The sequence below is a fragment of the Glycine max genome, chromosome 12 (assembly GCF_000004515.6).
Source record: "Glycine max cultivar Williams 82 chromosome 12, Glycine_max_v4.0, whole genome shotgun sequence".
NCBI lineage: Eukaryota > Viridiplantae > Streptophyta > Magnoliopsida > Fabales > Fabaceae > Glycine > Glycine max.
In genome coordinates, this window is record NC_038248.2 from 39110394 (window position 1) to 39182482 (window position 72089).

Below are 72089 nucleotides of genomic sequence, written 5' to 3' on the forward strand. Positions count from 1 at the left end.
CTATGAAACTCTCACGAGTCTGCGTAAACTCTCGAGTTTGATAACCTTGCATGCGAGATTCCAAATTAAATTATAGACAAAGTTAAAAAATAATCATAAAATCACCTTTGACATAGCATATATTCCTAAAGTTACAAAATAATCATAAATTCACGTTTGACATAGGATAGTAGAAGACCAATAGGCCAAACCAAGAGCTAAACATCAGCCACTCATGAAGTATCATATGCCAAAATATTAAAATTAGATCATATTAGCAAGCACACCCATGATATTGTATATTCATTTAAAAGTAACATTTATGCAAGTTTTGTGTCATGCTAATCATGGTTAGATTGTCATGGTAAAATATAATATAATGCACATTACCTTGCTATGAAAATAGGAGATAAAAAATTGACACTCAACTGCTCACTATAGTTAAATAATATTTAAATAATTTATTTGTATTATTATAAAAAAGAGTATCATTTAAACTATATCAAATAGCTACAAGAAGAGAGGAGATTAATTACTTAAAGCAGGTGTTCCATCATTTAAACTATATCAAATAGCTCCTTCTTTATACTTCTTCTGTTGTTGCCTAACCAAATGGTCAAACATCTCCAAGACCTATGTCACGTTGGTCAATTATATTAATATTAGGAAAATATTGTGATATTCATAACCAACTCCTTGAAGTCTTTTTTTTACATGTAGGCAATGAACAATTAAGCATATCTTTTTTAAGTTAAAATTTATTCATAAATTGTGAAAATCATTGTTTAACTATAAGTTGAGTTAGAAAAAAAACTTCCTTGTAGATTGTAGTTACAAGTCTGTATTAAGAGCGTTCTCTTCTAAAAGAAGAAGGTGAGTGTTAAGTAACCATGATTGTATAATGTCCTTGGAAGATGCAAAGTTGTGTTGCTATATTTGGACCTATTATTAGAATTTATGAAACCTATGTCACGTTGGTCAATTATCTTAATATTGAGAAAAGATTGTGATATTCATAACCAACTCCTTGAACTCTTGGAGGTGAAATAAAATTTCATGAAGTAACATATATAATAAGCATGCGTATACATTAACAAATATGGAGATAAATAAATTAACAAAAATATATAATGACTTTATTTGTTAAAATTAGCGTATTTTAAGTTTCCGGGTGATCCACCTTCAAATGTTGATATGATGCCTTTGAGTTATACCTCTGACTCTTATGCTTATTTTTCTCCAGGACCATGTTCTGTTGTTGTCAACCAAGGACTAATAATATATTTTAAAATGTCTACATGTATCCCTAAAGTGAGGCAATGTGATTATTTAAACAAAGGAACATTTCGAAGACACAAATTCATCAACCTTATTAATTAAGCCTAACAAAGGTTCACATTCACTTAAAATTGTATAAAACACTAATAGTTCAACTTTCACACAAGTGTGTGTGTGTTTGTGCATTTGGTTTCTGGCTTATAAAATGTCAATATTAAAGAAGAGGACATAAATCAAACACTTATGTCTATTAGATTTGAATTTAAATTCCAATGACTAATTTGAATTTGAATTTAATACAAAAAACAATTTGTATATGAAGAAATATAAATTGTTTACATACCATTATTTGGATGCACCTCTATGCTAATCTTCTTCGTCTTTTCAAGTTATATTGTGTTTTTGCGGTGTCTACCCTTTTTTCATATTTTTACATCTATCTTTTGAATATTTTTTAGCATAATTATTTTTTACAATGGAAAAATCTACGCATCAGAAAAATAAATATCACAAAAGTGAAAACATAAATCAAACAAAACTCAGTATCAAAAGTTTGCTTGTGTGTAAGACCAAAACTTTGAAGTATGCAATTATGGGAGACTCTCACTATACAATGCAGTATGCGATTAGGAGAGTGTCCTGTGATTCAGTCTTTCATGTGAAGATGCTTGCACATCCCCAAATTCATTTGATCGAGTTTTTGTCAAGTGTCGCCCGATTCAGAAGGTCTGACCGATGTTTCATGGAGTGTCGTGCGATTCGGGGTCTGATGCGAAGAGGCTCGCACAATCCCAAATTCGTCTGATTGAGGTTATCGTCGATTGCCACATGTGATTGGAGGTCCTGTGATTCAGTCTTTGATGTGAATATGATTCACGAAATACTGTTGTTATAGCATCACCATCATAATTGCGAACGTAGAATCTCTAATATTGACAAAAATCTGAAGAAAGTGAAACACGAATGAATGAAGCGATTGAATTTCAGAAAGTTCTTCTGCACCGAAGATCTAGAAGAAGACGAAGTTGTATGTGAAAAACCTTCAAATGAAGAGCAGGTACGTAGAAGGGAATGCAAAAGACTGAGACATTTGGATGTGAGTATCACTCAATTGAAATGTATTGTATAGAGTTTTAAAAGATTGTGAGTATCACTCAGTAGAAAAATATTATTCTTCTTTCACATCATCATTTTAGCTGACGTGCCAACTTAATATGGTTATATATTATAAATAGATTTCTTTTACACATGATTTTGAATGATTATACATATTTTTTACTAATTTTAAATTTTGTCCACTTTTCAAATTTAAGATTTTTTGTTTATGAATTGTTTCTACGTCATATGTATGTTGCCCTCCAATATTGAGCATGTCGATAAGGAAAACGATTTTCTCTTCTCCCATACCTCATTGAATCATTAACGGAGAAACAATATAATTTTATGCTGGCATCGCATCTTGGTCCATCTTTTATTGGCAAACCACACGATCAAATTATAGCCATGATCGAACGAACACCTTACAAAAGACACTGACAAAAGGATGAAAACAACAGTTCCTTGGTGTCGGCCGGTTTCTTTTCAATTGGTTGGGTGCTTTATCTTTGGTTATAACTTATTTTCGTTCTCTGCCAAGAGCTTAAATAAATAATAACGTTGCTACCCAGTAAGGAGAGAAAACGTTTTTGTTGGGACTTTTACCCCTTATTAACGTATCACCGAGGGGGTTCAGTTGAATTGGTGGAGCATTTGTTCATGGAGGAGTTTGCAGCTACTTATTATGCCAGGATGTTGGTGCCTTATGTATGTCATTCTTTGGTTGGTCTGCATCTGTTTTTTTTGTAATCTCTCTTGCTTTGTAAATTTCTGCTTTCGTTCTCATGATTGTTACCTCTTGAAACAATTTCTTTTTTAATAAAAGTATCTTTTTGGCCGATCAACAAAAATTACTACACTAATTGCATTGATTTGAGTAGTCAACACTAAATCCCTACTTTGCTTTTGAGTTTTGTTGTGACGGTGATGGAAAAAGGGTATATATATTGAGGAAATATGTAATTAGTTTTTCTTGAAGGGGGAAGAAATATGTAATTAGTAAAATATAATAAAAAGAGTATATAATTAATAAAATTTTGTGTATAAAAAAACTTAAAAATTGGTCCAACGCAAAATATATATTTGTTCTAATTTTTTATTGGATCACTTATGATGGAGTTATTTAACCCTATTTCTAATCGGGGTAAATTAGACTACCCCTAATTTAATTGGTAAAGTGATACTTCATTGCAAATTAAGCTGCACTAACATGCCTATATATATTGCAGGATACGTAACTCCAACATATACCATATAATAATATTTCCTTCCTTGGTCTATCAATGGTCAATAAAATTATGAAACATTTCAATTTAGCTTTATTTTGTCTTCCAGATTTGGTGCAAGGTCTCCAAAATTGGTCCAGCGTCATCATATTGTTACCCCGGTGCTAGTTAAAACACTCTGAACTCACCTACCGACGTGTTACAATGATTTATTTTCCATCAATAAACCTGAAAATGTACTTCACCCTGTGTAGAATGATGAGCCACACTTTTCGTATTATATAAAATATAAATATGTCCAAGAGAAGCATCTAGGTTCGAAGGGCACAAGTTAGATACATGTGTTCAAGCAATTAAAAAGGAGCAAGGGGCAACTTTTTCTTCTTCTTCACAGTTCACAACTCCACATTGAGAGGACCATAAAAGAAAAATTTGCAGTCCCTTGCAAAATCAGAAACCGACCATGGTGCCATTATTATTTGGATTATTATTATTATGGTGTTATCTTGCTTCAATTATTATTAGGATTATTATTATGGTGTTATCTTGCTTCATGATTCCTAAGATCGAAGAGTATCTATATGCAAAAGGGTCACAACTCACAAGCCATATGCACTACAAAGATGAAAATTGGCTTTTGCTTGACGGATTCAATGTCTGCACCAATTATGTTCAAACTTCAAAGTCATATAGGGTTGCTTCTTTATGAAGCTTACTATTTTGAACCTGCTTCATCTCTTCACCTGTGTCTGCCCCATCATACTACAGAACCCTTCCATTATCACTACCAAAAATAAATAAATATAATATATATTTGAGAGGAATGACATCTTTCGCTAAATAGTCAAAAACTGTTACAAAATATACAAGGAGTTGAAAACAAATAATTGCTAAATTCAAGCTTAATACTTTTCATATATATGTGCACGCATATCTGCGTTGGTGAGTTAATTTTAGAGTGCATTTGATTTGAGTGAAAGTGAAAGAGAGGCAACAAACTTCTTTAGCATTGCATTGTTTGGTTTAGAAATTTAGAGGAAAGAATGATGATATCAACAGTTAAAAATCCAATTTTTTTCATTTTTGTCTCCCCTCAATATTGGGAGATTTGGAAAAGAGAGAAAGTGAATTATAAAGTCTATTGACAATATATTTTTGAGATTTATTTATTTTTTTCTTTTCTCCATTAGTACTTCTAAAGAAATAATAATACATTACTATTGTTATCTCTCTCCTCCCCCTTACTAACAAAGCAAAGAGACTTTCCCTTCACTCTCTTCTAATAAAATAAGGAGACCTTTTCCTTCTTTTTTTCTCTATTAAAATCTCTTTGTTTCCCTTCTCTTCCTTTAAACTAAATATTGTATTATTAGACATACATGTACAGTCAAAATATTTTTTTAATCATAATTAATCACACTAATGGAATGAACGACCAATATATTTTATCAATGACTCATGACAACTCATCTCCTTTATTTGGTGACATTCAAGATATATAAAAGTCTTACAAAATGTTCAATTCATATTTACATTTTACACCAAATTCTTCATATGCAATTGTCATGTTTTATTGTATATGCATACACAGCATACAAATGAACAATAGATTGAGGAGATTTGTTCTCTCTTAGGTTCAATTCCACAGTACAAAATAAAACTATAATTAATATGTTGCTTTGGGTGTAACGTAAATATATAAGGTGTGGATAAATCACCTAAGATTTTGGGGAACTTATGATTTGATTGGACCCGTGAAAGATGGATAACACCTAATTCTACACGATAAGGACAACACTAGTGGAGAGACTTTTTGCCCCTCTCTAAATATATTGTGGTCCATTCACAAACAAGTCTTGATTCTCTCCCTCTTTTTCTTTATTTTGCTCTTGCCAGCTATAACTTCTAGCTAGGGTGAAGGTCAATTTTGTGGCTATGTTTTTTAGTGTGGACGTACTTGGCGTTTAAATTTGGGTTTTAAGACTTTTAGCTTACAAGAAATTCAAAAGGGATTAACTGTAAAGTGCATGAGAGCTGAAACAAGTAATGGCGTCGTTGCTAAGCATGAAGGTTGAAAGCTGACAAGTGGGTAGTGTTCACCTTTTAAATTGCTTTTTCATAATGAAGGCTTTTGTATTTCTACATCATTTTGTTGATCAAGGGGAAAAATGTTGAAGTTCCTTGTCCATTCACCCTTTATGATGTCACGTTTTGGGAAGTTAAGAGGATATGAAATTGTAGGCCCAGTTGAAGAAATGAGAAGTTCTTTGCATTTTAAGCAATAATAAGATAAGAGCAGAGGATAACAACTTATTTTATCTTATAGCTTTTAATTGGATTTAGTTTTATACAAAAGGCTGTCATGGGAATTTTAATTTCTCTACAGGTAAAGTGTTATATGGTCCCTAATGCTTATGGGGTGGCTAACATTTGTGTGAATAGGATATTTATGTAGTTGGTTTATATGAAGTCTTATGTTCAAAATTTATTATCAAATTTTATTATTGCTTAAGGTTTTAAAAAATGGTTTACAATTGCAATTTTGGCCGCGACACTCAGTTTTGAGAATCTTCACAACCATATTACATCTGCAATTGAGACCATATTTATTTGCAATTTTCAACAATATCAAAAGACTGATAAAATCACAACCATATTTTAAAACCATCATTGTACACCAAAAATCTCAATTAGCCAATACACTTTTTAAGGATAATTTATTGTCCCCAGGGGTTAACACATTGTTAAATCCCAAATGGCCCAACCTCAAGTTAAAAATAACTCAAGCTCACTTCCCTATTAGTGCTTATTTCATTTTCAGTTTTCATTTGTTTTTCATTTTTTATAAATTGTCTCGGGCTCTAGATGGAAAAACTTTACTTAAAAAAGGGAATTGAAGTTGCAAATAGTATTCCAAGCAAGAAGTAAGAACACACTTATTAGAACTTTTCGTGCATAAGTATCATTGATTCTTTCAGCTCTTCTGACTCAGTTTTAGTCAGATATAGAACCAGGCCAACAAAACCCTGACGTGATTGCTGAGTAGTTCACCATAATGCTGAAAGATGGCTCGGCCTCACTTATTTGAGAGTGCATCCAGAAGCTAATAATGATGGTTTTTGCAGGATAGCTTCATTAAGAGACATGTTTGGAAGCACTTATTTCAGGTGCATAAATACTTTTTTATAGAAAATTCTTTCAGAAAGTTACATAAAAAGTGTTTATTCTAAAAACTAATTAACCCAGACACACTAAACAGTATCAAAATCTCTAACTTTCTACTCAAGGATTAGTGAACTTGATTTCAGACTTTTTCTAGCTTAGTTTAAAAGCTTGGTAATTTTGAAGCATCTTAGTTTGTGTTATCTCAACCTAGCTAGTTTTTTCATTATTTTTTTATCTTTTTGACGAATAGAAAAGAAAGAAACATAAGAAATGGTAAATGAGTGAACACATTATGTTAACAAGTTAGCATCTTCTCAAACAAGACTAGTTACAGAGAATTCATGATACTATTGACTTAGATGCAGTAGTCTGAACCCAGCTTTAAGGTATGGAAAATTAGGACACCACAAACTTGATTTCTTGGTTACTTTTGTGACCATTGTTTTTTTTTTTTTTTTTTTGTGATATCATATTTGCAGCTCTTCAAGCGCTACCATGTTTTTAGTGTTCTCTTTCAACATTAGTGTGTTTAGTCACAACTTCACACAGAAAGAAGAAGGGGAGAGAAAGAGTGAGAGAATATACTCCTTGACCTTGAGTTAATTTCTAACACAAGATAATGCATCTATAGAAGGTAGATGATGAATGTGACAAGCAAAGAATGTATCAACGGGCTTCTAATAAGGTAATGGCTATTTCATCTGTTGAACTTAGTTGCTGCTTACCTGTGGAGGAGTCTGCTTCACCTGAATATTTTCCAAAGAACCCTGGCTGTTTTGGCTCAGGCAATTCAAGCTCACTCACTGGCATTAGGAGCACACAAGACATTCCAGGCCTATCCTCTGGATTCTGTTGAACACACAAGAAACTAACTTGAATGCAATGCAACATTTGTGATAGAAAACTCGAGTCTTCTATATGCTTTTGTCAATCAGTTCTAGTGGTCTTCCCTCTTTCCATAGTTTCTGTGCCTGAAAGACATTAAAATTGCTTGTCATAAAGGATACACACATTTTTTTATAAATGTGAGTTTACAATTTGTCTCTCAATATTTACATGGCCTATGAGATTTTGGCTGTGGTTCTGATTGTAATATCCAAAACTTGAAATACAAATCATTCCACGTTACATAGCTTAACCAAATAAAACTTGGTGCTATAACACCCTCACATATTTCCACATATTATACCATCATTCTCATTTCAAACTAACATTATGTTCACATATGGCTCGTTTCAAGGTAGAAGAATAATACTCCTAAGCGGGTCCATTCTATACCCAAGAACAAACAAAGCAAAGGAAGGAAGAAATTGCGTCGAGAAACCTGTGCTGCTAGCTCCATCGATCTACAATGTCTCCAAGAGGAAAATTAGCCTGAAAAATTATTTGTTCTCTCAAACATATAGTTCGATATCATCACAGTAACAACTGCATATGCCACATGCAAGGGTAAACTTTTAAAAAAAAAAACTAAACTTTAAAAAAAAAAACTACATATATAGATAAATGAATTCCAAATACTAAGGAAAAATGAAGAGAACTACACTTTATAAACTTTGAAAATACTATACATAATAGCCAGTGATTTATAACAAAACTCAGCTCATATAAAAGTTATCTTCTATTGTTCATCCATAAACACCAACATAGAACAACAATATTATAGCTCAACTATCTCAATTGATACATACAACATAATTATGACATAAAATCTTAACTTACATCAACAACATAGTTCCATCATCAATCGTGACCATGAGACATGCCTCAAACATCATTGATCACAATTAATTGAACATCATCACATTCCTCATCATAAATCAATAACTAACATTTATCATCATAATTGACCAACATCATAAATCACTAGATAACCCCAATTATCAAACATGACTATTCCATTGAGTGTCAACATCATGAGCGGTCCTCTTCATATAAGATTGACCTAGTGGGAGTGGCTGATCTAGAAAATTTTCTTAGTAGGGACAAGAAAAATTTTGGGTTCAAATATGTTTTTTGACTTCATAAATATGAAAATATTTAAAATTTATTTATGCAAAATTTTCAGTACATTTTTTGTCCTTACAAAATTGAAATATATTATTTTTAGGCTTAGAGCAAGGTTCAGATATCCGAACTACGTGCATTGTTTTTTTACATTAGTTATATGAATAATTAATGTAAAAAAAATGTTATATTTATATTGATTATATGCATATATGTAAAAACTATCATTGTATCAAATTAACCTAAATATCAAAAAGTGACACATTTTAATTTTATGAGAACGAAAAAAGTATAAAAAATTTTGTAGGATAAATTTTGAATATTTCTATATTTATCATAATAAAAGAGATATTTTAGTCAATAATTTATAATATTTTCAAAAAAAAAATATCACAAATTTTTACAAAATACATAATGTCATGACAAAAAAAATCAAAATACCTAAATTTCTACAAATTATATTTATCATGTACTTATTTTCATACTTTTTAAAAAATATTCTATAATTTTTTCATTGTCAATATTATAAAAATTAAAAGGATAAAATAGTAAATTTAGTATCAATTTATTCTTTTTTTATTTCTTATAATTTTTACATTCATTTTAAAAATAGTTATTTTATTGGGGTAATGCCTATTTTTTTATGGGGGCAAAAGAAAATTTTATTACACATATACAAATAAAAAAAAAATCTTGTGGAGACAATTGTAATATATGCATTCGTCACTGCTTAGTAGTTAAGGGAGAAGAGAGGTCATCAGTTGGAATCATCCCACTAATAAAAATTAACAGCTGACCACTAGTATTTTTCGATAAAAAAATCAAGAACCACAAAATTCCTATATTAAAGATACTAAAATATTATTTAACCCTTAATTAATATTTTCTTATGTATTTTTAACTTCCAAGTTTTCATCACACCTTAAAAAGCTGTACATTCGAAATATCCAAAAGCATACAATTTTACAGTGTGCTGCGTACGTCTAATAATATATACAGCCACGTTGTTGTAGATCGTGGCTCCAAAAGTTATAATTATACCTAAATTAAATATATTTTCTTTACTGACCATCCTTTCAAATTGCTAAATATTTATCATTTTTTATAGGTTTAATTATTAAAAGGGTCTTAAGATAGTAATTGTTACAAATACTAATGATTCAGATTTTGTGAATATCACCAATTTTAAACTGTCACTATTTAAATATTAAATTATTAAATTTGATCAATTTATAAAAATATACAATAATGTAAAATTTAAATATATATAATGATGATTATAAATCATCACAATAATAAAAAATATAAAATAATAAAAACATAATTTAAATATAGTGACAATTTTTTACCGTCATAATGATACAAAATAGTTTAATATTTATAATAATATTTACTAATATAACACTTTAATAAATTTTAAATTTTATAGCAATCTAATATTGTAAATGGTTAAAATTCAAATCTGAATCGCCGATATTTGCAACAATAACAATTGGGATGATTTTGAAAAATGAGAGATCCAAATTAAATTTTTTAATAATAGACAAATTAAATTGAATTTTTTAATAATTAAAAGATCAAATTGAACTAAATAAATAAATAGAAGAACAAATTGAACCAAATAAATAAGCAAAGTGTCAAATTAAAAATTAGAGGACTTGATTAACTTTTTTAAATTTAAGAGGCGTAATTCAACCTTCTAAAATAATAAATAATAAAGGAATCATTTTAATAATTAAGCTTTTTTTAATACTAATACTTTACTGAGAAATAAGTCACAAATCATTACATACTCTTTTTATTTCATGATCTCTAATGTTTCTTGACACAAGCAACGAATTTATAAATAAATACAATAAAAGTCTTGGAGTCAAGAGGTCTAATTAAGATTTCATAATCTCCAATTAATTTATTAGAATCCCAATTAGCCGGCTTAAGCAGGCTTGGCCGGCCATGTTATTGTAGTGAAACTATGAAAGCTTCAAAGGAAATGGCATATATAACACTGAAACTTGACACTGATGCTACAACTCAGAGACCACTGAAGCTGAAGTTAACTCAGAAACATAAAGGAGTGAAGTAGAGAGAAAATATGAGACAAGCTGGTGCATATTCAGGGTTACTGTGTGGTGGGGTATCGGGAAGGACAGGGCCCCACTCACTGCCCTTGGCAAGGATCAAGAAGATCATGAAGAATTCTGGGGAGGGTGTTAAGATGATATCAGGTGAGGCTCCAATTATTTTCTCCAAGGCTTGTGACCTCTTCATTGAGGAACTTACTAGAAGGTCCTGGATCATGGCCATTCAAGGCAAAAGGAGGACTTTGCACAAAGAGGATTTGGCTTCTGCTGTTATAGCCACTGATATATTTGATTTCTTGATCACTTTGGTTTCCAATTCTGACAGCCATGCAGTTGGTGGTGCCACAAATGTCATGGAGGTGGAAACTATAGATTACTCTTAAGCCACCTTACACTACATACTGCAGCTACAAAATTTGAGTTCTATTTCTATATATGGCTATGTAATTATTGTAATATATATATATATGTGTGTGTGTGTGTGACATAACTAAGGTAAGAACTTTATGTGTTTGTTATGCATCCTCATACTAGAATGAAATGAAGTTGTGTTAAGATCCTCAATACAGAGGAACTTTATGTTATTGTTAACTTTAAAGTTTTTTGATACGCCATAATACAACAAAAAAGTCCCATCAGCTGCTTAGAGAAAAGAGATTTGGCAATGGTGTCTATTGCCTAATATGTGTTGATGAAATTCTTGAACTGCAGCTAGCTAAAAGAATAAAAGATTTGTAACGCAGCGAAATGCCAATGTAGATTTCAAGTAAAAACACTTTCAGAACTTCCCTGTATTCCCCTTTTTATCCATGGCCATTGGTTGACCTCATTTCCTTTTGATTTTTGTTGGAACACACTGCTTATTTCAATTCTTGGATTGTAGCTTATATATCCGTTGAATAACTTTACTATATCAATGCTTTTAAGATGAAATATAACATGATATCACAGCTATTCTAACAATTATTATTGAACCTATTAGGTCACCAGCTATTAAGCCGTTATCAAGCACTTTAGGTTTTACCCTAGGATGCACTAAAACGGGAATGGGGACATATACAGGTACGTAGACAGAGATGGACAACGACAAATCTAGAAATCCTAAGATATGGGTACGGCTAGGAAGCAACAAATTTTTTTAATATTTTCTATTATTTAAAAAAACTGAAAAAAAACATGAGAAATAAATAATAACATTAGCATATTATAAACTTAAAGATAATTGATTGATCTACCAAAATAAAACATTCAGATGCAAAGTAAGAAATTAACTTGGTCTGCCCTGCCCTCTCGGTAGGTCACAAAACTCATACATCACTGTTGATATAAAGCAGTAGTTCTTATATAATTCAAGATAATCATCACCCTGTTAGAGTGTTATCCCATCTTTGAGTAAGATAATAGAGTGTATAATTTATTCAAAATATTAGCTCTAATTGAAGGATTATTTCATACAAGCTTCCCTGCATTAGTCTTTTATGTTAACATGACACTTAACTGGGGACAAGAAAAATACAGAGTCAAAATAAAGATTAGAAAAAAGAAAAATAGACAGCATACGATGCCCAAATTGAATTCCAGTCAGCAGAACTCATACTAACAAAGTATTAATGATATTCTATACCTTCAAACCAGCTGGCAAGGAAAAAGGAAATGCACAGCTTTCAGAATATCACAAAGCCATTGGCTATAATGCCTTATTGTAAACATTAGTGTGCTATGCATGTGAGACTTATGATTGAGTAATGCTTCTTAACGAGCTTCTAAAACTGTAATACTAATTCGTTGACAGAATGTAAGTCATTCTTAAATGATGAAGATTATTCCTGATGATGTGAACCGTCTCCAACAAATATAGCTGGTAGTTTGGCCCGAGGCAAGCCAATTTCACTACCTAACATCATAACTACATATGACATGTTTGGCCTGTGATGTGGATGCTGCTGCAGACACAGAAGACTGATATGGATGCAGCGCAGAGCTTCAGAGAGATTGCAAGAATCTGTTCACTATTCACTAATCAATTCTGAAGGCCTCCCTTCTAACCACAAATCCCATGCCTAGAACACATAAAGTAATGTGTCATTCACAGTGATGTAAATATGAATAAAAATAAAAGGAAAAATGATTTATGCACTGTATAAAAGAATTTTATACTGTCATCCTATCATAAATTGACATGTGTAATAAGCTTCTTGATTTTTTTAATAATTATCTTAAAAGTTATATTTATCATAATTTTTAATTGATTGACAATATAAATATTTTTACATTGACAGTACATAAAAATTAAACTAAAAATAAAATAACAGTTGATTAATGATTTACACGTACATGTCCAATAAGGTTTCTATTTTTTATCTTGCTGATTGTTTTCGGCATTTTTATTTCCAAATAATATTTTCAACAACAAAATGCCAAAGCTAAAGACATCAGCTTTGACTGAGAAGTTTCCATTCATTGCATACTCTGGTGCCATATATATCCACTAAAAAACAAATATAAAAATAAGGAGCACCATTAAAACCAAAGTTTAGACATTATATAATAAAAAATTAAGGAATGTCAAGGATTCATACTAATTTCCAGCCACCCTATGTGTAGTTGCTGCGTTCTGGTCTCCAAACAAAATTCTAACCAAGCCAAAGTCTGAGATCTTTGGATTCATCTCACTGTCAAGTAAGATGTTACTTGGTTTCAGATCTCTATGAATGATTCTAAGTCTGGAGTCCTGATGAAGATAGAGAAGGACCCTCGCAATCCCACATATTATATTGAAGCGCTTAGGCCAATCCAACAATGTTCTGTGTTTGATCTAGTGAACTGTTCATAGAAGTTAATATTTGTCATATTCAATTTAACAAACTAATTATATAGACTTAGAAGGACTACAAATACTCTGAACAATATTAGCATGGACCCTGATTCCATACTGATTCAAGTTATGCATGTATTCCTATATTAGCAACTTCTCTTCGTCCGTATGCAACATCCATGAAGCCTTACAAGATTACAGTGTTGAAGTTTGGCTATTAATTTAATTTCGTTTCTAAATTCCTTGAGCCCTTGTCCAGAACCACTAGAAAGTCTCTTAACAGCAATTTCATGCCCATTCTCCAATGTTCCCTGCCATTTGGAATTTGCAGTTATGCTAAATCACACAAGAGATTCGTTTGTTTTAGCCATGATTCTTAAATTTTAGCTTATCATGTATATTACATTGTATACAAAGTTTTTCTTTTCCGAAAAAAAAAAAACTTGTATACAGGTCCAAAACCACCTCCAAGCTTGTTGCTGATTGAAAAGTTATCAGTTGCACTAGCTATAGTTGATAGGCCAAACAATGGAAGCTCCATATCTTCCTCCTGTTCATTGTAATGGTCCACTATTGCTACATTCTCTGGTTTTTCTAAGAATGTTAGCTTCATTAACATAATCCAAAAGAAGAGACATATCTATATCAAGATGAAAAAGTAATCTTAGTTTTCGTGCTCGCCCTTATTTTTCTTACGAAATAGAGAGATAAGAGTAGGACACAAAATATTGCCATGCTGCTACCAACTGCAATTCCTACCATCACCTTGTGTCCTTTTTTAGTCTCTTCAATGGTTAGTTTTCACATAAAATCAAGCATTTAGCTTAACAAGACGGTAAATCATGGAAGAAACTAGAACATGTGTTATGATACCAAGCGATCTAGAGCAAAGTGTAAATTGTTGTAAATTTCTTAGTACTTGTCTTTGTTTCTAAGGTGAAACGCACGGTTTCATTATTTTATACAAATAAAATAATAAAACAATCCCCCCAATTTGTATAAAACCCGAGAATCCCCCTTCTAATTTCCTTTTCTTTTCAATAACCCACCCCTATCTCTCCAATCCTCCCTCTTCTTCTTAATTTTTCATCTCTCAACCTTTCACTCATCTTCCTCTATTGTTCTAAAATTTATCAAATTTATTGTATTCTTGTGTCATTTCCAAGCATGAAAAGATGATTGGAGTAAAAGGAAATACTATTCATTTTCTTAAAATTTTTATTTGATCTCTTTAATGTAAAATTTATAACTGATTGTGTTAGATGAGTATTTTATAGCATAGTTCAATTATGAGTTGTGTGAAAAGGGTTAGAAAACTAAGTATTAGGAATTATTGTGGTTTCCTCAAAACTGTAGGTTTGCTAAATTTGGAAATTTTGTTTATCCTCTTATTCTTTTATTTTAAATGTTTAGATTCTATGCAAAATAGGGTGGTTGATCCTTCTAACGACATTGGAAGGCATTGATTGCATTTTTTTTGAGTGAGTAACTAATTTATTTATCAACATTTTTTTAAAATTTTTTTAGGAGAAACAAGTAAATTTTAAAATATATTTTTTTGTGATCTTTGAAATTTTAGGAGTACTTGAGAATAAAATAACATATTTATTTTTGTTTGATTGAAATTTATTATGACATTTTCAATAAGGTATTTAAGAATGAATGTTGAATTATAGTTTTTTTTATTGTGAGTTCATGGTTGATTTCTGTTCGTTACAACAAAAGAGATAATGTAGCTTATGAATTAAACACTCATATATATATACACACACATATGTATGTATTTTTTTCATTTGTTGCAACGAAGAGATAATACAATCTACGAGTTAAATATCGTAGTTCTATAATTACTGTTCGCCACAACGAAGAAATAATGTGGTCTATGTGCACATAGTGGAATGAAAGTTTGTTTATAAAGTTATTATTCTTAAATACAAGTTTATATGATACAATAGTTTATATAAGTAAGTTGTATTTATTTCGCTTTTATTTAATGTCATTTAAATTCTTTTTGGATGTAAAGACTTGTATTATGTTGTGTTTTTCTTCCTCTTTGTTTTATATCTTATGTTCTCACAAAATTTTTGTGATTTATCCTTTATTTCATTTTATTTTTTCAGATACACAAGTAGTGAAGTAAGTGACTTCTTGGGATTTATTGACTTACCTAGGAATTTGTTTATCCTTTTGGTAGGCCTCCATTGCGTTTGATGAAGAGTGTTTTTTACTTAACTCCATTATAATGCAAATATAGGAATAAAGGTAGTAATAGATATAGAGAAAAATCTCTTTATTTTGAAATTTAAATTATCTTCTCTTATAGATATACTAATGGCCTAATTATAATGTTGTGATACACTTTGATAATTAGTATTTATGACCAACATCATTATTATTTGATATTTTGGATAATATGTTAAGGGTTTGTGTTATGATCTTTGACCTTGACATCTAAATGTTAAATCTGGATATATATATATATATATATATATATATATATATATATATATATATATATATATAATATTTGTTTAGATATATGATATGTTTTTACAAGTTATTTAATATAGGGTTTGACTTGTTTTTAGAGAAAATTCTATTGAATTTTCAATAATCCCTTATGGATGATCTTTTAATTGTGATTTTGAGTGAGAATTTTTAGGCTAACCAGCCTAGGGAAGCCAATCATGGTTTAAGAGTGGGTGGTGACATATGGATTAAAGAAAAAATATAGTTGAATGGTAACTTAAATCCTCTCCTGTCATGTTTCTCTGCAGCTACTATCGAAAACCCAGTCATTAACAGCAAGTAAAGAAGAAATAAAATGTGATTAACTAGGCTCAGCCTAGTGGTGGAGGGTTGGAAATAAATGTATGAGGATTTATTATCGTCGTTTTACACTAAAATAAAGAAAATTGTGATGAACTACTGAAATTTTCACTGGAGAGAGATGCAGGAGAGGATCCACATCTATATTTTTTTACTCTATGACGCAAACACTCCTTTATCTTTCTTTATTCCTTGCAATATTTATCTTTCTTTATTTAACAGTTCGTGTTTTTTTTTAAACTTTCTTTTAGATAATAATTAAGTTAGAATAAAAGGGCCATGCATGTGAAGTGTGGCTTGCTTTGAAAGGGGAGACTTTGCGTGATATAAGGAGTACAAAAGATTATCCACGGACGGAGGTTGGCTAGCTGTTGACTAGAGTGTTCATTGTTAATAAATTCCAAAAATGTTGCTATTGCTGTCAGCGTGTATGCCAAAATAATAGCATAACGTGGGCCGAGTCTCCTAAATTATGCAACAGAATAAGTATCTGTTTGTATGAGTCTTAATGTTTATTAAAATTGATTTGAAACCGATATAATTCATATTGATGTTTTTATTATAAAAATCAAGTTTAAAAATTAAATATATGAAAATTTATCAAAAATTAATTTTGAACTTAAAAATTAATTCTCTACCATGAATCCAAATATCTACTAACTCTTACGATGAAATTGTTAGCCAATGATAGGCAAAATGATGTAAATGGATCATTTTTACAAACTATTTATTTAAAGGGATATGTTTTTAAACATTTTTTTGAGGGGGTTTATTTTTGTAGGATTCTCAAGGTGTTTCACCATTCCTATTGACGAAACATCTTATTTTTGAAAAGCAACACGCTTCCGCCACTGTCACTGGCGAAAGCAGCCCATAAACCCATCCCCATCCATGCCTCCATACAGCCATCCATCCATGCACATCATATGGGGTTCCACCGGTACAACTGGTGAAATGCATGCATGAGGGGTTCCGCCAGTCTAGCTGGCGAAAAGCATGTAGAGGAAGGTTGTCTTCTTGCTAGGGTTTTCAACTTTTCAGAAAATAAATGAAGAAAAATTTGAACGTTGGAGGGTTTGGGTTTCAACCTTTTTCAGGTTTTCAGAAGTTGCAAAGTCCTAGCCTTAGTTTTTTTTTAACGTAGGAGGGAAGAAGAAAACCTTACACCTTTTTCAGCTATATACAAGAAATAATTTCATTATTTGCTAACCTTACCTTTTCTCCTATTTTTTTTTTCAAAGCATTATAACTCATTCCAAAATTAATTTGAATTGCTTGTTTACTGTCTTCAAATATTATACCGTCATTCTCTTCATATATCCTTCCATTGAAATATAAGACTGCTATAACAGAATTCATCATATACCAAAATATACCTACAAATTTTTTTTATAAATAATTAATCATACTAACAAAACTTCAACTCGGGAGCAATTTTAATAACTTCAAAATTAAATACTGTAAATCTAAACAATACTACAGATTAAAAATTAATTCTAAAAAAATTATAAATGATGTGAGGATTTTAAAAAAAAATACCACCAATATTAAAATGAGAAACATACCGAAAAATAACAAAACTTCAATTAAATAATCTAAATCTAAAAAATACTACAGATTAAAAGTTAATCCTAAAAAAATTATAAATGATGTGAGGATTTTAAAAGGAAAGATACCACCAATATTAAAATGAGAGACACCGAAAAATAACAAAACTTCATCTGGGAGTAATTTTAATAAATTAAAAATTAAATAATCTAAATCTAAAAAATACTACAGATGAAAACTTAATTCTAAAAAATAATTTGTAAATGATGTGAGGATTTAAAAAGGAAAGATACAACCAATATTAAAATGAGAGACATACGGAAAATTCATAAAATATGAATTGGGGGCCAATTTTAATAACTGCAAAATTAAATAAAGATATCATGTATATTAAAATGAGAGACATGCCCAAAAATAACAAAACTTGAAGCGCGGAACAATTTCCAGAAGAAATTTTGAGTAAGAAATTTCCAAACTCAGAAATACACAAAACTAGAAATATGGTAGTGTGTTTTCATCTAAAACTTTGCTCATATATATAAGGGGAGGGGGAGAGCCTACAAGCATGGGAAAACATCACATGCATGTGTGTTTCACCAATGGGGATGGCGAAACCCATGTTAGCATGAATGCATGTGTGTTTTGCCAATGGAGATGGCGAGACCCATACTACTGGATGGGGATGGCGTGGATGCATGTGGGTGCATGGGTATCTCGCCAGTGACATTGGCGGAACCCGTGATTGTGGAACCCAAGAGGCTGACATGCAGGTGTCTCGTAGGAGGGAATGATGGAATAAAGGTGTTTCACCAACAAGAATGGTGAAACATGTGACACCCTCTACCCCGACGTATATATAAATAAATAAAATATATAAAAAATATCGGTAATCAAATTCACACGGGTAAAAGGTTCACATTCACTTCACTATTATCAATTAAAACTTATTAAAAATATACTCGGCTCGAAACAAGGCCGTCAAAATTTACAAAAATATGTTGTTAAATCAGTGAGATAAAATAAAATAGACTAACATTATGCAATTAATATAAAACTTACGCCCCACTGTCACATCCTATCAGAGCATTGTGTCCCGACGTCCTTCAGCACAAGGTTCCTTTAAGCACTTCACCTAGCCATCTGCTCCCCCGAACACAAGGTTCAAGATCATCACAGGATCCAAACACAAACAGCAAATCGGGAGTGAGTTATCACATTCCTGACTACTAGAGAGAAACAAAACAACATATAGTAGCCAAATACAATTTACTTAGCATATCTCACATTATTTCATCCCTTTGTCATTCAAAATTTACTTTTCAATCATCAATCACACCTTTCAATCATCAATCACAATACACAAGAATCACACACTCCAATCAAGACATAATAACACATCAATTTCATAATAAACAATTAGCAGGCGTATGAACAATTATGCTAAGACTCAAGCCTATATGTAATGTTATACCATGTCAGTGAAAAACCTCGTCGGATGCCTAGGAGTACATGACAAGACAAACCACACACTAGCAAGTCAAGTCACTCTCACTAAGTAATATCATAGGGAGACCAGTCAAGGTCACAGTGTTTGCGAGAATGCTCCAACCATATGGGATCAACATAGGCTTAAAGGAGCACTCAAACCGTGTGACCCCCAAGGCCTACACTCTAAAGAGTCCGTTAGGGTCTCTCCCTCCTGATTCAGGTCCAACCCAAAAAACATTTTAGCACATAGACTCTATCTATGAACTGTACAAAACACACGACTCCTCAATTGTTCTCAAAATAATTTTAACTCGTCGCCCTTTAAGGGTCTTATCATTAACTCGTCGTCCTTAAAAAGACTTAACATTAACTCGCCGCCCAAAAAGGAACTTAGCATCAACTCGTCGCCCTAAAAGGGACTTAACATTAACTCTTCGTCCTAAAAGGGACTTAGGATCGTGTGATTGTACAATTCATAGTTCACAACTCAATGCACTTATATATCTCAATCATATACATACTCAATTTATCACATACACTTAATCTCAATCACAATTATATAATTTCAATTTAACATGTTATCACATCTCATGAATCATATACACTTTACCTATGAACTATGCAATACACACATTTACTCAATTGTTTTCAAAATCATTTTAACTCGTCGGGTTCCCACAGTGGATCTCATCACAATACTCGTCGCTCTTAAAGGGTCTTACAATTGTGTGATTGCACAGTTCATAGTTCACAACTCAATACACACATCTCATCTCAATACACATGTATTTCATCATCTGTCACATGTTCAATTTATCACATACTCACAGTTTGAATCATCATTTCATAACCTCAACATAACAATTTATACAAAAGATTTTATCACAACATGGAATGTAAAACCTCTGAAATAAATCCTCACAATTGTATCAAAATCATGGGTTAACACAAAGACATCAAGAGCACTCAAGTTTATCAATCAATTCTCATCAGGACATCAATTGGTACATAGAACACAATAATATTGTATTCATAATCATAAAGAAATATTATAATTCAATAAACATCCCAAAATAAACCCAAATTTAATTCTCTAAGGATTCCTACACATGTTCATTCTAACCCCCAATTACGATAAACTCATCCCTTACCTCTGAGCTGACTCACGTGTCTTCAGCTAACAATAGTAACATCTCTAGCGGTTTCCTGAGATTCCTTCAGTTATTCATCCGACTGCTCCGATAGAATTCCCAAACGTCAGAGAGACGAAGAAGAGATTGAATCCTCCACTTGTACTATCTTCATGCGATTCCTTTTTCTCCCTCCCCGAATATTATCTCAAAAATCCCAACGGTGGAAGTGTGCACAATTGAATTTCGAACAACATATCCAAATTTTATGAAAATCCAACGGTTAACGAAACTGAGATCGTACTTTTACCGAGATAGTTTTGGGTTTCTGCGGGAAAATAAAAGGCTACAATGCGAAGGGTTTTCCTCTAAGCTCAGACATAATATCGAAATTCCCAACGGTGAAAATACTCGGAATTGGTTTGGGAACGTGGTGATCAAATTTCACGACGATCCAACCGTGAATGAGCCCGAGATCGTCGTTTTTCTAAGACAGGTTTGGTGAGCTGCGGAAAAAAGAAAGAGTTTTGAGAGGAGAAGGGGAAAAACGAAAATGAGACCAAAAAGAAGTACCTGACTTAATATAACTATTTATACCTAGGGTACTCAGCCTATTATTTGCTCTATATTTATTTATTTATTTATTTTATAAAAACAAACTCTATTTTATTTTCTATCAAACAAATAAATCAAATAGTTTTTTTATTTTCTCTCAAATTATTATTTTAATTAATAATTATATCTCCTTATTTATTTTATTTATAAAATCTCTATCATTTTTTTAAAACTCTATTTATTTATAAATAACAATCCTTTTTAATCTACATTACCAATATTCGGATGTTACACACACCCAAGCAATTGAATAACTGATAACTAGTGATGACAAGAGACGAGAGTCAGACCATGGAGAATCATCCCAAACTGTACAAACAATCACAGATGAAAGTGAGGCTGTGAAAGTATTACAGGAACAAACGATACCCACAGAAGCGAGAAAACCATGGGTGGATGTCATTAAGGGCAATAGGAATCACGATCGTGGCATGGCGGTGGAATATGTGGCTCCGGCTTTAGTGAATGGAAAGGTAGAAGTCACCATTAATGAAGCAGACATTGCAGATGAATTGTTATACTGGGATAATGTTGTCATTCTATTTGCCCTAGGAGAGAACCTATCTATGCATGCTGTTAAGAAGTTCATGGAAACAACGTGGAATTTTGTATCGCTGCCGGAATTATATTATAATGAAGCAGGGTTTTTCTTTGTCAAATTCAAGAATGGTGATGATAAGGAGAAGGTAATGACATCAGGTCCATACTTTATATATGGCAAACCGCTTTTCATACGTTATTGGACACCGGATTTTGAGATCAAAGAAGATTTGCTCAGAATTCTTCCGCTATGGGTAACATTCCCAAACCTGCCACTGCATCTATGGGGAGAGAAGTGTCTGTCAAAAATTGCTAGCACCGTAGGGAAACCGATTGCTACTAATGAATGCACAGCCAAGAAATTGAGAATATCCTACGCGAGAGTTTTAATCGAGGTTGATGTCACACAAAAGCCTAGAGAAACTGTGTGCATTAAGGACCATAATAGAAGGGTTTTGGAGCAAAAAATTGAATATGAATGGAGGCCAAAATATTGTCATACTTGCTTGAAAATTGGCCATGACTGTGCAGCACCAAATAGAGTTCCTATGCAACGTGCAAAAAAGGTGTGGAAACCGGTAACGAAATCTGTAGAGGAGAGTTCCCAGTCTGAAGCTAGGGTGCAACCAAAAAACATAATGCATGGGAATGACAACGTGCAGGAAGGAAACATATAAGGGGATGAGGATCCTTGGACTATTATTGCTTCATGAAAACTGGACCGGGGTAAAAAGCATATCGAAGAATCACCAAACAAGAATTTGAATAAGAAATTCCAAAATAGATTTTCGCCTCTTAGGATTGGGGATCGTCCTATAGAGAAAATCCCAACCGTCCCATGATTATCACGTGGAACGTAAGGGGCATTAATAAAGAAGCTCGACATCGAGAGATTAGCTCCTGTCTCTCTAGGTTCAATGTACCGGTCGTTGCTTTATTGGAAACTAGGGTGAAAATGAAAAATGCAGACAACATTAGAAAAAAGTTCGGATCAACTTGGAATTGTGCTGACAACTATGCGTATCATGAGAATGGTAGAATCTGGGTTTTGTGGAAAGCTAACTCGGTGCATGTAAATGTACTGCACATTGCTGATCAATATATTCACATTGAGGTTTGTGGTTTAGACCATAATACACAATATGCTGCAACGATTCTGTATGCTTTTAACCAGCTTGAGAAACGTAAGGAGCTCTGGAAGAAGGTTGAATATATAGGCTCTACTGTGAATGGCCCTTGAATAGTCATGGGAGACTTTAACAATGTTCTCAATAGCCAAGATAGAATTGGTGGGATTGAAGTTAATGAGGCAGAATTCAGAGATCTTGCTAACATGATGCGAAATTCTGGTTTGTTTGAAGCAAGTACTAAAGGTCCTTATTTTACGTGGTCGAACAAGCATGTGACGGGTGCGATATATTCTCGTATTGACAGATTAATTGGAAATGTGCAATGGTTCCAACAGTATCAAAATAACACAGTGGAGGTCCTAATGCCAAACATTTTTTATCACGCACCTTTGAAAGTGAACTCACATATACAGGCTCGCAAGCGGAAAGCTGTTTTCAAGTTCATTAATTGTACCACGACGGATGTGTCTTATGCCCAGATTATTTCCAGCACGTGGCAACAAAGAGTTGAGGGATCGACTATGTGTCAATTGTGGCGCAAATTGAGAAACCTCCAACCTGTTTTACTGAAGCTCAATAAACAATACACTAATATGCAAGAGAAAATTCAGCAGGCTAGGATTGAGTTGGAACAAGCTCACGCTAACCTTAATTCCAACTTATTTGATGAGCATGCCATCAAACAAGTCAAGTACTGTACTGATCATCTTACTGACCTCAACCAGCGGGAGGAGAGCATCTTAATGCAGAAATCAAAAGAAACTTGGCTTAAGCTTGGCGACGGAAACAACTCGTTCTTTCATGCCTCGGTTAAGGAGAAGAATAAACATAAAGGCCTTTATACGTTAACTTCTCTCACAGGAGGCTTACTTAGTACGCAAGAAGAGATTGAACATGAAATTCTAGATTTTTATTCTGCGTTGGTGGGCACAAAAACCGCGGAACTGCGAAGTATTGATCTGCCTGCTATTCGCAATGGAAATACGCTGTCTGTTGTCTCTGCTAGTCGTCTCATTCGTCCAGTAGAGGAAGCGGAAATTCTGGCAGCATTACGTAGTATAGGAGATAGCAAGGCTCCCGGTTTAGATGGTTTCAATGCCTTCTTCTTTAAAACTTCTTGGCAAGTGGTGAAGAATGATGTTAGGGAAGCTATTTTTGAATTCTTTGATACTAGTAATTTGTACCTGGCTGTGAATTGTTCGCTTATCACCCTTATCCCAAAATCCCCGGAGGCTAATACTATCAAGGATATGCGGCCTATATCTTGTTGTACCACGATTTATAAAATTATCTCTAAGATTCTCACTACTAGATTGGCTGAGGTGATTAATTATGTGGTCCATGAAAATCAATCAGCGTTTGTACCGGGCAGAATTATACATGATAACATCATGATGGCGCAGGAATTGATTCGGGGTTACAATAGAAAACACATCTCCCCTAGATGTATGGTTCAAATGGATGTTCAGAAAGCGTATGATACGATTGAGTGGTCCGCTCTCCGTTACATTATGATAGAACTTGGCTTCCCGCATATTTTTGTTAATTAGATCATGGTCTGTGTGACTACGGTGTCATATAGATTCTCCATTAATGGAACACCGTCTAAGATCCTGAAGGCAAAACGGGGTCTTCGACAGGGGGATCCCATGTCACCTCTCTTGTTTGTGCTTATTATGGAGTACTTTCATCGGGTCCTTCAAAGTTTAAGTCGGGTACCCAATTTTAATTTCCACCCGAAGTGTGAAAAAATGAAGATAATTAATTTGTGTTTTGCTGATGACATTTTGATGTTTGTGAGAGGCGACCTGGAATCTATAAAATTGCTCATGGATAAAGTCAGAGATTTCTCAGCTTCTACAGGCCTGAAGATTAGTATCCTGAAAAGTAAAATTTACTTTGGAGGGGTGGACGATAATACTATCAATCAGATTCAACAGGAAACTAGCTTTGCTGTTGGAAATATGCCTTTCAGGTACCTTGGTGTTCCCCTTGCCAGTAAGAAATTGACTGTTTCCCAATGTCAACCGTTAATTGAGAAGATGCTTGCTCGGTTGAAACATTGGAGTACTAGGTTGCTTTCGTATGTGGGGAGAGTGCAACTTTTGAAAAGTGTTATTTTCTCTATTGCAAATTACTGGATGCAGATTTTCCCTTCACCTAAAAAGGTTATATCCCATATCAACAGTATTTGTAGTAGCTTCATGTGGACTGGCAAAGAGAGCTTAACCAGAAAAGCGCCCGTGGCTTGGGATCATATTTGTAATCCTCTTTCTGCAGGTGGTTTGAATATGATATCCCTCTTGGAATGGAATAAAGCAACTATTGGAAAACTTCTTTGGAATGTTTGTGAGAAGAAAGACAGACTCTGGATCAATTGGATTCATGCGTACTATATAAAAAAATAAGATCCCACTACTTTCTGTCCTGGTATCCAGTGCTCTTGGATCCTAAAAGCTATGTTCAAACATCGGGATGATCTCTTACAATCTGATGCTTGGAAGGGGTTCCAAAATACAGGAAAGTATGTTACGAGAAAAATTTACCATATGTTGAGAGAGGATAAGCCTAAAGTGACATGGAGGAAAATCTTCTATGGGAATTTGGCTAGGCCGAGAGCTAAGTTTATTTTATGGATGACTTGTTTGGATAGGCTTCCCACCAAAGATCGCCTCCATCGCTTTGGTGTGGTCACTGACTGTAAATGTGTTTTTTGTGGGTTAACTGAGACCTGTGATCACCTCTTCTTTGAGTGTGCTACCACTAAAAAAGTTTGGGCTGATATCCTTAGGTGGATTAGCATTATGCGTATTCCTGGGGGCTGACATTCAGAATTGCAGTGGATTTGTCAATTGACGAATGGTAAAGGTAGAAAAATTAGTCTCTTGAAAATTGCTTTAACTGAGGTTGTATATGCAATTTAGACTTGTCGTAACAAGATTATTTTCCAACCAAATCCGGGTGGGACAATTCGTAGCAGGGATGTGATTGATATTATCCTATTGAGAGCTACTAGCAACAGGAATTTAAATTGATTCTGTAATATATAGCAGGCGTTGTTTTCTTTTCTTTGTCTTGTAGTTTGCTGTTGTCGTTGTGAGACCTGGATCGTTATGATCGATTTGTACTTTATTTGTTTTTTGGAAATATATTTTTATCTTTGATCCAAAAAAATATTGATTTAATATTAATTTTCTACAAAGATTGAATAAAAAATATTTTTTTAAAAAAAATAAAACTGACAACCGATTCAATCCGTGCAACTATGATTGACTTTTGATTGGATTGAATTACAAACTAAATTATTTAAATGATAAATTAATAAAATAGAAGAAACTAAATTAGATAGTTTTCTATTCAAAACTGATACAATTCATGAAAATCCCTAGGATGTAAGTTGACATTTTAAAAGTCCACTTTAGTTTTACAAAAAATAAATTTTGCCGTTTATCACTTCAAAAGAATTGTGATATTTGTAAATTGCAAAAAATAAATCATAATAAATTAATTATGTAAAACCAAATTAAGTCAACTTTTAGATTGTCAACTTGCACCATTCAAAAAAATATTGATTCTTTTACAGTCCATTTTGGCCAGAGGGAATATAAAAAAATATAATAGATGAAATAAAGAAGAGAAAATTAGACTGAATGGATAAAAGGTGAAAAATTGGATGAATGTGTTTGGTTTGATTTTTTAAAATTAATTAGTTTTTCAATATAAATTTTTTTGAAATTTTTAAACCACCCAAAAATTCCCTAAGTCAAGCCATTTCTAATCACCCGAAATAAAATTAATTGCCACCAAATGTTTTTGATGTCATTTTTCTTTTCTACCAAAAGAAAAGTTATATCATTTTATTCATGATAAAAGATTCAATAACATTAGAATTAATTCAAAAATATGGTGACTAAGATAAGATTATTTTGACACCCTTATAAAAACAAACGATGATTTGCGTGTATACGAATAAAGCACACAGTAACGTTTTCAAGATATATGAGTTCTTCTCTATTTTTGTGGACGACATTTATAATAATAAAAAAAGAATATCAATCCTATCTAAAGCATGGAAAAATAAAAACTATTCACTTATTTTTATCTAATAGTTTAAAATGTTCAGATAATAATTGGTTCATGGGAAAAATCAAACAGTTAACTAAACTAACCGGCTACCATCCCATCCAATTTAACGTGGATAGAAAAAATCGAATAAACTAAAAATTCAACAAATATTAGTTAACATATAAATAAAACCAAATGATGATTAATGTGTTAAAGTACACTTTAATCATTTGTATAATACTCAAATTCGATCCTTAATTAAAATAATTTTTATTCAAATTTTATTTATTTTTTAACCAAATTTTAAATTAATCAGGATTTTTTTTCTAACGAGAGGGTAAAAAAAGTGACATATAAATTCAATATTTGATATTTTAAATTATTTTTATTATATATCTTTTGTTTTATTCGATATTTTCCATAAAATTAAAAATAAGATTAAATTAAATCAAAAACTGATCCATTCAAATCGTTTTAAATTAATTCAAATCTAATTAAAAATTTAAACTAGAATTATTTGATAATAAATTAATAAAATATTATTAGATTAGATATTTTTTTTCTTTAAAATTAATCCAATTCAATTATTGCTTATGCGGTCCCAAAAAATTACAACCATGTACACTCCTAACGAATCTGTAGGGTAGGATTCATTATGAGGTCATTCGATAGTAATGATATAATACATAAAATCCTTTTACAAAATTAAACTTAATACTCATGATAGAAATAAAAAATAAACACTTTTACAAAATAAGACAATTGAATTTTTTTTTCTTAATATTCTGATTCATCGAAAAAAAACCTTAACTAACCTATGATCGAAAGATAAATAAAATTTTATCAAAAATTAAACTCAAATATTCTTAAATAACTCAATTATATTTATCATGGTTGAATTTATTCTGTAAAGAACTGAACCTCCTTCGCTGCGGTGTAGGGTAGACTTCTGATGCCACAACAATAGGAGCCATTTTAGAGGACCAGTCAGGTAACAGTACGTAAAATTATGAACTTTATTCTCTCTTGTTTTTTTTTAAGCTATTTCTGTGTTATTATTTCAAATGATACCGTTTTGATAATTTTTACAAAATGAATTTATAATTATATATTAATATAATTATTATACAATATTATTTATAAATAAACAACACATAAACAGTGTGAAAAAGATAGAAAAAAGCCAAATCCGTAAAATTATAAAATATGTAATCATGTGGAGCTCGTGGTTCAAGAAATATATATTTTAGTCATTACTTTAATGAGATATAGGTAAGATAAAATGAGTGCATTATTGGTGTAATCAACTGGAAGTTGAGCCAAGGAGGAACAGAGGAACCGCGATGATAAATTATTATTGGCAAAGTTTAATCCCGGAAGCTGTCCAAAATAAAGTTCAATAAAAAAAAAATGATACTTGGCGTTTAATGTAAGTAATTATCAGTTAACATCTCATTTTAGAATAAAGAATTAAGATAACAGGATTCAAAAAAATTAAGAACCCGTAATAAATTAAATTATAAAAGAATCAAATTTGTGAGTTAAAATAAAATAAAAACTAAATTTACAATTAAGTTTTATATATATTAATCTATATGCGGGCCAGGGATGGATACATAATTGCGGGCCAGGGATGGATACATAATTGGAGGATTGGGGTCAATTATAAAATTATCCAATAAATATATTAATATTAAATCTTATACAAATATCTATAGTATAGATACTACTCAAAGAATAGTTCATCTACCTCTCTCACTTTTTTTTTTACTTTCTGATTTTTTTTAATAAAAAACCCGAGCATAAGCAAAGAATCATTGTTTTATAAAAGATAGAAAAGATAAATAACACAATTATTAATTTGGTAATTAAGTAACATGAAAAATACTAAAGTTTAAACAACACAAATATTTTTGTTATTGATGTAATCCTCCGAAGAAGATGATCCATCAATAGAGTTATGACTAAGAAATCTCAAAAAAATTGTATGATAGATATACGAGAAAAATATAGGGTTCTCATGAGTTAGGATAAATTTTTGATTTATGGACTAAATATAGACTCATTTATTTTTTGTACATATTAAATTAATATTTTATTATTTTTAGATCTTGTATTTAAGGCTTTATAATATAGGAAGGATACCATAGTAATGTAGAATTTTTTAGACTAATTTTTTGTATTAGAGGTGATTTTATAATTATGTGTGTTGATAAAAGTTAGGGCTCACATGATTCCGCCCCTAATGCAGGCCACGTGGAATGTGAGGCGAATGCTAACAGGCCCGTAGTGTATTTTTTTTTTTTACAGTGACATCCCTTAAATTCAATATAGGGCGAATTGAAATTGCATAGTAGTTCAGGGGAATTGAATTCAACCATATAACCGTTCGTGTTGAATCGAATTACTCCGTTAAACTGCTCCAAGTTGTTTTGAACTATTTGAATTGTTCTCAATGTACAAATCTTATTTTAAATAATACTTTTTACATTTTTAAATTTCATAAGTTACAATCCAATTCGGTTCAAACAATTCGATTTAGGAGTAATTAAATCTTTAAAAACTAAAGAAAGTTAAGTTCAATTTTTTTATTCAAAATATTATATTTTTTTTAGGATAATTCAATTTGATAGAAATATAATCCAGTGCTCTCTTGTCAAGGAATTAAATGAAAAAAATATTTTTATTAAAAATCAGAAAATTATAATTTTTTTATACTTTTTAACAAATACTAATGCAAGTTGATAATATCGAAGGAGGAGCTCCCAAAACATTGGCGTTCTCGTGTATCACCTTATGTATAGCAACAACCTCCACGACACCCCGTTGTGCAATAAGTCTAGTTGTAACAATTCATAATCTGGAAAATTAAATCTTAAAATTTAAATTTAACCTTTTGGATCAATTTTTTTTATATATTATTTTATTTTAGACTTTTCACACTACATCAATTCTCTCCCCCTAATTAACCTTGCTGTCGACAACAGCCAGCTATCATTGGAGGCAATTTTTGGCAGTTGTGTCAATTAGGTGTTATGTGGATTTTTATTGCTCTAGGACGCTTTCTTATTAATAGAGTTCATGTTAGGTCAATTTAAACTTGTCCCATTTGTTTAATTACAGCCTTATAATGCAATCCCCTTCTCTAATTCAATTGTTATTCCTTACTTATCCATTCGGTCTCTCAAGTCGGTTCTTTACTCCTAGTTTTGATGTAACAATTATAGTTCTATTCATCCTATTTTTTCAAGGTTTCATAATTGGACATTAAATCCATTTCATATCCACCGACGAACACTGATTACCGTACCACCACAACTACAAGAAAAAGTTGAAAAGAAGGGGAGGGGGAAATAGATTTGTTTGATATATACACACAAAACATTTGTGAAATTTATTGGGTTTTTTTTTAATTAAAGATTATTTAATTTCATGGTAAAAAACTTTTTTTTCTCCTTTGGAAAGTCAGATAACTGAAAAAAAAAAATATTACTTCATCCAAATGAACTGGACTAATTAATATCGAAGGAATGAAACTGTTCAACCTTTGCTGCTTTGGATGATATGCAGATGCAAATACAGAGAAATAACGGTGCAAGCTAGTATTTGAACTGCTTAAAATAAAGAGTCTAATCATATTAAAAGTGAAATTATTAAACAAATTGCAGTAAATAATTTTTAAAAAATACATAAACCACACTTTAAATTTATAATGAATAATGTATTGTTATTTTTAATTATTAGAATTTAAAAAAAACATAATTGAAATTTAATTTAGAAATAGACATAAAAGAAAATAGAATGAAAAAGATAAATAATTAAGAAAATCAAATATATAAACAAAGATATCCAATGATGGTAGTTTTAAATTATTGGGAGAAATTTATTAGTTAATTAAGTAGTACATAATATATGAAATATATCTCTAAACAACTGAAAAAAGAAAAAGAAAATGGAAACTTTACAATCTCTAAACTCCACTCCCAGTAAAAGTACAATTCATTTACGTCTGGTCTTTTTCAACGGTAAACACTCCAAAGAGTCCAATATCTAGTCACTATAAATGTCATCATCCCCGCAGGAGTTGGGATCACAAATCTTTCGCTAACACTCATTAATTGCAAGAATGGCACTTCGTTGCTTGGTGATGTCCCTTTCTGTTCTCTTCACTGTAAGTGTTATTTAGGGCTATGAAGCCTTTCACTTCCACTCCTCATGCCCTTGTCAACTTTAACTATACTTTTTTTTTACGTGTTCAGAATCTCAACAAGTATAATAATCAACAATATGCTTAGGGATTAAACAGACTAAAAAACTATACAGAATACATCCTATAATGGAACTCTATCTCTATGTGGTGTCATTTATCAATACAATCATATTTTATTTTTTATTAATCAGCAAATAGTTGTTAATTGTATCTCCTTCTTTTTTTATCTCTATTGATCATTAAGTCAATTTTATAATATGATATTGTTTAACTAAGACGTGAGACTTATATGTGTATGAATATATGTTGCGGCAGCTTGGTCTTGCGAGAGAAAGCCATGCCAGAGACGAAGATTTTTGGCATGCTGTTTGGCCAAACACTCCCATTCCAAGTTCATTGCGAGATCTTCTAAAGCCTGGCCCTGCAAGTTAGTTTTGTGAATTATCAACTCTAGATTCTTGATTATGGGTTTATATCTTCCTAGAATGCTCAAGGTTACCCCATAATTGGAATGGAAAGGTTGAACGAAGAAAGAGAATAAAATAAAAAGAAAAGAAGAAGAATAACTATATATAAATTACCTTTTATTTTAAACACTCCAGCACCTTTTTTTATCTATTTATATCATATGATATCATAAATTCTATTATATTTATATTTTTCTATTTATTTACTCAACTTTTAGTATTTAATAATATAATAAGTATTTATCAAATATTTTCCTTTAACAAAACGAAGAAAGAAAATATATTTTTATATATGAAAAATAAATTTTGTACATCTCTTTTGGTGTTTATATCTATTGAGAGACAAGAAGAAAAATGTTATTATTATTATTATTGCAGGTGTTGAAATCGATGATCACCCTATGCAAATTGAAGAAACACAGTACCCGAAAACCTTCTTCTATAAAGAAGACCTTCATCCAGGCAAAACAATGAAAGTACAATTCAGCAAGCCTCCCTTTCAACAACCATGGGGTGTTGGTACATGGTTAAAGGAAATTAAAGACACTACTAAAGAAGGATATAGTTTTGAAGAGCTATGCATCAAGAAAGAAGCCATTGAGGGAGAAGAGAAGTTTTGTGCAAAATCCTTGGGAACAGTAATTGGTTTTGCCATTTCAAAGCTGGGAAAGAACATTCAAGTACTTTCAAGTTCCTTTGTCAATAAGCAAGACCAATACACTGTGGAAGGAGTGCAGAATCTTGGAGACAAAGCAGTGATGTGTCATAGGCTAAATTTCAGAACTGCAGTATTTTACTGCCATGAAGTCCGTGAAACAACAGCTTTCATGGTTCCATTGGTGGCTGGTGATGGAACCAAAACTCAGGCACTTGCTATTTGCCACTCAAATACTTCTGGAATGAATCATCAAATGCTTCATCAACTTATGGGAGTTGATCCTGGAACTAACCCTGTTTGCCATTTCCTTGGAAGCAAGGCCATTTTATGGGTACCCAATTTATCTGTGGACACTGCCTATCAGACCAACATTGTTGCTTAATTAGTCCATGCATCTTGAGCACCATGAGAATGAGATTGTGTATAAAATAAATTATCATGTGCTGTGTGTTGTGCAAGTACTACCTTCTCTAGCTAGATTGCTAGAGCTAGAATTTCAACCTACCTATGTGTACTGATAAGATCTGCTTCCCTACTTAAAGAGAGCATCATCCTGTGATCAGTGTGCTTCGTATTCTCTCTCTCTATATATATATGGTAAAAAGTGGTTATCTCGTGCCTCGCCTTGAGCTATCCATCACTTTTTTTTTTTTATCTATCACTTTCTTATTTTAGATTGATTTGTTGATTTTTTCTTACTTTCTTTATTCTTTAACTAAAATATATAAATATACATTTATTTTATATAATTAAATAATGACGTGATTAACTATTGAAATATTTGTTTTATAACAAAAAGAATATATCTGACTAACCAATTATATATTGTAATAACAAATGACAAGCCTTGAGCTATTTTAAGTAAGAATTTTCTAAGGAAAAATAAATAAATAAAAATACATTTTTAAGATATCTTTTCTTATTTGATGAAATTATATAATATGGGTGAAAAGCCAACTATGATTGACCAAGTGGCGAGGGATTGGATTAAATATATAAGGGTTTATCTTCATTATCATGATCGTACATAAAATATACATATGTTAGCGTGTGTGTATATATATATATATATAAAATTAGGGGGTGGAGGGTCTATGATAAAATTATAGACTATAGATGCATCTAATGATCCAAAAAACTTGATGATAATGGACCGCTTAGTTAAGAGGTCTATTCTAGAATTTTTTTTATGGATTCATACAGATTAATAATTTATATGAGATTTTTTTTAAAAAATATTATTTTTTTGTTGAAGACGAATTGTGGGAAGCAGGAGAAAAAGAAGAACCACAAGAAACAATTAAGAGCACAAATGATGACACAAAGAAGAAGAAAAAGAAGTTCGTAGAAAGATGAAGAAAAAGATGAAAGGATCAACAGTGGCGGTAGGAATTATAGGCATAGGAAGAAGAAGAATGCGCGTGGTAGCCGACCATAGGAACAGAACAATGCGTGTGTAGTGGCTGGCCGGAACAGGAACGAGAGGAAGAAGACCATATAAACAAACACTGTAACTTTATATTATATTATTAGGGTGAAAAATATTTTTGATATTTCAGCTTAAGTGTTGGGTGTCCCTGTAAAAAGACTGGGTGTACCAAATAACTATCAAGCATAATTGATGGACTTGTAGCCAAAGTGAGTCACCCCATTAAGGATAAAACCAGTTTTAGCTAACACAAATTTACCCAAATCATCTCTTAAGCAAACCCATCAATCCTGCTTCCATAAAAAACGAAGCATCCGTGTCACATTTTAAAAAAAGCTTCTGGATGATGATGAGAGCCTGCTGTATCATTATTATTTTTAAAAGATAAACAGTGGAATGATATTATTGCAAAGTAATGAAAAGACACACCAGAACAAATGATTTGGAAAGTGCGCCAAATATTTGATTTTTTCCCTAAAGATAAACAGTGGAATGTATTATTGCAAAGTAATAAAAAGACACACCAGAACAAATGATTTGGAAAGTGGGCGGCCAAATATTTGATTTTTTTTCCCCTAAAGATAAACAATGGAATGTATTATTGCAAAGTAATGAAAAGACACACAGATTTGGTAAGTGGGCCAAATATTTCAATTTTTCCTAAACATACAGGTTTTTTTTTTTTTTACTAAAACATACAACTTCTTTATTTGTTATTTGCCAAAAGAATATATTTTTTATTGTTTACAGGATAAATTTAAGTTGGGAATCTAAATTTATATTTTTTGAAATTTTCAAACCACCCAAAAATTCCCTAAGTCAAGCCATTTCTAATCACCCGAAATAAAATTAATTGCCACCAAATGTTTTTGATGTCATTTTTTTTTTCTACCAAAAGAAAAGTTATATCATTTTATTCATGATAAAAGATTCAATAACATTAGAATTAATTCAAAAATATGGTGACTAAGATAAGATTATTTTGACACCCTTATAAAAACAAACGATGATTTGCGTGTATATGAATAAAGCACACAGTAACGTTTTCAAGATATATGAGTTCTTCTCTATTTTTGTGGACGACATTTATAATAATAAAAAAAAAGAATATCAATCCTATCTAAAGCATGGAAAAATAAAAACTATTCACTTATTTTTATCTAATAGTTTAAAATGTTCAGATAATAATTGGTTCATGGGAAAAATCAAACAGTTAACTAAACTAACCGGCTACCATCCCATCCAATTTAACGTGGATAGAAAAAATCGAATAAACTAAAAATTCAACAAATATTAGTTAACATATAAATAAAACCAAATGATGATTAATGTGTTAAAGTACACTTTAATCATTTGTATAATACTCAAATTCGATCCTTAATTAAAATAATTTTTATTCAAATTTTATTTATTTTTTAACCAAATTTTAAATTAATCAGGATTTTTTTCTAACGAGAGGGTAAAAAAAAGTGACACATAAATTAAATATTTGATATTTTAAATTATTTTTATTATATATCTTATGTTTTATTTGATATTTTCCATAAAATTAAAAATAAGATTAAATTAAATCAAAAACTGATCCATTCAAATCGTTTTAAATTAATTCAAATCTAATTAAAAATTTAAACTAGAATTATTTGATAATAAATTAATAAAATATTATTAGATTAGATATTTTTTTCTTTAAAATTAATCCAATTCAATTATTGCTTATGCGGTCCCAAAAAATTACAACCATGTACACTCCTAACGAATCTGTAGGGTAGGATTCATTATGAGGTCATTCGATAGTAATGATATAATACATAAAATCCTTTTACAAAATTAAACTTAATACTCGTGATAGAAATAAAAAATAAACACTTTTACAAAATAAGACAATTGAATTATTTTTTTTCTTAATATTCTGATTCATCGAAAAAAAACCCTAACTAACCTATGATCGAAAGATAAATAAAATTTTATCAAAAATTAAACTCAAATATTCTTAAATAACTCAATTATATTTATCATGGTTGAATTTATTCTGTAAAGAACTGAACCTCCTTCGCTGCGGTGTAGGGTAGACTTCTGATGCCACAACAATAGGAGCCATTTTAGAGGACCAGTCTAAACAGTGTGAAAAAGATAGAAAAAAGTCAAATCCGTAAAATTATAAAATATGTAATCATGGGGAGCTCGTGGTTCAAGAAATATATATTTTAGTCATTACTTTAATGAGATATAGGTAAGATAAAATGAGTGCATTATTGGTGTAATCAACTGGAAGTTGAGCCAAGGAGGAACAGAGGAACCGGCGCTGATAAATTATTATTGGCAAAGTTTAATCTCGGAAGCTGTCCAAAATAAAGTTCAATAAAAAAAATGATACTTGGCGTTTAATGTAAGTAAAAAAAAATTAATTTCCAACGTTATATTCTCTATAAAAAAGAATTTAATTTTTTAATTATATATATATATATATATATATATATATATATATATATATATATATATATATATATATATATATATATATATATATATATATATATATATATATAGGGTCCTTAGATCCATATATGTGATTTCACACTTTTAGTGATTAGTGTTCTGTCATGTAAAAAAAATAAAAATACTTTCATTCAATGTGATAAGAACACCGGTGGCACGTATGCAAAAATATGGATCTAAGGACCCCATGGACCACAAAATTGATATGTGGACCACAAAATTGTTGGGTTTGTGGGGGCGAATTCTGAAAACCATGACATTTATATGCATACACGTACACAAAATTGCATGCTAACAGGCAGTCATTATTTTTAATCCACTTGAACATTATTATTTATATGCATTTATTTCTTTTATTTTTTTACCTTACCGATCATACGTCAAGAAAAAACAATTATATAATTTTTTAATTAATATAAAATATTTTTTTACCCTCTATTTTTTCATACACATACATAAAGGAATGCAAGTTTTTGGCATGCATTTCTTTTTATTTTTTTCCATCAAATAACACATCTTTTCAACTTTACTTCTCTTTTATTTTTATAGTTTCTATTTTTGTCATCTCTATTCCATTCCTAACAAATACCATATAAGTCTAATCTTTTTTAACAGTATACGAGCCAAACTTCACTATATATATCTCTGTCCCTGCAAGAGTTTGAGTCACAAATTTTCCACTCTTCCTCACCGATTGCTAGAATGGAATTTCGATGCTCAGTCATCTCTTTTACCATTCTCTTCTCTGTAAGTGCTTTGGTGCTCAGAAGCCTTTAGATATTCTATTTTTCGTGTCTTTATGAGCTCTTGCTAACTAGTTTTTCATAAGTGTTCAGAAACTTAAACAACAATTATTAATAAATGATTCTCCATTTCACATACTAAAAGCTATCCATCCTATATATAATGAGGCTCTATTAATGTTTAATATCAATAAAAAGGAATTTCATTAAAAGAGAAAAAAAGAAATGAACTATATATAGCACAAGAAATGCCAAGGGTCACCTACAGATAACAATCTGGCACACGTATATTTAACATCTGAAAACCAATATTTATGTGGGATATACATTATTTATATATATGTTTGTGTGTTTCCCTTTGTCAATACATGCAACGATATTGTTAAGACATTAGACTTACATATTTGTGAATATTTCTATGTGGCAGCTTGCTCTTGCAGGAGAGAGCCATGTCCATGCATCGCTACCTGAGGAAGATTATTGGGAAGCTGTTTGGCCAAACACTCCCATTCCCACTGCACTGCGAGAGCTTCTAAAGCCTCTCCCTGCAGGTTTATTAATTTTATGAGAATTATCAATTCTAGATTATTGATTCTTGAACATGGGTTCTTATCTTCCTATCATGCCTTGGCAAGTTAAAACGTTAATTAGGTTTGGCTGTGTAACAAAGTAGCAAAGACAAAATTTAAAAGGAAAATGCTTAAAGTATTAAATGTTAGAGTGCAAGACATGCGAAAAGTCTCCTTACAAATTCATTCATAAGGGTGATTTACCCAGTTATATAAACCCTTATCATGTTCATTAACTACTTGATGTGGGACTCTTAACACGCCTCCTCGAGTCAGGGCTCACCTCAAAGTGAGGACTGACGGCACTATCCATCAAACTACCGGACTCTGATGCCATATTAAATGTTTGAGTACAACAAAGACATCCGAAATATCCCTTTAAAAATCGGTTCATAAGAGAGTGATCTACCAGCTATATAAACACTTATCATGTTCATTAACTAGATGTAGAACTCTTAACATAAAGATACGGTGACCCAAAAATTAGGAAAGAGCCCCTGAAGGGACATAAAAAAAGAAAATGAAAAAAGAACAAATAGAAGTAAACCATGTGATAAGTGACGTGAATCGAAAAAAAACAAACAAAATAAGGTGAAAAAAATGAAAAAGAAAACAAATACTCTTTAGCGTCCTGTTTATAATACCTATATTTAAGTGTTGTTTAGTTCTTTTTATAAAGCTCGTGTTTCTTGCTCTAATTGTTTAAGACTAAAATACCCTAATTACAAGACAAGCTATAATGTTAAATAATTAGAACAAAGAGAATGACGTCGAGTATTAATAATAATAAAAGTTTTGAAGAAAAAAAAAAGACTTATAAAACATAAATTCTGACAGACACTATATACAATGTAGACTAGGGGTACCGTATACACATACGTGACAAAAACTCTAATGATCATGAAATGAAATATGATTAATATAAAATAAAATATCTAAATTCAATTTACTAAAAGTAAGTTTAAATTTATTATATATTTATTTTTTAATCAATCTTCTATATTTTTTTATGATATATAATTCATATTTTATATATTTTAAGCTGACTTTTTCAAAAGTTAAAAATAAATAATTTTTTAATAATATTAATGCGTGTTTATTCACATGAAAATGTTCTTTTAAGTGTATGAATTGTGGTGTCCAAATCAATCAAAAATAATTTTTTAGTTGGACGCCTATTTAATTAGAAGTGTAAAAAAAACATAAAACACTGACGTTATATTAGAAACGTCTGTAGCTGACACTTCAAACAAAAGAGAGATATCAGTAATTCATAGTTTAAGACATATTATTTTCAACTAAATTAATTTCTCTCTTGGACATGCTATAAATAGGATTAGAATAATTATATATTTATAATTATTCAAAGAAAATTTGATTTATTTTCGATCATTAAATGACAGGTGTTGAAATCGATGAACTCCCTAAGCAAATTGATGATACACAGTACCCAAAAACATTCTTCTATAAAGAAGACCTTCATCCAGGCAAAACAATGAAAGTACAATTCACCAAGCGTCCCTATGCACAACCTTATGGTGTATATACATGGTTAACGGATATTAAAGACACCTCTAAAGAAGGATATAGTTTTGAAGAGATATGCATCAAGAAAGAAGCGTTTGAGGGAGAAGAGAAGTTTTGTGCAAAATCCTTGGGAACAGTAATTGGTTTTGCCATTTCAAAGCTGGGAAAGAACATTCAAGTACTTTCAAGTTCCTTTGTCAATAAGCAAGAGCAATACACTGTGGAAGGAGTGCAGAATCTTGGAGACAAAGCAGTGATGTGTCATGGGCTAAATTTCAGAACTGCAGTATTTTACTGCCATAAAGTCCGTGAAACAACAGCTTTCATGGTTCCATTGGTGGCTGGTGATGGAACCAAAACTCAGGCACTTGCTGTTTGCCACTCAGATACTTCTGGAATGAATCATCACATGCTTCATGAACTCATGGGAGTTGATCCTGGAACTAACCCTGTTTGCCATTTCCTTGGAAGCAAGGCCATTTTATGGGTACCCAATTTATCTATGGACACTGCCTATCAGACTAACGTTGTTGTTTAATTAGTCCATGCATCTGCATCTTGGGCACCATAAGATTGTATATAAAATAAATTATGGTGTGTTGTGTATGTTGTGCAAGACCTGGAACTTCACCTTTCTACGTACGTGTGCTGTTAGGATGCAGTGTGCTTTGATGATGCTTTGATGAATATGCAGTGTGCTTTTTTAAGTCTATTATTTTCTTTTATTCTCTTTTCATAAGGACTTTAGTTCTTCCACCGTGCTTGATTGTTGTCTCGATTATAACTAAATTTCCGTTATTTAAGAAAATTAGTTGACATTGTGTAAAAACGGTGTCCTTAATTTTCATATCTGTGATGGTTTTTACATCGTCTGCGTTGACAACCTGATACAAAACACGTTTGCAAATCCCCTTTGAATCCAGTCTCCGTCATCTCTTAATAAACAGGCTCAAGCCATAGCCCTTAATCAAAAGCTAAATCCAAATTCTTTTGTTTTTGCTTTATAAAATGATAAGTTAGTGTAAAACTCCATATTGTATGCCTAGTGATAGTGTAAAATCAAATTTTATTATGTATTTTTATTAATAGATTATTTAAATTTTAAATAAATAAAAACATTTAAATAAAATAATATTTAAAATATATAATATAGTTTAAATAATAAAACATTAAAATAAATTAATAACATATAAAATATAATCATAAACCAAGGGTCTATTTGAGATGCCAGAGTCCACACACGAGCTTTTCAGTCCTCCAAAACATAGTTTTTGAAAACGATATTCCACCTAAAGATGAATATTGAGCAACTTGTCGAAAAAAAACTTGCATTTTGGTCCTCTGGTTAGTCTTCTCCACTTTATTAGCTTGTCTAACCCAGTTGAGTTGAACCCTATTTAAGGTAGCCAACAATGCGGACTAAATCACAACCAGTTCACAATAAAGTTTGTTCAATGCTGGACTAAGAATCGCATAACCTAATCATCAATTATTTACAACAGAAAAAGAAAATTGGAAACAAATTGCAAAAAGAAGAAGGTTAACTAGCATTTATGCATAATAATTGAATTAAACTTGAGAATATTTAGGAAGGAGGAGAAAGTATTAAATGAAGCAATTTTGCCATTTCATTTCTTTGTTTTTTCTTTCCAATTTTCTTACACAAGTATATGGCAAATAGCCCAAAATGACAAATGAATGAAAAGGGTAAGGGAGAAAAAAAAAAAGGAAAGTTAGAAATAATCCTTAAGCTCTTGTTGAAGGACTTGTTCAAGCCACATCTTTGAGCCCTCCATCAATTCAGGGCTGAGTCTGAACATCAAAACACAGAACTCCAACTGATTGAGTGCACCATCACCATCAAAGTCACCTTCCAAAACCATGGACCGAAGATCTTCATCACTAAGACCCTGAAGGCCAAACAAGGCAGAGTTCCTCTTGAGGCTCTCAAAGGTGATGACCCCTTTATCAGAATCCTTCAACAGATTGAACCCATTGCACAGTTCATCAATTAGGCCATCCCCACCAAGCTTGTTGGCCATCACAGGCAAGTAGTCTTGGAAGTTTCGTTGTGCAGCCATAGTGGAGAAAACAAAGAGCAAAGAGAGTAGTGAGAGTATGAGAGAGAATTGATGTGTTGATGAATGAGATTATGATGAGGGTGGTGAAGGGAACATGATTGTATATATAATAAAGATGTAGAGAGGAATGTGGGATGGGATTTTCCACGAAGGAGAGGACATAGATAGATTCATTGAAGACAACTAAGCAACACAGAGGAACAAACTCGGTCAGACACATACACACGGGGTTTTACTTTGGAGTTTGGTTGGAGTGGACTTTCGTGGAAGTTGTCAAAAGGGTAGAACCGTCCACTACCAAGAGTACCATTTTACTATAATGCACTTTCGTAGCTTCCAGGTTTCACATTTTTTTCCCTTGGTTTAATATTTTGAATTATTTGACAATTTTTAATCAAGTTTTTATTTTAAAAATAAAATAAAATTGGGTTCTTATTTTCTTGTAATTTTTCATTTGGGTCTTTGAAATTAATAACTGTCACAAATAATTGGTTTTACAATTTTAACTTTCATAAATTAACTTTGAGAACCCAGTTATAAATGGTGTAGAAAATTAAGATCTCAATTGCATTTTTTTTTCAATTTAAAAAGCTAAATAAAAATTTATAAAAAAATTAATGGTATTTTTGATAGAGGCGAAATGAAGTGAAAAGAAAAACATTTTCCTTTAAAAAGTTAGCAAAAATTAATGGGCCCACACTGATTTAATTTAAATATTTTTTTTCTCAATTTTATTTTATTTCATTTCATTCTATCACATTGTTACGGACCAATTAAAACATTTTAGATTTTGAGAAGTTCGGTCTCGTCTGGCTGTTGACTGCGGCTGCGTCAATGATCTTTCTACGTTATATTTTAATATAAAAATGTGCTTATTCTCAATGAGTAGTTTTTTTGTGTTAATTTTTGCAAATTTTTAATTTTTTAATAGTTTTATTTGCCACTTAAAAATAGCGATAATGTAATATGTATTTAATATTTTAACTTAAAATAATTGTTAATGTTTTTTCGATCCATTAAATAATTGTTAATATATTATAATTAGATGCATGACACATTATTGTAAACAAAAAAAATGATAATGGTGATTATTTTTTAACAATCTTAAAATTTGTGAATAGTAGTGATAAAAAAAATTGAAGGATTAAATTAAATCAAATATATTTATATTCAAATGAACTAAACATATTTTAAAATATTTATTTTATTTTAGATAAAAGGTTATATTTATTTCTCTCTCTCTTATATTTTGTAGAAAAATTATGTTTATACATGTAATGTAATTTTAGAATATATAAGGATAGGAATGGATTAAACTCCTCATGGGAAGCTTCCAGCTTACATCATTAAACATTTTGTTTTTTGTTTCTGTAGGAATGCAAGAGTCATTCTTATATTCACTTTCCTTCTTTGTTTATCAACTCTCCTTTTCTAAGTAAATAGACAAGTGTATTTTTTGGAAAATAAATTGAAAAAGGGAATGAATAAGTAAAGAAAGAGGACGGATATAACTGTCTTAAGTCTCTCAAATGTTAAAACGAAACCAATTTTGTCTCTATTAATTTTATTCTATAAATACCCTCAAATTCTTATTTTTCAACTCAAACTTTTTACAAATTGGACTTCAACTTGAAACTCATTAATTATAATATCAAATTTCATCCAAAATAAAAAATCATCAGAACAATCCCACTTCATACCTTATTTTTAAAGAATGCCACAAATGTTAATATATGTGGGTTTGGAAGTCTCTTGTTTTTGACTTCTTAATTGTATATATGAACTTCACTTAAGGAGCAAATTAAGGCCCGCAAAGGTTGGCAACTTTGTGTAAGTGGAAAGGAGGCAGTGCTCGAAAGTGAGAGGACGAGAAGTTAGCCCCCAAAAGTCAAGTTATAGACACTGCCGCGCCGGTCTATCCACATTTTAGGCTTAGTTCCTTTCAATAGTTCTTGCAAAAAAATTGATTTTTAGTTATTTGTAAATTATGTTTGTTTAGTTTTTTGTTTTTCAACTAATTTAGATAATACTTTGAATAGTAAAATAAAATAATTCATATTGCGCTTAAAATATGAATAAAATAAAATAAATATAATTTACAAGAATTAAATTATTTTTTTGCAAGAAAAAAATATTAAATTGTAAGAATTAAAATATATTTAAGTCGTTATTAAAATACTTTTACTTTTCTTTTGGAGAAATGTATTTTTATATCAATTAATTTGATCCCCAATCTTTAAAAACATGTAAATTTGATCCTTCATGTATTCCAAGAATTTATCATATTTTTCAAGTTTGAAAGCACTAAATTCATATTTTTTTATAATTTTTTTAGGATCAAATTCATTATAGAGATCTTAACCACTCTTGACCAAAAGTATAAAAACTAAAAACACATTTTCTCTATTTTTCCTCTTGAAGACCATTATATATATTTAACATGCAGTTCATATTATGTTTTTTTCCCTGCATGTCAATATCTTTTTCAAAGGCGGTCCTATTGAAAACATGACCAGTTATAGTAAATTAAGCACTTCTTCTAGGGAAGGTTCAAATCTTAAACAGCCAATCATTGGCATTCCACAAATTGTTGATGATAATATAGTAGATCAACTTGATAATCAAATGCATAGAAATGATCAACTAGCTGACCTGATGTCGCGCGCACCATCCAAATCGCCATTTTTTCCTCTCAAAAAGCTATATGAAATGAACTTACAATTTGCTGAAATCGGACATATGAAATTTTAATGTCAAATGGTTCACAATATAGTATCTATCAATTCACAGGTGCAGGTGAGTGCGAAAATATTTGAAAGAATTATCGAAGGTTTGCCATAGGAGACAGCTCCTTTTACTAGCTACACAACTTCCATAGATATTTAGTCCAGATTTTGTTGGGTCATCAATTTTGTAACATATGGAAGGTTGACAAGGGTGGGAAGTGATAAACGATAAAAAAAAAAATGACACACAAACAAGTAACGGCTCTTGGAAGGCTTCCAACTAGAGGAACACATGAATGAATCAAATACATACTGGAATATTGCGAGAGATCCAGATGTTATATAGGATGAAACTATACAAATGAAAATAATTTAAAGAACTTAATCAATATTACTTATACCAACAAGATTAATCTATTTTTTGTGGTAGAAGAACATTTAAGAATTTCATGGTTAAGCATGATTGGCTTAACAATTTCGAGTATGAATGACCTCTTAAGCAGTTTCTTAGAAAATGTGTAAATAAGATGAAAACACGAGTACTAAAAAGTTTGGTGTTGATTTGTAGTGACAACCATCTTGAAAGCAATCAAACATTATAAGTGGTATTAGAACATACCTTTCTTCCTTATGGTGCAATTTGAGGACAAATCAAGTAGAAGTTGATGGCACATATGATGTATTTGACGTTGATGAAGGCGAAGAGTGATCATTCGTGAAAAAAAGATGAGACATGGATAAGGAGTAGCTCCTAGTAGGCTTCTAGCATGAGGGACACATAAATGCATGAGTCAAACACATGAGAAGAAGAAAAATCTAAAAATTGTGCAGGTATAAGATTTTACAATTGAAAATGACTTAAATGTAACATTCTAAGAAATTACATAGAAAACGCATGAGAAATGTTAAAGCACACTAAAAAAATTATATATTGATTTGTGGGAGTAGTCATAAATCTTGAAAGCAAACATTACAATTTTTTGGGATTTCTCTTTAGGACCTACTTCTTTCTAAGGAAATGCCCATTTTTTTCCATAAGTTTTATATTTCAAAGCTGTCCTTATATTGCAACAGTGTATTTTACTTGAGATATATTTTCGAAACAGCCTTCAAAGTTTAAGATAATATGTATCCTAAATGGTGGGGAGTATCTTCTAGAAATTTGTTTTTGGAAGAATATTGTGTTGTAGAAATTTGTTGTATAATTGTGTCGATGATGATGTTTATTTTTTAATATCTATATTGCAACAGTGTATTTTACTGGAAATATATTTTCAGAACAGCCTACAGCTGCTTGGATGGATTTGTGCATAAAACAGCTTATATACATAGTGGCTGTGTGAGGAGAACTTCATTGAGTTGTCAAGGAGAAGGATTTTTGATGTTTCCAGGATTGAAATTACCAGACACAGAGAGATCCTGGTTTAATAGAAATATTAGCCTAGAGGATTGCAGGATATTGTGCATGAAGAATTGCTCCTGTACAGCTTATGCAGCCTTGGATGTCAGCAAAGGGGCAAGTGGGTGTTTAATCTGGTTTAATGATCTGATTGACATAAAAGAATTCATTGAAGTAAAGCAAGATATATACGTAAGGATGGCTGGGGAAGAAGTAGGGACGTGATTGTCTCCCAATTGGGAAGTTTTCTTTCTTTTGCTTCTAGTTTCTTTCTTTGTTATCATCTGTCATTTCTAACTGTTTCCCAACTTCTCTTTCTCACAGAAGCTATTGAATGAAAGCAATCACATAAATCAAACATCTGGAAGCAAGAGACTGTTATCATAAGCTGTGTTGTCTGTTGGAATTTTAATCCTTTGCTTAACCTTCATCATTTGTAGACGACGGAAGACGTAGCGAAATTATAGTTAAGTAGTTCTTATGAGTTGACATTATTTGCCTTGATATTCTTCTATACATTAAATTTTCTGCAAATTTGAGCAGTTTTAACCACAAATTTGGATCACGTTTATCTGTGATCAAGATGTAAGCTCTCAGTTAGTGCAGGCATGTTTTTATCTTGCTACATAACTAATTTTCATTGTCGTGGGTTTCTCTTTCTCTTCTTCAGATTTGCTTACTATCTCAACTATAATAATTCATTATTCACAAATAAGCAACTACATCATTAAAGCTTCAGAAGCCTTTAATACAAATCAATAACTTTAACACATAAACAAAGTGAGTCCCGTTGTCAATGGATGAAAAATAATGTGTGCAACTGCAATCTATGTTTGCTTCTTCTATTCTGTTTTAGATTTTGGGTGGGGCAGATAAAAGTAGAAAAAGTACTGTGGCAGACTTAGCATGTTCTTCAGTTCAACTTCTTTTTTCTTTACACTCCAATTACTACATTTCAGGAAAGGTGAAAGGTAATCTAGAAAGAGACTTAGGCGTAATAAATTTGCACGAGAACGAAGATCTAGAGTTACTCACGTTCAATTTGTCTACAATTAGTTCTGTAACCAATAACTTTTCACCTGACAACAAATTAGGAGAATGTGGTTTTGGATCAGTTTATAAGGTAATGAAATGATAAAATGTCGTCCCAAGCCTAGAATGCTTGGTATTAATAAATTTTATTTTGTGCAGTAGGTCTAGAAATGTGGACTTGATGAGACAGGTTTGTGCTTAATGGTTTGTATGCATAACTTAATAGTTTTATTCTTCCCGACACATTTACATACTTCTTGTTTTTACGTTTATCAATCCTCCATCTCACATTCACTTATAATTCGGACTTAAGGCCTAACTCAATCCAACAAAAAATCTTTTAAAGTGTGGACTGTCCAAGTCTTATGAGCATTATCTCTAATCGATGTGAGATCTTAACTCTCTAAGAGCTGCATCCTAAAGTCCCATTGTGTCACCAAGAAAGCTAAGGGCCAAATCTCAGGCTGGTTATCCATCACCGAGGTTGGTAATGCTACTGGTTTAGGGATTATCAAGGAAGATGGGTGGAATGGTTTCAAAATTGAACAGTGGAACACTGGATGAATACAGGAGTGTTCTGGCAATTGAAGTTTATAGGCTACCTTGCCAATTCTATCTTCCACTTAAAATGGTCCATAAAAGCGTTTGGACAATTTTTAGTGAGATTGGCCTCTAGCTGAGACTTGTCGGTGTGGCCTCAGCTTCACTATCACCCAGTCACCAATTTGAAATTTCTTATCCTTCCTATGACCCTTTGCCACTTTCTTCATGCAAACCTGAGCTTTCAATAGTTTCTTGCGTAGGGAAGCAAATACTTATTCGCGATGTGTGAGTAGATCATCCACTACCTCGAGGTTAAAGGTCCATGTAATGTGTCATTGGATATTAGGAGGTTTCCTGCCAAAGGTTACCTCAAATGGTGAAAAATCCGTGCCGGAATGGATGGTATAGGAACTGATGGAGGAGAATGGATGGAAAAAGGGAGTAGAAAATGAGGAAAGAGAAGAAAGAATTCTTAACAAACTAACTATAATCTTTGCTCCTGCTAAATGATTCTATCTATGCATAATCCTTTAGGTATGAAGGGCGACAATGCTTCCTCTTGGGCCTACAATTTGTGACTTCTTTTGGCCCATTCTCTTCTACTTGCACCTCCTTAGTTTCTTCCGTAACAAAATGTTTAAAAGGTAAACTCTAACCTAATGAATTTGTGGCATAAGTATTATTTGCAGGCCAGTGCTCTCTATTGATCACATCCTTCTGTAAACAAATTTAACTGGTGTTGTCTTTGTTCATTTTCATTATTCATTATTCATGACGAAAATCGAGTTTCAATCCACTAGTTAGAATTTAGGAAGCATTAGATAATTGCAGCGTCATGATATCTAATACAAGTTAAGAAAATTCTTCTCAAACCACAATCTACAAATGATACGCAATCCTTGTCCATAATTGGGACATATATGTCCTGAAGACTATCTATTGTGAATAAGTATATATGTTACTGTAAGTGGTAAAAGCAGAGTCATACTTAATAAGGGAATTCAGACTTCAAATAGGAAGAGATGTGAAAAATTATATGCAGATATTATCAACTCTCATTCGATCAATGAAACTAGATATACAACAATACATGTTGAGGAGTGATGACACAGAAAGATGTCAGAAAAATCCATAGCATCAAGATATAGTGGGTCAAGCAAACTACAATAAATGTGCATATAATTTATATCTATAAACCTTGACATTTTCTTTAGGCTTCACTTTTATCTTGGCTCAAAAACTGTAAGGGAAACATAATTGTTAGAAAATGGTCCATACAAATCTGCTTTGTCCCTTCCATTGTAAAAACCAAGTGCCTTTGGTTGTGGCAACGATTTTTCACCATTCAGCCTTAGAACCACAGCTGACATATCAGGCCTATCAACTGGTATCTGTTGCACACATAACAAGCCTATATGTATACATCGAATAACTTCAGCTGAAGTGCATCTTTCACCTAAAAATACATCCATCAAGTTTGTTGGCCTTCCTTCAGTCCATAGTCTCCATGCCTAATAATCATGGGAGTCAAAATGTATGGAAAGGTTCAAACATGAAAGAAAAATATGACTATGATGCTAGGTGGAAACAAGGAAAGTCATTGCCCTTAGGTGTCCAAGAAGATTAAGAAAGTGATCTGGGTTAGAAAAATCTCTTTTTTTCTTCCCACTCACTATTTCTAACACCATGACACCAAAACTAAAGACATCGGATTTCATTGAGAAATGTCCGTGTACAGCATAATCAGGAGGCACGTATCCACTGAAAAGAAGAATGTGCAAACTAGAGTTAGAGAAAATGCTATACCAAAGAATTGATTAATCAAGCAGGAACCAACTTACTATGTCCCGGCAATCTTGTTAGTGTTAGCATCTACTTGGTCTCCCCATAATCTGGGAGCAAGGCCAAAGTCCGAAATTTTGGGATTCATATTTTCATCTAGTAGAATATTGCTGGTTTTCAAATCTCGGTGAATAATCCTCAATCTAGAGTCTTGATGAAGATACAATAGTCCTCGAGCAATGCCACCAATAATATGGAAACGCTTAGTCCAATTCAATAACTTGCTCCTAATTTCATCTGGCCAATTTTTAATACATGTTTAGGATACCATCTGCAGTCTCAACAATTTCACAAGCTTTAGAGATAAGGAAATTAAAACAAGTTTTTAGTTATATTTTTATAAGTGTTAGATAAAAATATGTTAATAAAGATTACATTTGTAATAGTGACACAGCGTGAATTATAATGGTATAAAGTGATTAATTGATAATAAAAAAAAAGGAAAAGAAAAATTGGCATTGAAGGAACAAAGTTTTCGAGAGATCTTTATAATTATTTGAGTTATGGAAACCTTGGAAAAATAACTAGCTAGTAGACATGATCATTTGTCGTTAGTTATCTTTTTACGTATTTGTTTTTTTATGTTTAAGCATGAGTAGTTAAACTCCTTGAGGTTAGGTAGATGATTGGATGCTTATATATGTAATCTAAATTATTAATTACAAGCTTAATTTATTATTATTATTGTGCTCTCCTCTTCTCAACTTGTTTAGGTTTAAGCCTAGGTAGTTAAATTCCTTGAGATTAGGTAGACAAACTTGGATTGGATGCTTATGTAATCTAAATTATTTATAACAAGTTTAATTTATTATAATTTTGCTTTCCTATTGTCACAATATTTCCTTTTGGTTTTAAATATAGAAGTTAACTAATTATTTAATGAGACTATCTTTAAAATGTCATTCATTTAATAAGATTAAAGACTTTTTATGTTTTATATCAATTTTCAGTGGATAATAGTTTAGAAAAAAATAATTAGATTTTGTTTTGAAATTTATATAATTTAATGAAATTTACTAATTTTTTAATGAGTGTGAAATCAATTATATTTTCTTATAATAGAGAGGGAGGGAGTGTTGGCTAACAACCCTTCAACTTCTAACAATAATTCAACCCTCCATCTTCTAATTATTATTTCAAACAGGCTCTAATCTTCTAAAATCTTCAAACTTGAAGGAATTAATAAAAATTAATGCGACTTGATCTTGTGTCTTCAGATGAACTAACTCCATCTTTGACAGTTTTATTTTTGATAAACTTAAATACTAACTTGACTTCAATTGTTTCATGACTTTTGATAATTCCCAAGTGTCATTTTTTTTTTAATGGCTTTGATTTCTTTCTCTATGATTTGTCTCCTCTTCTAGTCTTCAATGGTTTCATCAAAAGTTAGAGGTTCACTGTTAACAAAGATAAAATAAATTATTTATAAATATATAATGACTTTTAAATAGGATGCAATGACTAGACAATTAAAATATTTTAGGATGTAATAATAAAGATACATCTTTCAAAAATTTGATTTTTGTTTTATAAATCTTTTAGAGATTTAATAGTTATATAATGTTTTAATTTGAATTCTTAATATTTTAATATAAATCTTTCATTTTCATTTTAATTTCATAGTTACAAATAACCACATACACTCGCCTGCACCCGCATAAACACACTCACATATAATTAGAGTTTGTTAATATACATACACTTACTTTTTAGTATGACTGCATTAATAAAAAAAATTTAACCAAGAAATATATATATATTCATATAAATGCATGGTACCACTGGTACTGTGTACAAATGAGATTTTCTTAAAATATATTAATGATCTAGTCTTATCTTAATCATCTATAAATGATATAGACCTAAATATATAATTGTCATTTCTTAGAAAAGGAAAAATTCTTAGTTGATAATTAAGCATCTCATCTGGTGTGTGCGTGTGAGGAATCCAAAGCTCACTCAACTTGACCTATATATATATATATATATATATATATATATATATATATATATATATATATATATATACACACACACATATATAACCAGGTTGTAGTAAAAGGTTGTAATGATAACGTTTCCCCTCATCACGAAGAATATCTCTAAAAGTTGCACTCCCCCATTGGAATGATTTAAATGGTACGGTTAAAATTAAAAACATGATTAACTAATTAATTTTTTAATTTTATTATTTATGTATGATTATATAACTTAGATGTATATAGTTCTTATTTCTTATAATAAAAGGCATTCTCTCTATATATAATAAAAGAAAATACGTTCTGGTCTTTATATTTTATTATATTGTTTAACTTTTTAACTACTCTCTAAATTTTCTACTATTTTATTCTTGGAATATTCTTCTCTAAATTATTTATTACTTTCAATCAAGTTTAATAGACAGGCACTACCTGCTGTTTTTGTCTCCTCTCTCTCTCTCTCTCTCTTTATATATATATATATATAGGTTCTAGTAAAAGCTTTGCCAGCCAAAGGAGATTTTTCAAAACGGTTAAAGGGCATGTGCGTTTCAACTTAGAATATGATAAGCGAGGTTCTATGATTATAACTTTTTTTTATAATGAAAAACAAAAAGGTTATCACAAACTTTTCTAAAGGAGCCAAAAGCACAAACAACGAATAGGATAAAAAGAAGAAGAAGAAGCAGCAGCAGCAGCATATTCAATTCCATTTAGGGTTTTTCCGGTGTAGCCCTGTGAATAAAACCAACTATAAGTGCCCCAAAAGTACAAATCTTTCATCAATCCTTCAGATTCACCGAATCTAAACAAAAATTCCTAAGACAAGCATAAGAGTTTCCGGTGCTGGCGTACGTACAACCAGTTCCATATTTTATGGAACATACACTTCACTAGGGGTGATTAATCTAGTTATATATCAAATTCATCAAGATATTAAAGGATCATATAGTGTGTATCAAGAACCATCCGGCCATTAATATTCTATATATCAAGAACCTGAAGGGTATGAACGTATGACTTCATGAAAATTAAAATTGACCTAAAAAAAGCTTATAGGGAGCTCCCCTCAGATTAATTTCAAAATCATAAGAACTTAAAAGGAGAATATTTTGTATTGTTTTGTTTTTCTGGCATGATGGCCACCCCCGCTGGAAAATTCAATGTTTTCTGCTCTGACTCCGTCACTCAATGCAACAATATTAAATTAAATGAAGAAAAACGTACTTTGAAATAAATTTCATTTGTCTAAAATTAAAATTGAAATAATTTTTGTTTTCAAAATTTCTTTTATCGTTACCTTTCAACATTTTCTCCTGATTCCCTTTTTTTCTCGAGACAGTCAGAGACAATAGTAACCCGGCCCCTTGTTACTTGCTAACTTGATAGTTCCTTTTCATTGTGTCCGTTCCGCCAATAAACACGAGAAACATGCCCAATGCACAGTACCCCGCATTTTCGTTTTAATCTTCATATAGAATCCTTAATGGGCAAATGACCAATTTGGTACCTAAAAGATGTATTTGCTGACAATTGACATGTGAAAGATAAAAATAACTGATTTAATTCACAAATATGTAAATGTTATAACAAATTGGTATGACGGTCAAGCTTTTTTTGTTTTCGTTAATCCTGGTGCATACATGACACAAACATTGATAACATGGTACCTCCACAGAATAAAGTGACTTGGCTCATTAAAAGTGCTTTTGGACCAATTGGTCATGAAATAGTTGCATCCTTTAAACACTTCGTTTTGTTTGATTTTTCACCTCAAAAGTAAACCAATTAGATGAAAAAACCACCTTAACATTTACACTCATTTTTCACAAAAAGAGTTGGGTCTCTTCTTCTTCCCCACTAAGGAGAATGGCGACGATCAGGGGATTCTCACCCTGACACTTTGTCTTTTGAAGGTGAAAGGTAAGCCTTCCTTTTTTCATCCATATCATAAGGTTTTTATTGTGTTTGTGTGTGTTTTTGCACCTAATAATCATATTATAATATGAATATATAATGCTTTATTTTGTTCATCATTGGAGGAGAAAATTGATTGATCTCAAACTGCACTAGTAGTTGAACCAATTACTGAAGTTGTATCAGCACCTAACCCTCATGTTGCAACAATTATTGTCCCGAATTTGTACCAACAATCCCTACAAATGGCTCTGGGTTTGTACCAACAGCCCCTGCATTTTTAGACTCGTTACTATAAAAAAAGTGTTATTTATGACATAACAAAAACGTCGGTTGCTAGAAATCATTATTAAAGACAACACGGTGACAGTCTTATAATTATGTAGAATGAGAATGAAGATGATTTTCGAATAAACGTCTTGGAATCGTGAGTTTAAGCATGATTATTTGAAAAATAGTCGTTGAAGAGTGAGTACCGTGAGTACAAAGACGTTAAAAATACTCCAAACCCTCCCAATTCCACCTTCCCCAATCCTAATCTCACTTATGAGCTAACAGACGCTAGGTCAAGCATAATCCCTAATCGAACCTCAACCCTCCATGCCCCCTCCTCCGCCTTCGCGACTATTGTCTCCAATTCTACCATGACAGACTCTGAACTAAACAATGTCTCTTAGTCGTCAACCTCCCCAACTTAAAAATGATACATTCTAAGACGGTTATTTAAAAATTATCTTAGAAAGTGAACATTTTAAGATGATTGTTCAACCATCTTAGAATGTTCACTTTCTAAGATGGTTTTTTGAAAAATCATCTTAAAATGTTCACTTTTTAAGACGGTTTTTTAGAATGTATCCTTTCTAAGCTGGGTAGGTTGTCGGCTGAGGGAAATTGTATTACTTCTAAGACGATTTATTGAGAATCATTTTTAAATCCTCACATTTTAACATTTTTCTTAAACAAAAAAATAACACATTCTAAGACAGTTTCTAAACAAATTAATATAAAAATCGAGATTCTAAGATAGTTTAAAAATTGTCATGAAATGCCAATATTTTTCACGATGGTGGATTCAAAGTTAGTTGACAACTGTCGTGGGAAGTGTTATACAACGATCTTTGAAAGATTTTTTTGTAATAGTGACTACCTCTAATTAGACCAACAACTCGAGTGATCAAAGTTCCCTTCCTAAGTGGTCCATCCCTAAGAATCAAAGTCAAAAATATTGGTGTTAGAATCACATTGTGCACTATATTGTCATTTTTTTTTTACCATTTTGATAGTAAGGATAGAAATTGAAGGACCAAGTTGACAATTTTTACCAAATGTTCAAAAAATTTCAAGCGTAAGTGAGAATCATGTTGTGAACTATATTGTCATTTAATTTTTTTTAGACCATTTTGACAATAAGTAACAAAATTAGGGACCAATTTAACAATGGACATGTGTAGAACAACTTACCAATTTAGGCAAAAAAGACAAAAATATTTAGTGACAAATTAGTTCAAAACGTAGTGTTTAAGGAGATAAATATTCATTAACAAATGGGTCCAAAATGGTGCATTTTGGAAGAAACAAGTGACTTTATCCCATGAAAATGTCATGTCACCAACATTTGTGTCATATATGTACTAGGGTTAATAGCAACAAAAAAGACATGGCGCACATACTAATTTGTCACAATATTTATATATTTATGAACTAAATTAATTAATTTTATTTTTTTAAGGACTAAATTCTTAACGAATACACCATTTTTTAATACTAAATTGGTCATTTATTCATCCTTAATTTAAACCTTTTTGGAGAAATAGATAACGGCGTAGGGTGTCGTTAGATACATGATTAAAGTTGCTTAGCTTACACGAAAATCACATACTCATAGTTAGATGCATGATTAAAGTTGCTTAGCTTAAACGAAAATCACATACTCATGATATGATACATTAAATTCTAGCTATTCCACTCAAAAGTTTTTGTGCAAAGTTTGATTGGTGGCCAAAAATTGAATAGATTTCGCTTGCTCTCGTCGGTAACAAACATTGCAACTTCATCTCTACTAGTGATCATCTAGACGTACTAGGAATGCGAGGACTTACAGTAAATAGGTCTGTTCATGGTTTAGTTATTCAAATAATCATGACCATAATTATTAAATAACTATTCCTTTCGTTTTTCCTTAAGTGTCAGATTTTTGGGGGAAAAAATATTTCTATTTAATTATCTGTCATTTGTAAATTTCAAAATCACATTAGTTATATTTATCAATTATACTCTTATTTTTTTCTAATATTTAATTATTTACTAAAGGATTTATTTAGTTTTTTTATTTTTTTAGTTCAGTTTAATTTTTTATCTTTTAATTTAATTTTTTATCTTTTAAAATTTTTAATTTGATAATTTATCTTATTTTTTTTACTCAAACTAATATTTTGTCTTTTTTAAAATTTTATTTGATCTTTTATCTTGTTTGTACAATCTTAATTTTTTGTTTAATTTGATCTTTCAATTTATCTAAGATTGACGTTGTTAATTATTTAAAAAATAACTTTTTTAGTTCAGTTCTAATAAAAACAAGTTTTTTTATAAATGATTGATGACGTTAATCTTAAATAAATTAAAGCATCAATTTGAACTAAAAAAAAGATAATATGATAAAAATAATTTTTTTAAAAGATAAAGAATCAAAATGAACTCCAAAAAATAAGATTAAAGACCTAATTGAATTAAAAAAAATGATCAAACTCAACAAAAAAACATAATAAAAAATCAAATAAGTCATTTGACTTAATTATTTTACACATGCATTGGATAAAAAAGGAAATCCCATGACTATTTACTTAGAATCAAGAAAACTCGGTGACTTCCTTTATTTCTACGTAACAACCTTAAACGACACACTGAATAGAGAAAGTATATTACAAGTGGTTATTAATTATAATCATAACTATAACTACTAAATATAAGTATATTACAATTTACAAGTGATTATTATAATCATAATCAGTTTTGTATAACCGATTATTTAACAAGTATATATTTTTAGTTGGTTATATAATTGATTATAGAAATATAATTAGATTTAAAAATGAATTAAAAAATATTTTTAAATATTTATTACATTTTTATAACTGATTTTATGTATTAATAATTGTGTCATGTTTGACTAAAATTTATTTTAAATATTAAAAAAATTATAGGTAAAAATCAATTATTAATTTAAGATTTATAACTAGTTATATAATTGGTTTAAGTTATAATGGATTATATAACTGATTTTGGATAAATATGGTTATTAAACCATTTTTTTCAAATGGCTATGGATTGATTATAATAACCGCTGTCATATGTGACTAATTTTTATAATCATTTACGATAAACCAGTTAATTATAAAATAATTGGTTAATTATGATTATGGTTAAATTTTTTATAATCAGTTATTATGAGCATTCCTATTCGAATTCGTAGGATGTTCGAAGCTGCCACCTGTGAACGAGGACGCACGGGCAAATCCGGGTTCCCAACCTAGGGGGTCAACAAAAAGAATTAAATATTATTCAATAATATATAAACATTAAATTTTGTATATAATACTTATAGTTATATATTTTAAAATGATCCAAAATATATTAATATAAATCACAAACTAAACATATTTTTCAAAGGTCTAATCTTACAACTAGCTATCAACATATTAGTTTTGTGTAGCAGTAGGAACTTTCACGTGTTTATAATTAAAAATAATCAACTATATTTTTTTATGAATACAAAAAGTGAAAAGACAATAAGTAAAGAATAAAAAGCCTAACTTAACAAATGGTGTACAACTGCAGAATATTGAGACGCAAATTTCCGTTAACAATGTCCAAAACTTGTTCACAATTTGGCAAGTAGACAAATCGTGCTAGTAATGATAAGTACTCCAAATCGTCTCCCAAGACACATGTGCAATATCAAGTCAATCATGCATTATTGGTTAACTAATTAAGGACATTGAACTAATAAATGTGATTCAATAGATGATTCAAAATTAAAAAGGAAGTCAGTTATGCAAATGTCATTTAGCACTCTTCTTATTTTCACCTTTGTTATGATAAGTTTATTCTCTTTCTTAATAATTAACTTGATCCACCTCGAAAAGCTTATCAAAAAGATTAAACCCTCTGACGCAATCACTTTGCCGACATTTGATTTCAACCTTGTTGTGGGCAGCTTCGCTATTACTCTTTCTGATTCTTATCAAGAGTTTTGACTATGGTAATTTTTTAATTATTGCTGTCCTGTCGGTTAGATGGCAAGATCTTTTTATTTACTTGATGTCTTTGAATAAAGCTATTTGTTGGGGGATTATTGAACATCATTATCAAATTTTTGAGTTAATTCGTTAATTCTTATGAGTTTATGAGTTCATTTGTTCTTTGTAAATTGACTCTTGAATAAACTCTTTTTTAGTAGACTTTGGGTAAACTTTATAAACTCGACAGACTCTCTAGATTACCACCGAGTGAACAAGCTAGTAAGTTAAAAAAATTAGACCAAAATGTAAGTCATGTTTTATTGTCTTATGTCTATTTAGCATTCAACATACATTCATTTAACATGTTATTCTCAAATATAAAATTCTCACCTTTAATAATATTTCTGGTTCTCTAATAACATCAAACCCTCAATGAGAATGATCTACTACTATTATAACATCTACAAATTATTGTTTAGTAGTGATGTATTATTACTAGATTTGGTTATTTAAATATTTTGAACTTTATGATTTACTGTTTTGTTTTATTATATTATTGAAAATTCTAATTAGTATGTTATTTATATATATTTTGTTGTTATTTTTATATGAAGTAGACTCTTACGTGTCTACGAGTTGAGTTCACAAGTCGAATTTATGAAACTCTTACCAATATGTGTAAACTCTTGAGTTTAATAACCTTGCTATTGAGAAGTAATGGTATAACACTTATTTCATAACTTAAAAGTTCTAAGGATTGTTATTAGTAGTTTAGGTATATTAATTGTTGATGTGTTACCAGAGATAGAAAAGAGAATATAGTAAGTTTGTGTGTGAAATCAATTGTTTCAATTATTGTTCGGATTAAAGGTTTGGAGAGAAAGAACATTGTCTGCACTGGTTATGTTTTGGTTTCTTTATGTTGTTGTATATATGTGTGTCACTTTATAAGCTTTGTGATTGGCTTGCATTATTTGTGTACCTAAAGACTCTTTTGTATTATTTATTAATAGTGGAGTTGTTTTCTTGGTCTATAAGATCCGTTTTGACGGGGTTTTGATCATATTAAAAATATGTGTCTATTTTAGGCATTTATTTTATAATTATATTAAATATTATTTTAAATTTATAACATATCATATATATGAACCTAAAACTTACATCAGCTAATGATACATCAAAAAATACTTACAAATATAAAATATGGGATGATGAGTATGAAATAGAATGTAATTAAAAAAAAAAAATACACTACAGTCAATATAGATTTTACCAATAATTGATAGAGAATATCACATTGTACATCGATTATGTCAACAACCAATGTAAAAAATAATAGTTGAACAAATGTATCATGTTATAAGGAATCAAAGTAGAACTTGTAAATTCTACATCAATTTATAACCAATGTAAAATCTACCTATGATTAATATTGTGATGAACAACATCAGTTATACCTTCTAGAACTAATGTTAAATGTATTCTCTGTAGTAATAATAATACTGTAGGCCCTGCCATTTTTTAAATCATCTTTTCTCTAAATATTTTCAAACAAACCATTCAACTCATTTACTCATCTATGCCCTCCTCCCAATTTAGCCTCCAACCAAACAGCCATATATGGCCTTTTTCTATAATAATAAGGTTTAAATAGTTTTTCATTACCTTCAAAATAGGTGATTTTGATTTTGCTTCCTAAACTACCATTTTTACTTATTTTAGTACCCCACATATTTTTATATTCAATTTAACAACTTGTCATTAGTGATTGACGTAGTTAATGGAGCAAAATAAAAATAAAATAACCTTTTTTAAAAATAAAAATTTATCAGGTATCAAAATGAAACAGAAATAAAAGTTAGATACCAAAAATAAAAACACCCTCATTTTATAAGTAGCAAAAGTTATTTAAACCTAAAACAAAAAAAAATAGTTAATTATTGTCATCATTGTACCACCCAAATTCTCAAATCCCTTCTTTTCTTCTCTTTTCTGGCGTGATATTCTTTAAGTAAAAAAAAAAAAAAAAAAAAGACGTGATATTCTTTAAGATAAAAAAATGTTAATTGCCGTCGCCATTGTCACATATGCACCTCAATTCACCCCATTTAATGTTTCTCTTATATTGTATTTGTTTACTCCAATTCATGTAAATTTTACTCCCTCTTACTTTTACTGCTAACAACATTAAGAATGGGATTTCCCACTTAAGCACTTTCTGAGATCAATTTTGTCTCCCTCTACTCCCACTATAATGACGCTCCTTGGATCCATGACATCATTTTCGATTTGCTCACCAGAATTGGATGCTTCTAGTTGCTCATTCATAGGATTTCGTTGCAGCTCATGGTCGTTGCCATTGAGCTTGTTGTCAAAATCTTTCTAGTGTCAGCCGAAAAGCCTTGGCGGTTCAATGAGTATCACGTCGAGCTAAAAGGGGCGAAGGTAGCAAGAATTTGTGTGGTGTAATAATGACAATAATTAACTTATATTTTATGCTATGCTTAAATAACTTTTTAATACTTATAAAATAGGGAGTGTTTTGATTTAGTCTGTAACCTTTATTTTTATTTGATTTTAATACCTGACAAATTTTTATTTTTGAAAAAGATATCTGTCAAAATCAAAATAACAAGTTTTACGAGTACTAAAAAGTTATATAAGTCTGTAATAGAAACCCAAAGCTAGCTCAACTTTAACTAGGGTACATACATGCCAAGTTGTAGTAAAAGTTTCTCATGAAAAGGTTGACTAATCACTGAACATATCCCTGAAGTTGTACTCCCCCAATTGGGCCCAAACGAACCCGATCTACATAATGTTTCATGTGACCAGTTTTAGGAGATAAAAAAATTGGTGATGGCATTGAGAACCAGTGTAGCCAAAGGGGACTTTCAGAACGGGTAAATGACATGTGGGTTTCAACTTAGAATATGATAAGGGAGGTTCTATTACCAATAAGTTGTTTATGATTATTACAATCTTTTCGAAAAGGAGCCAAAAGGCACAAACCACCAATAGGGTATTCTAGGGCTTATCCAAAAAAGAAAAACCAATACGATATCCTAGTATTTTTAGGGTTTTTCCCCTCTTCCTCTGTGAGGTTTGAATATATGCAGCTATTATTAGGGCCCATATTAGAATTCTCCTCCAAACCTTAGGATTCACCAAATCTACTCAAAGGTTCAAGACACAATCCCTAAGACAAGCCTAATAGTTTCCGGTGCTTGCATACAGCACAAGGGCATAAGGAGTGGAGTAGCCTAAGACATATATATTCCTCTGCTTCGTTTCTCTTCATTGATTAGTAAGAAGCTTCACATGCATTAACCACTAGCTCGCCCAAAACGGAAAGTTTTGTCTCTGCAAGCCAAGCCAGTGCCATATTTTATGGAAAACTGGGGTTACTAGAAGGACTAGGGTCAAGAAACCATCCATTCTATGAAGAACCTGAAGGGTATATGACTTCACAAAAATTAATATTAGCCCTAACAAGGGCTAACAACAATGGCGACAAATAATTAATTGTTCTCAAGGCACCCTCAAATTATTTTCTAATTAATCATAAGAATTTAATGTTTTTATTTTGTTTTGTTTCTCTGGCATGACCATCCCCTTCAATTTTTTTCTCCTCTTATTAACTCCCCTCACTGCAACAAGATCAAATGAAATGAAAAAAGTTATTTTGTTTTATCATAAAATATCAAAATGTAACTTTTTTTTAATTTCATTCGTCGAACTCACATGCCTATACTCTGCAGTCTGCACTATCTCTTATTCCATAAAAAAAAACTAAAAAACAAGAGAAAGTAGAAAAACTCTATAATTACAATTTGAATAATTTTTTGTCTAAATTTCCTTCTTATCGTTACCTTCCAACATTTTCTCCCGACAGTCAGGCAACGGGTACTCCTTGTTCCTTTTCATTGTGTTCGCTTCCCCCAATACACGAGAAACATGCCCCTATGCATAGTACCCTACATATTCGTTTTAATCTTTAGAGAATCTTTCATTTAAACCTCTTTGGAGAAATGCATAATGGCTTAGATTGTCGTTAGATGCATGATTAAAGTTGGCTTGCAAAAATTGAATAGATTTTGCTTTTGTAATTAGTGGGGTTGTACATCGGGCCTTTTACATGTACTAACTGCACGGAGAACAATCATTCATTTGAAGACGAAAAATAATATTTTCTTCCATTATAATTATTGTATAAAAAAACATTATCTTAAAATAATTTTCATTTTATTTTTTTAATATAATATTAATTAATTTTTTATTTATATAATTTATAATATAAATTTTGAACAATAAAATATATGAATAAATTAATGATAATATAAGATTAATTTTATAAAATTATTATTATTTTTCATTTATTTATTATTATTTTACTTAACGTAAAATAATTTAATACGGCTACTATTTTGATAATATTTGTAAAAGATGGCTCGATATGTTAAAACTACTATTTAAGAGATACGGACTAGGGGTGGAAATGAACTGAGTTAAGTCAAGTTTTAATATGCTTGAGTTCGGTTTGAGTTGAATATGCAAGACTTGAGCTTGGCTCATTATTTGTCATAGGCTTTTTTTCAAATGCTTGACTCGGCTTACATAAAAGTTTGGTTTGACCTACGAGTCTATTTAAAAGTTTGCTTAAAGACGTCTTTGATTAATTAATTATTTTAAAACCTAGTGAAATACTAACTAAAAAAAATAAACTTATAAAATTTCGTATAAGTAATATGCAAATCCAAAAATAATTGATAAATAAAATCATATTGAATTCAAGTCGTTAAAACACAAAATATATGAGAAGAAAACGAAATAAAAAGAGCATAATATTAAAAAATGTATGGATTAGAGATGATTTATACTAATATAGCCAAACAAAAATATTTAAATTGTTTGAGAATGTTTTTACAAAATATTTTTTTCCTTGAAAGTATTAATCTAGTTGCATTGTCCTTTTAGCTTGAGTTTCTTCCTTTTTGAAAATTTTTCATATGCAAGTGAACTCTTTAAGCAATTTATGTCACTTCTTCATCCTGTCATTCATAATGTCATGAAATGGTATAAATAATCATCGTTAATCTATTAGTTATTATAAAGCTAGCAAACAAAATATAATTTGAGATATACACCCTTAAACCAATAAGTTAAAGTGCAGATAATCATCATATAGATAATCATCATTTTAAAAGTTTTTTATTTAATAATAATAATAGTTATTATTATTATTACTTAAACAAACTGACTTATTAAACTTAATAAGTTTTTTTTTATAGTTTGAGTTTGAATTTTTTATCTAAAAAAACTTTTTAAAATGTTTGAACTTGTCTTTTATAATAAACAAGTCAAGCCAAGTTAAATTTTAAATAAACCGAGTTAAAAATTCTTGACAAACTGTTCGACTCATTTTGATTCACAGACTCAAAGAAGCTGGTGCAGCACACGCACAATTTTACTGGCAATAGGAGCAAGATGGAGGAAGTTGCAGTGAAGTTTCCACTTGTCTAATGCATACTTCCAAAATCTAAAGCAATATTCTGGCTAAGGTAAGTTGTACACTGCAACGTATTCTGGCTAAGATTGTACGTTGCAGGATGATTTGTCTTCGTTTGATTTATGAACCTCATGGAAAGTTAAAGAAAAATAAAGTTTCACTTGGAAATACACATCTAATCAATGCCGTAGAGAATTATCACGGGAATCATGAGATTCTTGAAATACTGATATAATTTTGTTTACACAAAATTGTAAAATTGATCTCCTATTTTATCTTTAATTTTGAATTTGGTCTCCCTATAATTTAATTTATAAATTTGGTCTCCCAGTTTTATAAATCCTTGCAAAATTGGTTCTGGAAGTCCGATTTAGACATTAACAATTAACTTCAGACGTTGACTGTCGCGTGTAATGAAATTTGGCTGAATTTTTAAAGGAATTTATAAAATTGAAGGACCAAATATGTGAATTAAATTATAAGGGGACCAAAATCGAAATTGGAGTAAAACTGGGAGACCAAAAATGTAATTTTACCTTTAAAAAAAATGAAGTATTTACAGGAAACCACTCAGACGTTGACACGTGACAGTCAACGTTTAAGGTTAACGGTCAACGTCTAAATCGGACTTCCATGACCAATTTTATAAGAATTTATAAAAATGGGAAACTATATTTGTGAATTAAATTACACGGGAACTAAATCAAAAATTGAAAATAAACTGGGAGATCAAAAATACAATTTTAACTTTTGTTTATCAACAAGATATGGTACAATCTATAATGAATGAATAGCACACCAGGTAAACAAATTTGAGTTATTAATTTCGCAGTCACGAATAGAGAGATAGATGAATGTTTCATTGTATTCACTTATTTGACTTGAAATTTTTTTTCAGACTGTTTTTTTCTCTTTCTTTCACAAACACTTGTAAATTAAGCTCTAGAAGTTAATTTTATTTTTTTTTCAAAATTTGAAATTAAAGTTACAAATATTAAAAAAATAAATTTTATAAAATTTCAACATTCTTTCGTTTTCTCCCCTCTCATTAAAAAATGTAATACTGGGGGTAGGAAAATGTCTTTTTCATACGTATTACTTGAAATTCAACCTATCTTAATAAATAATTCAAGTATTCAACCTCTCGTTTAGCATAACTTTATTAATAATATAACTTTTTTTGCTGTACAAAAAAGAAAACCTCTCGTTTGGCATGTTTTCTATTTATCACGCACGCGCACACACACAAACTGCTTTAGTTTTCCATTCCGTATATTGCAAGTTGCAACAAAAAGGGAAAGTTGTCAATTTTGTCTTTTCTAAGGCAAATATTCATATTAAATTAATGGTGGCTACTATTATTTTAGCTTTTTCTACATTAATTATTACTTTCCAAATAATCTCACCTATTTTAGATTACGGTGAGTTCAGTCTCATGGTAAGTCCTACGTGATACATCACATGGACTTTAAATTTGATTTTCAAAAATGAAAAAGTTGATATGACAACGCTAAATTAATTGATGAGTTAATTCAATTAAGCATTAAAATAACCTCATGCTAATAATATGTTTAGAATAGCTCCATTTTGGCGATCAGTTTCTAAAGTGTCCTAATTTGACGATCGATCATTGTATAACATTTTATATGTTCGGTAAACTGAACCATATTGAATTGCTTATTATTTATATGTTTGTTTCTTAAGATGATTTTTATTCGAAAATCAAATCAAATCGTGTAACAAACATCCCTAACCCATTTTTATCACGGGTCCTTCAATTCTTTCAAATTAATTATACAATTGATTTTATTAATTATTGTCTTTAGGATAAAAAATAATAAATATTAACTAAATTCTTTATTCCAAATCACAATAAAAAAATATATTACTAATATTAAATGTTATATATATATATATATATATATATATATATTACTTTTTATTCTTTAATAATAAAAGTTAACAAAATCATTATATAATATAAATTATTCATTATTTATTATAATAACAATACATGAACATTCTCTCACTCTAAATATCTTATTATTATTTATCACATTTTTCTTTCTATCACATCATATTATGATATCTCATTATTATTTGTCATTTTTCTCTCTTTCTATCATATCATATTATCTATCATGCAATAACTTTTTTTTATCTTATATCTCTTTCTCTCATTAACTTTGTCACGCAATAACTTTTTTTATCTTATATCTCTTTTTCTCACTAACTTTTACTATCTTATATCTCTTTCTCTTACTAAATGTTAAAATAGATTTGTGGTGTCCACAAATCATTTTGTATAAATTAACTTATTTCCTAAGTGAGAGTTTTGTGGATAACATAGGCTTGAACATTGATCTACATCCATTCAAGTAAAAAATATATCTCAAAAGCACTGTGAGAAGGGGTGAGAGATAAGGAGCCAACAACTTTAATCGAATCTATTTTTTATTTACAAGACTCTAAATTAAAACTTTACTTAAGGAGATCGAGTTCAATATATCACTCGGATCAACAACTTGATGAAAATTGAGCTTTAAATAATATGAATAAGAATCAATATATCTATTTTAAATAATTTAATGATCATTGAATAGATTGAGAAAAAAAATTAATGAATAGTTAATCCTTTAAAAATTACAATCCAATACATCCAACTCATTTACTTAAAAAAAATAGATCGATTGAATTTAAATGCATATATGGACTAGTGGCTACTCAAATAATAATAATAATAATAATAATAGGGGAATTAATAGGTTTTGTGTGGGGAGTAATGACTTGATGGGTTGATTGTTATTTATAGCAAATGTGATTGGTGTTGGGCAGATGGGATTTCGTGAACATGGGAACATTCGTTAGCCATATTTTTTTATTTTTTTATGATTATTCGTTAGCCATATATGCAATCTTATGTAATGCTGGTTTGGGGGCAGCGTCTCAAACACATCTTGTGTTGAAGGCTCGTCACAACGTTGTGGTAAATTTTCTTTTTTCCTTTTAAAAAAAATTATAAATACATTTAATCTCTTAAATAGTATAGCATGGGAGATGAAGGAGTCATGTACGTATTAATCTCTCAAGGGTAACAGATAGCTAGTATTTTCATTTAGTATTTAGATGAAAAAATATTTTTTTTAAGAGAATTCAGATGAAAATATATAGAGAATCTTCTTCGTTAAATTGCTGCTTCGCAACAATTGTTTAAAGAAAATATCATATATATTACTTATTCAAAACTATGAAAACAACACATTATTTAATTTAGCTTTACTTATATTGAAGATTTTGTTCCCTGCATGACCACACACTCAAAAGTGGAATAACTGTCCAGAATGTGAAATTAAAACCACTTAAGTAACATTTGACAAGAGACACGAGTCTTGGGTGTAGGAATCACTTGGACTTCTCCTTATTAATAACCACTTTTTACGCCATTGGACGTACAACTTAACCTATAACATCTTCAACTCCAACCTATATGGCCTCATTCCACTTCTCTGGTCTACATAAGTTAGAGACTTAGAATATTCTCATATGCTAGTCATTAGTATGTTAGTTCACTAACTTGAACCTCGAAATCTCCGCAACATTAATGTGCATGTATGTGAAATTTATGTAGTAGCAAAAATCCTACTGTATGTGATGTTGTCAGTATATGTGTCTTGGTAACATTTTTTTTCCTAAGAAGTTCTTTGTAACATTACTCGTACTCTTGACTTTTCCTAATCATATAAAAAAAAAATTGGTTCAAGGACATGCATTGTCACATCAAATAAAACACGAACGTGGAACCTTCTTAATAAATAGAGCTGCAGGCTCTATGGTGGTAACTGTTCGTGTAGTATACGTTATCAATGAGTACAATAATGCGTATATTTGCGATGGTTCCAAAAACGGCTAGGGCACCTTCCACGAAGGAGAACATCTCAATAACTCAGTGAAAATGATCGCAATTATTTCAATGGAAGCTGCTATAAGCTCCACAACAGAAACATTCACATCAAATTAATGACACTGCCACGTGTCATCATTTTCTCACAGGCTTTAATTCAGAGGAGGTACTTAAACAGTTAAACTTGAACAGTTGACATACAAAATTATTGGACATAAAGATAACCATATATAGAATTTGTGGGTGTTAATTATGTAAATAATATATTTGATTATACAGATATCATTTTACTATTTAATATATTACCTTTTCCCCTGTTTACGTACTCACTTTATAAAAATAGCTATTTCTATTTATTTAGTTGTTAGAAAGTGTAAGATCATATTAATTATATCTTCTTTAATTACATTACTCAATAATTCTTAAATATAATGAATTAAAATTAAACACGGATAAGAATAAAATAAAATAAATTTAAAAGTAAAAAAATAACTATATCATTAATATAGAGTTTAATTTTCATATATTATTAGTGTGAGAAAATGTATATTGCCAATAAATTAGAGCAATAATGTATTTTTTTAAATTAACTATTATAAAAATTAAAACAAACTTGTTATGCACAATAATTTATAATTAGATAATAATATACAAAACTTGATAATCTATAATCAAATAGTAGTGTAAAAACTTTATTGCATTATCAATTTAGATCATATTTAATAAACTTCTTGATAAATATTTATGTACAAAGAAAATAACAACAAAAAATAAATTGAATTTATCTCATAAATTAAAACCAACCTATATAGTTGATATTTCAACAATCAGAAAATTTTAATGAAAAAAATATCTCTAAATATTAAATTGCATAAGATAATTTTAATTTATCAGAAAAACTAAACTTATTTCATTTTTTTATTTTTTTTTATAAATACTTATAAAAATTTTAACATCAAATTTTCTAATTAAATTAATTTATAATGTTTTACTTCTTAGAAAGGAACATAGAGTATCCTAATAAACCTTAGAATTAAAAAAATAACAAATAAATTTCAGAAATTGAAATCTAATTATAATATTAGTTCTTGTCATTAATTTTGTTATCTATAACGGGATATAAAATGGAATATGAAATTTTAGTGTACATAATTTAGTATCCATTTTTCCACCTGTAACAACAATATCCATAAATTACTAATTTTCTCTCTCATTATTTTATCTCAATAATTATTGTTACAAATCACCCATTAATAATAGTAAGTTTTCTCCTTTTTTAACTATTTCTTTTTTCATTTGCATGGTTTAAATTTAAAATTTTATTTTAAAAAAATCGATTTTAGTCTCATTTACACTAATAGAGACTATTGGTTCATGCCGGAGACTATAATAATAATAATAATAATAATAATAATAATAATATAGTAATTTTAATCTGATATATTCATTTAATATTTTTCAAATTTTGAAAGCTATTACAACAAAATTCAACAATTTTAGGAGACTGAAATAGTACTATAGCTAGTGTACTCAGAAAAACATATACTACTGCATATACATGTATAGGTAATATTAAAAGTCCCATATATATATATATAAAATATTTGTTTGGCTGTTTGTGAATAATTCAGCATATATAAACAGAGGCCCAGCTTCTATGACAAGCTACCATTATCATCTCTCTGCACACAGTGTCTCTAACAACCACCACCTCTCTTCCTGAGAGAAATATTCGGCGACTAAAACACAGAGTTAGTTTAATTCAACTGCCCTAACTCCTGAGAGAGAGATGGAGCAGGACTACCTCTTGGACTTTGAGGACTACTTCCCTTCGATGATTGCACGCATGGGAGCGGAAGGGTTCATTGGAGAGCTCTGCAACGGGTTCCGCTTGCTCATGGACGTGAATAAGGGCCTCATCACCTTCGAGAGCCTCAAGCTCAACTGCTACCTGCTCGGCCTCGACGTCATGGACGACGAGCTCGCCTGCATGCTCATGGAGGGCGATTTGGACGGCGATGGCGCTCTAAGCCAAATGGAGTTTTGCATTCTCATGTTTAGGCTCAGCTCTTGCTTGTGCACTCCTCACGGTGGTGGTGGTGGTGATGGTGGTAGTGGTGGTAGTGGTGGGGATCCCATGTTGATGAATGTAATGTAAAAATACTATTACTATTACTCTCTTCTTCTTCTTTTTTTGTTGTAAAATAGTTGCATTTAAGATTTGAACGATCTCATGCATATTATCTCAAACCCCCCCTGCTAGTAGGCTGACCCTGCTGATTCTCATCCTTCTCCTCCTCTCCGTTTTAATTTCTCTTACTCAATTGCATAGCATTTTCCTTAATTGGGCTTAGAGAATTCTTCAATTTCAGAGAAGAATTAATGATGCTGTTGTGACTTTTGTCATTTGTAATTCAAATAAAAAAATGTCCTTCTGTAATTTCTCTCTCTTTGTTAATTTCAATGTAATGATGTGAATGATTGCCTCATTTGTGTGCATGATTGATTATTCAGTACAACTAATACTATATGAGTTACGATACATAAATTTTTCTTTATTTTAAAGTGTTGACTAGCCCTTCACATGCTATAAGTTTTGTTAGATAGCAAATTGTGTGTGCTGACAAACATTTTTATAATAACAAATGCCAAGCACTGTTTCCCAAGATAACGTGTGAGAAAGCTATTGTTGGAGAAACGTCATTTTAAGCTTTCGTTCACTTCTCGTTGCCGTTTGCAGAAGTGCCAAACAGAGTAATTGAAGGGAAGCGACGCAGGCTCCCGCACATGGATTCGATCAGTTACTGATCCATACGTGCCATTTTAGAATCAAATTTAGGTTTAATTCAAGATACGGGAATCCTTAACTTTTTTTTAAAAAATCTATATAATTGAGGGAATTTTGCTGTGATTACAATTAGCTTAATTTTTTTAATAATAAGATATATAATCATTTGATACTTTTTATTTTTTTATGGTGAAAAAAAACTTAATTGAAAAGAAAGACCTAAAGATAATTAGTCAAATTTTTCAATAACAATTAGTAATTATTAAAGTTGGTAAATACCTCTTACTAAAAACATAGTTATTAAAAAAATGTGTTAGCAAATTTAAAATATTTTGTGTAATATGATTAACAATAAAGGAGAATTACTTGCCTAACTTATCCGGGGATTTCTTCGCAAAGGGTGTAAAGATTATGGATGAAAATTTCGTTTATTATACTGGCTAATTCTTATTGTGTTAATCTATCTTATTAGAAAAACGTTAAAACTATGACTTATAAAAACACTTGAGATGGTTTTTGTTAAGATAAAAAAAAAACAAGCTAAAATAATGTTTTATTTTCGTTCAATATCTTTTAATTTTAAATTTTATGTTTAACAAACTTACAAAAAAAATTCATTTTTTCAGCTGTGCTCCTACTAACAATTGTTAAAATAGAAACTAGTGCATGTTAAATAAGAATATTTTATTCCATTTGATTAGTATGAACGATGAAAAAAAGAGCAACCTAAGGGCGTACAAAAACAACCCCTAAGGCATCCGCTAACAATGCAAAATACTTTATTGATCTTAATACCTAAAAGATTTATTACAATTAATGAAATATTTTATTCTTAATATATATATAAATATTTACATTTTTTTTCTAAAAAAAGAATATTTACATTTATTAGATGCTTGTTAATCTGTACAGCATGTATTAAATTTGAACATTAGTAGATATGCAAACAAAACCAGTCATTAATACTGAACATTATAGATATGAAACGAAAGTTGAAAGTAAGATTCAACATTTAAAATACTCTCTATTCCTTTAATTATTTAGTCTCATTATAATTCTGGTCTTGAATTATTTTTCACAAATAAGAAAATAATAAATAAATGAAGAAGAATAATAATTTACAAAATTAATTATCTTAATTATTATTTTTTATTATTTTGTGTAGCTCATATTATTAATAATACTAGAAATATAAGTGAAAAAATTAATATTATATTAAAAACTAAAATCATAATTAATTTAAAACATATTTTTTTTCTTACACAACAAATATTATGAAAACGGGGAGAATAATACTTTTTTCAGTTTTAAATCCATTCTTTGATTTTTGTAAAAGAAATTTTCTCTCTACTCACGTAGCACTACGATTCGTGAACCGTCCCTATTTTAAAAAACAAACAAAATACTTTTTTTTTGTTACATGTTTTATATTTTATGCAACATACTTTGGTTACAAACAAACAAAATAACTTTTGCACTCTTCGTTTTTTATTTTATACAATATATCATGCATGTTATTATATATGAATGATGAATTGTAAAGTTTTTTGAGTAATGTAACATCATGTTTTACATACCGTTTTAACTTTTAAATGAATTAATTAGTTTTAAATTCACACACGTGGTAGGAAAAGTTTGCTAGACTGAACTTTTACTATCACCTTTTGGCGGAAACATTTTTTATTCTTTTGGGATTGCATGGAATTTTTTCCATTTAAAAAGAGAGATAAATCCATGTGTAAAACCTTAAAAGCAAGTCCTGGAAAAGAAAATTAAATATAAAAAACAAAACTATTTAACATATATATATATATATATATATATATATATTGAAAGGCCAAATTATAAATAAGGATTGTAAACACAAAGTAGTGTCAACAATTACACAGTTTGATCGATATAATCTGTGTATCCTCAATGGACATAAAACCCCACTTACATATACATCTTGCATAATAACTCAACTTCATATGTTATGAGTTTCCCACCAAAGTTTCAGCCTGTGTAATAAAAACTCCCGCAAGTTTATCTGTTTTTGCTACTACGTACGTACTCTCCATCTGCAACATGATGAACTTCTCCTACCTGAATTGATGGCATCTATTCATCTAAATTGCAGCAGCTACATTATGCAAAACGCATAAGCTTCCAGTACCCCTCCTAACACTATATAACAAGCCACACTGAGCCAGACCTCTGCTGTTACACGCATGCATATGCCTTGTTCCACGATTCGTTGATTCCAACTGTGATACAGTGCTAGCTTCTTGGTATCTGTTATGAACTATGAAACACGGACACCGGACACGATACAAACACGGACACGTGGACACCTGTAATGTCCCAAATATAGAATGTATTACGGGTGTTATGTCGGTGTCAGACACTGACACGGACGCGAGTCGGATATCGGATACGGCAAGGGACTGAAGTGTCCGTGCTTCATAGATCATGAAACACTTGAAGGTTTGCTTTCAAAGACAAATATTTGCAACCCATGTGATACTCTCCTGCCATATTCAGTTCCCTTTACATGCATGTGATACCATTTTAATTGCATGAGATGCAATGACCGACTCCATTGACCATTCATACAGTGACAATTTGAATTCCTTCCATCTTAGATTTCAACCAGGACCAAGAGGAAAAATTTACAGAATCAATATCCAAAAGATTATTTTAATTTATTTCTTTGGGTCCATAAGGACCACACTACTGCCAGCTAGACTGTCTATTTTTATTTTATTTTTTATCTAGAACATATCTATGATTTATTATTCATTAGAGGTATTCTTATTTGATTCAAATAAGAATTATTGTTAATGATAAAATTCTCACATTTTAAGACTCAAACTTCAGAAATTTGTTTAAACTAAAAAAATTCATGTGAGTTAATTCACGAGTTCAATAGTTTTCTTCTTTTTTTTCCTCTAATGACTCTGCATACACAATGCTGCCTGAAAATACAGCTTGTTATGTGTGTTTACGCTCTTAATATATTAATATTAAATAAAAGGCTTAAATATAAATTTAACTTAAAT

At 30.6% G+C, this 72089-nt stretch overlaps 6 protein-coding genes and 1 pseudogene across 7 annotated transcripts; 4 read left to right on the plus strand and 3 right to left on the minus strand.

Annotated features, from left to right (window-relative positions):
* Nucleotides 1-10795: 10795 nt before the first annotated feature.
* NF-YC08 (nuclear factor Y transcription factor family protein) lies at nucleotides 10796-11242 on the plus strand. Its single transcript, NM_001362633.1, has one exon. The coding sequence runs from the start codon at nucleotides 10843-10845 to the stop codon at nucleotides 11212-11214; it is 372 nt and encodes a 123-aa protein (NP_001349562.1). The 5' UTR covers nucleotides 10796-10842; the 3' UTR covers nucleotides 11215-11242.
* Nucleotides 11243-13181: 1939 nt separating this feature from the next.
* On the minus strand, nucleotides 13182-14259 carry LOC106795348 (G-type lectin S-receptor-like serine/threonine-protein kinase At1g11410; annotated as a pseudogene).
* A 16809-nt stretch (nucleotides 14260-31068) lies between these two features.
* SALI5-4A (sali5-4a protein) lies at nucleotides 31069-32937 on the plus strand. The gene is made up of 3 exons (NM_001248636.2): nucleotides 31069-31162; nucleotides 31517-31628; nucleotides 32047-32937. The coding sequence occupies exons 1-3, from the start codon at nucleotides 31118-31120 to the stop codon at nucleotides 32706-32708; spliced, it is 819 nt and encodes a 272-aa protein (NP_001235565.1). The 5' UTR covers nucleotides 31069-31117; the 3' UTR covers nucleotides 32709-32937.
* Nucleotides 32938-36123: 3186 nt separating this feature from the next.
* Nucleotides 36124-39955, plus strand: LOC547898 (Sali3-2). Of its 2 annotated transcripts, XM_041007115.1 has the most exons (4): nucleotides 36124-36141; nucleotides 36867-36998; nucleotides 37422-37545; nucleotides 38967-39800. In XM_041007115.1, exons 2-4 carry the CDS (start codon nucleotides 36954-36956, stop codon nucleotides 39626-39628), a joined length of 831 nt encoding a protein of 276 aa, XP_040863049.1. In that variant the 5' UTR covers nucleotides 36124-36141; nucleotides 36867-36953; the 3' UTR covers nucleotides 39629-39800. The 2 variants fall into 2 exon arrangements, with proteins under 2 accessions (XP_040863049.1, NP_001235780.2); NM_001248851.2 differs by lacking the exon at nucleotides 36124-36141 and having other exon boundaries at nucleotides 36782-36998; nucleotides 38967-39955.
* Nucleotides 39956-40616: 661 nt separating this feature from the next.
* LOC100500465 (calcium-binding EF-hand family protein) lies at nucleotides 40617-41247 on the minus strand. Its single transcript, NM_001251592.2, has one exon. It carries the CDS (start codon nucleotides 41169-41171, stop codon nucleotides 40824-40826), a length of 348 nt encoding a protein of 115 aa, NP_001238521.1. The 5' UTR covers nucleotides 41172-41247; the 3' UTR covers nucleotides 40617-40823.
* Nucleotides 41248-48094: 6847 nt separating this feature from the next.
* LOC102670208 (G-type lectin S-receptor-like serine/threonine-protein kinase At4g27290) lies at nucleotides 48095-48801 on the minus strand. The gene is made up of 3 exons (XM_041007253.1): nucleotides 48713-48801; nucleotides 48545-48632; nucleotides 48095-48262 (listed from the first exon to the last, which is right to left on the minus strand). The coding sequence occupies exons 1-3, from the start codon at nucleotides 48799-48801 to the stop codon at nucleotides 48095-48097; spliced, it is 345 nt and encodes a 114-aa protein (XP_040863187.1).
* Nucleotides 48802-67910: 19109 nt separating this feature from the next.
* LOC100776185 (calcium-binding protein KRP1) lies at nucleotides 67911-68700 on the plus strand. Its single transcript, XM_003540386.5, has one exon. It carries the CDS (start codon nucleotides 68050-68052, stop codon nucleotides 68416-68418), a length of 369 nt encoding a protein of 122 aa, XP_003540434.1. The 5' UTR covers nucleotides 67911-68049; the 3' UTR covers nucleotides 68419-68700.
* Nucleotides 68701-72089: the final 3389 nt, after the last annotated feature.

Coding starts and splice junctions, on each gene's coding strand:
- NF-YC08 (NM_001362633.1), top strand. CDS start 10,843: ATGAGACAAGCTGGTGCATATTCAGGGTTACTGTGTGGTGGGGTATCG.
- SALI5-4A (NM_001248636.2), top strand. CDS start 31,118: ATGGCACTTCGTTGCTTGGTGATGTCCCTTTCTGTTCTCTTCACT. Junction 31,163..31,516: donor CCCTTTCTGTTCTCTTCACT/GTAAGTGTTATT, acceptor ATGTTGCGGCAG/CTTGGTCTTGCGAGAGAAAG. Junction 31,629..32,046: donor TCTAAAGCCTGGCCCTGCAA/GTTAGTTTTGTG, acceptor TTATTATTGCAG/GTGTTGAAATCGATGATCAC.
- LOC547898 (XM_041007115.1), top strand. CDS start 36,954: ATGGAATTTCGATGCTCAGTCATCTCTTTTACCATTCTCTTCTCT. Junction 36,999..37,421: donor CTTTTACCATTCTCTTCTCT/GTAAGTGCTTTG, acceptor TCTATGTGGCAG/CTTGCTCTTGCAGGAGAGAG. Junction 37,546..38,966: donor TCTAAAGCCTCTCCCTGCAG/GTTTATTAATTT, acceptor ATTAAATGACAG/GTGTTGAAATCGATGAACTC.
- LOC100500465 (NM_001251592.2), bottom strand. CDS start 41,171: ATGGCTGCACAACGAAACTTCCAAGACTACTTGCCTGTGATGGCCAAC.
- LOC102670208 (XM_041007253.1), bottom strand. CDS start 48,801: ATGAATCCCAAAATTTCGGACTTTGGCCTTGCTCCCAGATTATGGGGA. Junction 48,633..48,712: donor AACAAGATTGCCGGGACATA/GTAAGTTGGTTC, acceptor TCTTCTTTTCAG/TGGATACGTGCCTCCTGATT. Junction 48,263..48,544: donor GTGTCATGGTGTTAGAAATA/GTGAGTGGGAAG, acceptor TGTGTGCAACAG/ATACCAGTTGATAGGCCTGA.
- LOC100776185 (XM_003540386.5), top strand. CDS start 68,050: ATGGAGCAGGACTACCTCTTGGACTTTGAGGACTACTTCCCTTCGATG.